This window comes from Amblyraja radiata, chromosome 19, assembly GCF_010909765.2.
Source record: "Amblyraja radiata isolate CabotCenter1 chromosome 19, sAmbRad1.1.pri, whole genome shotgun sequence".
NCBI classification, from domain to species: domain Eukaryota; kingdom Metazoa; phylum Chordata; class Chondrichthyes; order Rajiformes; family Rajidae; genus Amblyraja; species Amblyraja radiata.
The window spans coordinates 6,455,848-6,512,695 of NC_045974.1; the positions used below are offsets into that span (position 1 = coordinate 6,455,848).

The window sequence follows — 56,848 nt, forward strand, 5'->3', positions numbered from 1 at the left end:
TCTGATCCCCTTAGCCACAAGGGCCACATCTAACTCCCTCTTAAATATAGCCAATGAACTGGCCTCGACTACCCTCTGTGGCAGGGAGTTCCAGAGATTCACCACTCTCTGTGTGAAAAAAGTTCTTCTCATCTCGGTTTTAAAAGATTTCACCCTTATCCTTAAGCTGTGACCCCTTGTCCTGGACTTCCCCAACATCGGGAGCAATCTTCCTGCATCTAGCCTGTCCAACCCCTTAAGAATTTTGTAAGTTTCTATAAGATCCCCTCTCAATCTCCTAAATTCTAGAGAGTATAAACCAAGTCTATCCAGTCTTTCTTCATAAGACAGTCCTGACATCCCAGGAATCAGTCTGGTGAACCTTCTCTGCACTCCCTCTATGGCAATAATGTCCTTCCTCAGATTTGGAGACCAAAACTGTACGCAATACTCCAGGTGTGGTCTCACCAAGACCCTGTACAACTGCAGTAGAACCTCCCTGCTCCTATACTCAAATCCTTTTGCTATGAAAGCTAACATACCATTCGCTTTCTTGACTGCCTGCTGCACCTGCATGCCCACTTTCAATGACTGGTGTACCAGCATATTGTCTGGTTGCATCAGTGGCCTGGTTCGGCAACTCCAATGACCCGGGCACCAAGGAGATCATAAAGAGTGGTGGACACTGCCCGGTCTGTCGCGGGAACTGCCCTCCCAACCATCAAAGGCACGATGTTTGGAGCTACAGCCAGTATCATCACAGACCAGCACCACCCAGACCACGCTTTCAGTTCACCTACCATCGGGAAGGCAGGAGAGGTGTCTGAAAACTATGACCACCAGGTTCAAGAATAGCTTCTTCCCAACAACTATCATGCTCTTGAACACAAGACAACACTGACCCTCAACTATGAATCAGAGGATGACTTTGCTTGCACTAAGGACTTTGGATTTTGTTTTGCACTAATATTGAGGTTATCAATTTATTAAATGTTAGTTTATTACATATTTTCTATGTATATTGTGCTTAGTGGTCTGTTAAGCTGCTGCAAGTAAGAATTTCATTGGTCTGTGGTCAGTACATGTGACAATTAAACGCGCTTGACTTTTGACTACAAACTTAATCTTCTTCAGTTCTTAAAAGCAAGTTTTCACATCCACACAATACTTCTACACATTCGTATATAAACACCAATATAGCCCTCACTGTGTTAGTTTTATGATTACTTGCATATTTCATCTATTTTATCAAATGACTGCTTAGCAGTGGTTACACTCATTTTATTTATTTTAGAGATACAGCATAAAAACAGGCCCTTCGGCCCCCTGAGTCCATGCCAACCATCAATCATCCGTTCACACTCGTCCTATATAATGCCACTGCCTACACATGAGGGGCAATTTACCTACAAACCCACATGTCTGTGGGATGTGGTAGACAACCGGAGCACCCGGAGGAAACCCACGTGGTCACAGGGAGAACGTGCAAACTGCACACAGACAGCACCCAATGAAAGGGTTTTTCTTTCCACAGATGCTGCCTGACCTGGTGACTTCGATTCAGTCCCAAGAGAGGCTGCATTTGGGAAGCATAGAAACATAGAAAATAGGTGCAGGAGGAGGCCATTCGGCCCTTCGAGCCAGCACCGCCATTCAATGTGATCATGGCTGATCGTCCCCTATCAATAACCCGTGCCTGCCTTCTCCCCATATCCCTTGACTCCACTAGCCCCGAGAGCTCTATCTAACTCTCCAGTGACGTGGCCTCCACTGCCCTCTGTGGCAGGGAATTCCATAAATTCACAACTCTCTGGGTGAAAAATATTTTTCTCACCTCAGTCTTAAATGACCTCCACTTTATTCTAAGAACCCTCGGAAGAGTTAGCCTAGGAATGTAAAGTAATTACAAGCAACATTAACAGTTACTTTAGAGTTTCACGCAGGGTGCACAGTGTGTTTAACTTTTTAGAACACTCCTGAAAAATCATGGGAAAAGCACAGTGGTACAGGTGCGTGGAATGCAGTTGCCTCTCAAGACAACCACAGAAATGACAGATTTACTCATCACAAAGGCCTTCTCTTCATTAATCTTCAGTTGATCTCTAAGCGCATAAAGGTGCTTCTACAGGAGTACACAAGATTCTAGGGCCGTTGCCAAGGATTTGTTCACTTGTCTCTTGGCGTTCTGCCCTTATTCTCATATCTTTGCACACATAGGGACAGGATGGTGACCCCAGTGAGGAATGCACGTTATGACCTAAGACGACCTGTGCTCCATAAATACCACTCAGCAAGCCACGGTCAATCTGAACGTGTGCCAAGACTTACTGTGTGTGGAGGTACCCATATTTGGCACCTCTTTCGGAAGGTCATGTGCTCCTGCACACTCCACAGCAGTATGGTTTGGTGACACAAGGCAAGGTTGACAAAACCTCTTTGGGTAGAGAGCAGGTAGTGGAGGATAATGCAGGCAGCACTAGAGGCTGACGAAGGGTCCCGACCCGAAACGTCAACTCTCTATGTTCTCCAGGGATGCTGCCTGACCTGCTGGGCCATTGACTTTGTATCTTTCTTTGTAAACTAGCATGTGCAGTTCCTTGTTTCAGCACCAGAGGCTGCACATACAGTAATTCCCGCATTCCCATCAGTTCAAATCACAAGTGGGAATAGATAGGGTGAATGCACACGGAGTCTTTTCCCCAGGGTAGGAGAATCAAAAACAAGGGGATATATGTTTAAGGTGAGAGGGACAAGATTTAATATGAACCTGAGGGGCAACCTTTCTCTTTGAGGGTGGTGGGTATATGGAACGAGCTGCCTGAGGATGAAGTTGAGGCAGATACTGTAACAGAATTTAAAAGAAAATTGGACAGCTATATGGATAAGAAAGGTTTAGAGGGATATTGGCCTAATGTGGCAGGTGGGACTAACTTAGATGGGACATCTTGGTCAGCATGGAGAAATTGGGCTGAAGGGCCTGTTTCCATACTGTATGACTCCATGACTCCAGCCATCCTCCAGCAGTTCACACATATAATAGATAACCACCCCTTTTTGCTTCACCTGCGTCAGGTTTGTCTAACATTCCATTTTTTTAAACTGATGACTTTCAGGTGCTCGGCCTAGTTTTTGTTGCAACATTTAAGTTTCTTTACATAACTGACAAAAACTGTGCAGTTGGACATCAGTTTATTCTAGAGCAGAGTTCACCCCCTAACTCTGCATTGGCATTTTCATTGTGGTAGCACTGTATGTCCAGCCTCAAATCCCTTCATGTGATAGCAACAGTGATCCAATGCAAAAAATGTGTCCTCAGGGTTGTTTTCAACCTCACAGGTCTGAAAGACAGTTCTTACTTATTGGCAGGCCAACCAAATTTTACTAACTCAATTTTGCTTGAAACCAAGGTTCCAAGGGTCAACACTCAAACTGCATTATTTGTGGTCGCTGAGATCGGCATCTCCGGTCATATGGGTTTCTATCTCATACCTGCAATCAGATATCTTTGCCAGCAGGGGGCAGGACATGGTCAGCTTCCTGGCTGCAGGATCATGTCAGGCTATCACTGCTGCTGATCTCTTCCAGCCGTTTTAGTTTTCTGCCTACTGGAAATTACTGGAAAGTTCCACCGCAAAAGGAGAGACTTAACTTCATCCACTTTTCCTTCAGCCAGAAGAGCTGGAGAATAGACATGGGGATTTGCCTGCACTGTAGGCTTTCCTGAAGCACAGACATTCATCAACTGCTCTCATGTAGTATTACGCCTACACAGTGTTTCCTGGCTGCCTTGAGGCTGGAGTGTCTGATCATCGCCTATAGGGGCATCAATGTCCCTGGGCACAAAGAACATGTTTCCTGTAACCGCTGCTCACCATCAGTTTTGTGAGTCCTTGCCAGAGTGAGGCCACATGCAAACCTGAAGGACAACGCCTCATAGTCTGCTTGGGTAGCTTACAGCCAATGGCAAGAACATTGAATTCTCCAATTTTAAGTAACTACATCACCATCCCCTTTCCTCTTCTTTCCCTCCATCCCCCTATCCCCCTCTGTGTCCCACCTGGACGTGCACCTATTCCTCCCCTCCCCTTCCACTTACATTCCTTCCTCTAGCTTCACAATTTGCAACTCTTCAATTATTTTGGCTCACACCTTCTGCCTTTTTATCTCCTCCTTTGTCCAACCATCTGCTTATCAAATAACCTCTTCACCTGTGTTGGCCGTTTACCTGCCAGGCTTTGCCTTGCCCCTCCTCTCTTCCAACTTTCTCCTCCCCCCCTACAATCAGACTGAAGAAGGGTCCTGACTTGAAACCTCACTTATCCATGTTCTCCTGAGATGCTGCCTAATCCGCTGAGCTGCTCCAGCACTGTGTCAGCTACATTACCTGTGCCTTATTTCGAGATTGCTACTGATAACTCAAGACTCCTCGGCCAAGGGAATTATCCTCATATAACTACCCCACTGAGTCCACTAACCATTTGATTTGTTTCAAAAAGGTCACCTCTCATGCCTCCAAACTCAAAAGAATAGAGGCCTTGTCTACTCATTCTCTCCTCGTAAGATGGACCCACCTTGCCAGGAACAGTGCAGTAAACCGCTACACTCAATAGAAAGTGTGTCCTTTCACTAGTTTTCGAGTGACATGGTAGTTCGGCTAGTGGATCTGATATCTCGTGGTTCCATTGACCCGAGTTCAGTCTTAACCTCCAGTGCTACCTGTGTGGAGTTTGCATGTTCCCCGTGACCACGTGAGATTTCTCCGGTTTCCTTCCACAATAGTGAAGACACGTGGGTCGGTAAGTTAATTGGCCATTGAAATTTGCCTCTAATTATTAGTGTAGGTGAGTAGTGATACCTGGGGGTAAGGGGCAGAGAGGTTCACAGCAATGTGGAGAGAATAAATGTCAGGGAGGGGGTATAGGGGTCAGAGTGTCAGGGATTGGGTGCAACGGTCAGAGTGTCAGGGAGGAGGTGTAGGGGTCTCACAGTCAGGTTGCTTGATGGTTGTTATGGATTTGGTGGACCGAACAGACTGTACCATGCTGTGTTACTCGATTACATATTGAGATGTTACATTATATTAAAGCTGCTAAATAAATTCAAATTTCTGTTTTTGCAGTAAGTATATTATCTGTCACACTCAGTAATGCAATTTGTCTGTCATGCATTTTTACCAGATCCAGGTGCCATATCTGATGGTGATGTCTCGAACTTTTCATAAAGAAAGTGTACTTACATTTCAGTCCCAGTGCTTGAATCTGCAGATGCTGGTGTCAAAAAACGAAGTGCTGGTGCTCCTGAAGTGACCTCCTTTATATCGGTGACACCACTCGTGGACTTGGCGGCCATTTTGTCAGTCACTTGCTCTCATCCGCCAAGACGTGCATATCTCCCGATTGCAAACCATGTTAATTCCCCTTCCCTTTCCCACACCCGACCTTTCTGTCCTGGGCCTTCTCCATTGCCAGAGTGAGGCCACATGCAAACTGGAAGAACAGCACCTCATATTCTGCTTGGGTAACTTACAACCCAATGGCATGAACATTAAATTCTCAATTTTCAAGTAAAACCTCCCTTGATGTTCATCCATTTCTCCCTCCAACACGTCACCTTGCTCCTTTTCCTGCACTTCTCCCATCCCTGAGTCCCATATCTCCTTTTATCCCCTCTTCCCCCTCCCACCTGCCTCCTCTCACCCAGAACCCAGAGCTTTACATTTGACTCCACCTCGTCTTTCAATAACTGACACCCATTTGTCTCCTTTTTCACCTCACCTTTGTCACTTACACCACTCTTCTGCTAATCAACCCCTTCACATGTATCCACCTATCACTTCCCAGGCTTTACCCCACCCACATCTTTCTTTTCCAACTCTCTGTCTCCTAATTCAACAGTCTGAAGGGTTCTGACTCAAAACGTCATCTGTCCATTCCCTCCACAGATGCTGCCTGATACACTGAGACCCGGTGCCAGCACTTTGTGTTTAAGAAGGAACTGCAGATGCTGGAAAATCGAAGGTAGACAAAAGTGCTGGCGAAACTCAGCGGGTGCAGCAGCATCTATGGAGTGAAGGAAATAGGCAACGTTTCGGGCCGAAACCCTTCTTCAGACTGATGTAGGGTGGGGAGAAGAAAGGAGAAAGGAAGAGGAGGAGCCAGAGGGCTGAGGGAGAGCTGATAAGGGGAGGAGCCAGCAATGGGCTACCGGAAATTAGAGAAGTCAATGTTTATGCCGCTAGGGTGCAAACTGCCCAAGCGGAATATGAGGTGCTGCTCCTCCAATTTCCGGTGGTGCTCACTCTGGCCATGGAGGAGGCCCAGGACAGAAAGGTCGGATTCGGAATGGGAGAGGGAGTTGAAGTGCTGAGCCACAGGGGGATCAGGTTGGTTAATGCGGACCGAGCGGAGGTGTTTGGCGAAATAAACGATGTAGATCAACTGCCATCTAGAGCTCCTCCCCCCCCCACCCCCCACCCTACATCTGTCTGAAGAAGGGTTTTGGCCTGAAACGTTGCCTATTTCCTTCGCTCCATAGATGCTGCTGCACCCGCTGAGTTTCTCCGGCACTTTTGTCTGCCAGCACTCTTGTGTTTTGCTTGAAATGCTGTTACTCACTTGTTCTTTTTTATTTTACCTCCAGGTGGCAGTGTGGATACGTTTTATGTGTATCTTCATATTCCACCTTTAGGTTTTGTGAAGCCAAATTTAACAGGTTGTCCCCAGGAAAGGAATAGGTTCCGCTTTTATAGACATCTATAAATTGATTCTGTCCGCAAGTCAGAAATTACACAAAAAACGTACTAAATAGTATCCATATGTCCACAGTATTGGAATGAATGTCATCAAAAACACATAAGACTGATTAGAAAGAGCAATCATTAACGGTGAATGGATAAAGGAAACTAGATTTTCCATTGTTGGGAACAAACACAAGTATGTCAAACTTTGCAATGTAATAATATTATGGCGGTGTGTTCATGTAGAGGGGGTGTCCATAAGTTGGGTGTTAGTAACCCGTGGCAGCCTCTATTTAAAAATAGTTAATTGTTTGAACTGCTGTATTTTTCCCTCTTAATATATATGACAACCCACACTTGTCCCCCATACCTCTGGCCCTTCCCCTTAGGTTTATTTTAAAGCAGAGCTGCTGCAGGTCAGAGCACTAATTTCCTAGCAGGGAGTAGAAAGCGAATCACACTGTGTTGGGGATAACTGAAATTTGGGGGAAAGGAAAGAGGAGGAAGTTAGAGAAATACTGATAATCCACTTTTGCGAGATAGGGCAGTGACATGGCAGCAAGGTTTAATCAGGGGGCAAGGGGAGAAAAGAGAACAAAAGGGGCCATGACAGTTGAGGGGGAGGAATGGGATTGTTTCATGGACTGAACAGTACTGCACAGGAACGGGCCCTTTGGGCCACAATGTTTGTGCCAAACATGATGCCAACTTAAATGGATCTGATTTGCACGCACATGATCCATATCCCTCTATTCCCTACACTTCCATGTGTCTATCTAAAAGCCTCTTAAATGGCACTATTGTATCTGCCTCCACGACCACCCCTGGCAATGTGTTCCAGACCCCCACTGCTCTGGTGAACCCCCACAGGAGTCTGGTGAACGACATTCTTGCCTATGGTGAGGTGAACGACCTAAGCCTCAACACAGACAAGACAAAATAAATAATAATGGACTTCAGAAAAAATCCACCCCCCCTGCAGCCCCTCATCATCAAGGGGACTGTGGTGGAGAGGGCTGACAGTTACAGATACCTGGGACTACAAATAACATCAGATCTGAACTGGACTTTGAACACTGCAGCCACAGTGAAAAAAGCCCAGCAGAGACTGTACTTCATCAGGCTGCTCAGAAAAGCTGGTCTGCACTGTCGCCCTCTCACCCAGGTCTACAAAGGACTGGTAGAGAGCATCCTCACCACAGGCATCACGGTGTGGTATGGAAACACCACACAGATAGAGAGGAAGGCTCTGCAAAGAGTCATAAAGACTGCTGACAGGATCATCAGAACTGAACTCCCCTCCATGGACACAATCTACACACAGCGCTGTCAAAAAAGAGCAGGGAGAATCATTAGAGACACACTACATCCAGCTCACTCCCTGCTCAAACACAAAAACTGCACATACAACCTCAGGCACAGACGAGCGGACAGTATCGCCACAAAAAGAACACGCTTTTTTAAGAGCTTCTTCCCTGCAACAGTGAGACTCTTGGCCAAAACACAACAAAATGAACTGATGTCCTGATATAGTGTTTGTGCAAGCTACAATGCTCTATGTGTCTTCTGTGTGTCTTTTTAAATTTTAAACATTTTTTAAATTTTAAATTTTAATTTTTTAACGTAACTTGACTCTCTGAATAGCCGCACAAGAGTTCCTATGTGTGTAAGCACAAATGGTAAATAAAGTTTTTGACCTTTGACCTTTTCTCTATGTTAACAACTATGCCCTCTGGTGTTGGACATTCACACCTTGGGAAAAAGATTGTTTGTTTATCCTATCTGTGCCTCTCAAAATTCCATATATTTCTATCAAGTCTTCCCTTCGTCTCCGACATTCCAGATAAAAATGTTGCATTTCTTATCCTAAACCAAACCCGGGATCATTTTTCTACCTCAGATGCTCAATCCTATTTCTGCAACCTATTGTTTTGAGAGATTGTGCTTATGAAAGCTTAGGTTGATGTAGCTCCCTTCCCACCCAATAGGCAACTTCTACATTCTGCTGAATTATCCACCAATAACTCAAACTGATTTCCACTCATCACATCTGCTCCTAGCTAAGAAAATAAAAATAGAGACATCAGAAGTAGTGTCCATCTATTTTTCATTAAAACCAGACTTCCTGTTGTTTTCAACATTTGTGTGGTTAGATTGGAAAAACAGTAACTGACTAAAAAAGATGAGGAAAAACAATCAGTAACATAAAATTGTGGAAGGGCAAATGGCCAATGCATCTTTAAAAATATATTTGTTCAAAATAGATCACATTTTATCCTGAACTAGTGTAGATGGGGCAGCATACACATGCGATCTATTGGTCGGCATGGGCAAGTTGGGCCGAAGGGCATGTTTCCATGTCGTGTGACTTTCAAAGATCATGGATCTTTTGTTAGGAAAGGAGACAGTGTATAAAATTGAATGTTCACCTCTAAATTGTATGAACAGGATGAAATCAAATCCTGCCAAAGATTTTTGGAATTGGCTTGACTATTCTCAAAATCAGAAATAAGTCAAATAACCACGTACTGAACACTTAAATAAATTCATACTGTCCTTGATATTTCTACATTGATTAATTTTACCTTCTAACCTTCAGATGACCAGAACTTTGTCCTTGACTTGATATTGTTTGACTGTTGTTTATAGACAAATCCTTAAATCTGAGGGCATCTAATTTTTAAGAAGCAAAAAATAGAATCATATTATTGTTGTAGCCTGGAAGGTACCTATTCAGCTAAAAAAGTCCATTCCGACTCAGTCTAGTCGTTCTCATAACCCTACAAATTATATTCCCTCAAGTGTCTATCATTTCCCTGTTACAAGCCCTCATTGACTCCCTTATGAGGAAGGAATTCCAGATCGACACCACTCTTATGATAGTTATAAAATAGATTTGCATCACATCTTCATTGCTTTCATCTTCATGCCCTATGGTATCACCTTGACTCTGTAACCATTATTCATTAAATCATCTGGGGTCAGCTTCCAATAGTGAAAGGCCTGGATAGAGAGGATGTGGAGAGGATGTTTCTGCTAATGGGAGAATCTAAGGAACAGATTCTGAATAAAAGGATGTACCTTCACAAAGATGAGGAATTTCTTTGGCATTCATTGCCAAGAAGGCTGTGGGGGTCAAGCCATCGGATATTTTTAAGGAAGAGATAGTTAGATTCTTGATTAGTATGGGTGTCAGGGTTATGGGGAGATGGCAGGCGAATGGGGTTGAGAGGGAAAGATAGGTCAGCCATGATTGAATGCCAGAGTAGACTTGATGGGCCAAATGGCTTAATTCTGCTCCCATAATTTATAAACTTACGAACTTGTTTCTAAGCCCAGAAAGATTTTATACGGTTCTTTTGATCTGGCTCTCAAATTTTTTGCTTCCCCCAGTCTGACAAAAACTAGAAGCTGAATTGGTGCCAGGATAGACTCAATGGCGAGGGATAAAGATCTTTCAAGTGGATGGTAATTTATAATGTTTTTCGTTAAGAAATTGTATATACTTTTAAGAGCTTCTTTTTGCTTTTATTTATTTTTTAACATGTAAAGGATTTTCATATCATCTTTATTTTCTTAATAGTTTAACCGTTTGCAAAGCCCACGCTATTTGAGTGAGGGTTGGCCTGGGGACGCCGCTGAATGAGATGTCAAAGCATTAAGCGAGGTCACGTGCAATTTGACATTGATATATTGGGTTGTCTTCAAGGTTGCCCGGGTTGGGGTTCGTACAAACCTCCGACTGCTAAGGCTAAAATACTGTTTATTTTATTTTTAACCATTAGAAAAAATGTTAATACGTCTCCCAAATCTCCTCACTGTTATTCGAAAAATCGCCACACGTTTGAATCCATTTTATGATGTTGCTTTTTAGCTGAAATCTCACGAGTAACAGAAGAACTCAAAACTCGACAGCAGCGTCGGCTTGGTTTATAGTACGAGTCTTGCCTCTGAACAGAAATTAATGAGAACAAGCCCAACCTACAATCTGACCCGATAGTTCAATGCAATAAGGTAGCTCTGCATGTTGGAAAACTCGCCCTTCCTTAAAAATTTAAAGCCTGACAATTTTTAAGAAAATGAATCGGTTCTTTCTCAGACTTTGGTTGTACTAAGGACGTCGGTTTTTGTTTTGCATTAGTTTTATGGCTTTTAATTTATTGCATTTAAAATATATATTATCTGTGTGTGTGTTGCATTTACACGCCCGTTGATCTGCCACAAATAAGAATGTAATTGTTCGTGTGACAATTGAACACTCATGACTCTTGAACCGCCAGATAATTGAACAAAGAGTTCGCTTCAACTCGCTCGCAATGTCAGCGATATGTACCAGGAGGTACCAGCAGAGGACACTCGTTCTCTTTTCCAGAGACGGGGACATGAACTTGGGCAAAACCGCGACGCTGCAATCAAACGGGGATAAAATGAGGACTTTGCTTGTGGAATTTGCACGTGTTGGGAGCGCCCCTTGAATGACGAACGCGGGCCCACGTGACCCCCAAGTGTAGCCACCCGGTTGTTTCCTGCTACATCCCGGCACCACGTGACCCACGGTTGTTAGTTTCTGCTGATCAGGAAGTGGGAGCCAAAGGGTGGAAGCGGCGGCGGCGGCGGCTCTCTCTGCCCTTCCACGGCTGTTCGCCGCCTAATCACTCTCCTCCGTATACGCTGAGGACAATTCTTGCAAGAATTTCAGCAGCGTTCCCCTAAATATAAAATTATCACCTCCTCGTCCTTCCGCAATCGCAGTGTCTTGATTAACCACTAAATTATGTTGTCGGCAAAATCAAATCAAGTTTCAGAATAATCCAAAGTGGCCAGTTTTACATTCGAAATAATAGTATGATGGATTTTATTTATTGTATTTAAAATGTAGATAAATTAACACTTGACGGGGTTTTAACAGTCGCAATTATATTTTTCTCGGCTACGGCTTTCGTGTGTTTTTCTAATTTCATTTTCGCTTCCTCATCTTCACAATTCAAATATATACATGTTAACTCACTTTCTGACCCAACCTAAGCTCCCAACAATTTTAAAGTGATAACGCATTTGAACACTTATTTTTTATCTGCTTGCCATGCAAAAAAAATCACCATTTCAATTAGTACAGAGGAGGACATTGATCTTAACCGAAGTGTTAATCTAGGTTTTTCCAAAAATATTTACAATTAAGCAAAATAAATGACACGTTCAGATCCCGCATGTTATAAATGAAATATGTTTAATACATTTAATTTGAACAAAATATTAAAATAAAACTAAGCTGTATTTATTTCAATTTTACAGCAGGCAATTATACCAGTATGGACCAAATGTGAGACAAAAATGAATAATACTTTATTTTAATATATTGTACGTTAAATATAATAACCGAAACACAATTTTAAATCTTAAGAATACACATCAGAAACTAAGTGGTGGCGTTATTTTAGTGAATGGGTAATTCGCTCGATATAAAAGCGTTCTAAGGTTAATACAGATTTGTTTTTTAATGCATGGTTGACGAGTTCTCCCATTGCGCTGTACTGTCGGTATCAATGCTGTGCCTGATATCGTACAATTGATCAAGAGTGCTTTTGTATCTGGATAAGAAAAATAGCTTGAAACGTTATTTACGGCTGTAACATTTTGCAGAGCACATTTGAATACAGTAGTGATTTAGATTCGTCATTTGGAAAGGAGTATTTTCCACACACATTTAGCCACGCGTCACATAATAAGGTCTAGCATTTTCCTGCATGTTAATTTATGCAGCTTGGTGTTCAAGGGATCTGTTGATCAGATATTAGTGCACTTTTATTTTGTCAGCTAATTTGTATTAATCAAATATTAAATAACTATAGCAAAGAGGCGAGGTATTCAGACAAAGCATAGTGACGGAAGACTGATGTGATAAACTCTGTACTGTGCAACACACGATGTACACACTTCTCAACCCGACAGAAATTTGCTTTTAAGTCGTGTCGGCAGTTCTTCATTAATTTGCAGAGAATCTGTCTCTGGCACTCCTTCTCTTTGTCTTCGTTTTCTGTGAGAGAAGGCATTCGTTTCAAACAAACAACACGCTAGAAACGATTTGATATCTGAAAAGGATTATGAAATAAGTGTGTATTTCCTGTGTCATTCCAGGTCATTGTGGGCGAGTCAGCAACAGCTCATATCTCTTTCCAACGGATTTTTTTTTTTTAAAGCTTATTGCCACATCACACAGGTTCAGTTCCACGTCCGTTTATCCAAGGCCTATTTGTTCACGGGAAATTGCCCGTTCTCGTTTTCCGCTCCCCAGCAATCCCGTCCATAACCCCGCCGCCACAATGACACAAAAGTGTCATATATATCTAGACCGTTTCAACGCGTGTTTTCTTGGCGTTCAGTTATGTGGAAGCCCTTGTCCACTATTGCAAATTAAATGAGGGACCTGGCCGTTTCGAGGATTGGTGCAATGTTATTATTTTAAAAATTCATCTGACCTTTTAAGGTGTCTGCATTTGGTAGATTCCAAATATACAACTGCAGGAGAAAAAAAGGATAATGCAATCTCGAGGTTAATGAAACAAAATACAACGTACATTATCATTTAAACTGCTTTGACTCCTGGTATGCAGCAATCTGAAAAAATAGAATATCATTAGAATTTGATTTTTTAATGTAAAATATTTGTCCTGAATCACATTAACATGAATATTTGATGAAGTATGAAACATAATAAAGCTTCCTTATACCACCTCCTTCCACCCAGCCCCAACTCAACTAAACTCAAATTAATTTCAGGCAGAAAAAATCCAGCCCTGAACTCATGGCATGTGCAAGTTGAAGATTCAGAATGGAATCACACTAAGAGGATGCTGCAGGGGTTAACTGTTCCTACCACCAAGGAATGAGATTTAAACAACCAGTTGTTCACTGAGACGGCAGCTTTCGGTACAGCCGCCGGATAGCACCAGGATGTCCATTCCCGTTACACTTCCATTGCCCATCAGGAAGGCCTCAGTTCCCCACAACAAGTGCAGTCAAGTGCAGTAGCAAGGAACTGCTGAGGGGGAGATGCACATTACTGGTTTATACCGAAGATAGACACAAAATGCTGGAGTAACTCAGCAGGTCAGGTCTGAAGAAGGGTGCCGACCTGAAAAGCCATCTATTTCTTTTCTCCAGTAATGCTGCCTGACCTGTTGAGTTACTCCAGGAATTTTGTGTGTAACCCCCCTACCCTTTCTCTAACACATTAACGTCTGCATCAGTGCTGCCCCCTGCACCCTTGCAGAACTCATCAAGTACATCAACTTCAACCCTGCCTTCATATTCATTGTGACCATCTCTGACACCTTTCTCCCCTTTCTTAATCTCGGTCTCCACCTCAGGAAAGAGACCATCCAATGACATCTGCTACAAACCCACCCATTCCCATAGCTAACTTGATACACTTCCTCTCACTGCCTCATGAAAGGACACAAATTACTTGATCTGTGTATTTCCATGTCTACAGCCACATCTGCCCTCAAGATGATGCTTTCCACTCAAGGACATATGACACGTCCTCTTTCTTCAAGGAATGCTTCTCCCCCGCCCTAGTTGCGCATGGAGCCCTCACTCTTGTCTCCTCCATTTCCTGCAGTTCTGCACGCATCTCCTCCCTCCAGACTCCCAGACAGAACAGGGATGGAGTTCCCCTGGACCTTTCACCACGCCATGGTCCACATCCAACCCATCATTCTCCAATACCTCCACCAGCTCAACGCGATTCCACCACTTCCCCTCTCCACCCCTCTCTGCTCTCTAGAGACCATTCGCTCCATAAATCCTTCACTCATCACTCCCTGCCCACTCCTTCCCTTCTTCAAGTACTTTTCCCTGCAACCACAGGAGGTACAACACCTGTCGCCACACTTCCTCCCTCACCTCCGTTCAGGAACCCCAACGGGCCTTCTATGTGAGACAGGGTTTTATATGAACCTCCTCCAACCACATTCATTCCACTTGGTGCTCTCGATCCACATCAATGAGGCCAAGTGTAGGCGAGGTGACTGCTCCGTCAAGCACTTGCTCTATGTCTGCCAGGGCCAGATGGAGCTCCCTGTTGCTAGCTACTGCCCTTGCCCACAGTCTGTCCTCAGTCCCCTCCACTGCCAGTGAGGCCACACACAAATTGTGTTCCGCTTGGGTAGTCTGCAACCCACATCCTTCTCATCTCCGCAGCTCCTCCCTACACACCTTTCTTTCCTCTCCCCTGGCCTCACCACCAAGTTATTTTACACACCTCCATATCCTCCAGCTGTCCATTACTCCCCAGTTCACCCTGAGCCAAACTGCAAATTTATCAATTTCTACGGATGCATAATAGAAAGTGTTCCGTCCCAATGCAACTGCACCAGACCAGACTGCAAACGAGTTCCCACCCCCAATCTATTCCATCTATATGTCACTCTGCATCGGGGAAGCAACCAACATGCCCCGACCACGGGTGAACATCTGGGAAGATCGGAGGGGAGGCTGGCTGGACTATGGTGCCTTCCTCACCTTGGTGCCATTGTGTTATGTTGTGTCATGGACTTTCTGTGTTTGTGCTTTTTTTTAAATTCTATTTTATTTTTAATATGTTTTATTATTTATTATTTATTTATATGATACTGACTGTAAAGGGAAATTCATTTCGTTGTCTCTAATTGAGACAATGACAATAAATTTGAATACAATACAATACAATACAATACAATGTTCACGGACCCCTCACACCCTGGACATTCCCTCTTCTGTCCACTCCCACCAGACAGAATATACTAAACCTTGAAAAAAGAGGCCCCCATATTCCAGAAGTTTCCTCTCTATATGCTCCTTTGCCAGGAATGAACTCCCTATCTTCCAATCGGCCACGTTACTGCCCTTGCACTTTCTTGATCTGCAATAGCTGTATTCTGCACATTATTTAAATTTACTTTTGCATTACTTGATGACCTCACGTGTGTTATGCATGAATAGCATGCAAAACAACGTTTTCCCCGTATCTCGGTAAGCGTGACACTAATAAACCAGTTACAGATACCAGATACACCCGTGTATTCCTGTGGACTCGGCTGTTGCTGTCGGGTGTCGGCAGGTTAGGGCAAGAAAGCAGTAACACTCTTCCCTCCGGAAATACTTCGAACACTAACTTATCTCGTATGGAATGACTTTCCGGACTAACCCCAAATAAAACAGGGCCAATATTATTTACTGCGAGGCTCGAATATCGCGGATACAAACATGTTGATAAAACTTTGAGGGCCACTTTATAACATTAAACACGTTACAATTCCTTCAAAAGAAACTAGAGAGGCTAAGAGAGAGGTCTTGATTTTAAACAATCTGTACAGAACAAAACAAGGGACCAGAGGGCCCAGAGGAAGCATTTTAAAATGTTCTCTTTATTCTTCTCCACACGTCGATATCTCTCGCCAAATCGAAGCAATTATCGACCGCTCCGATTAATTTTTCATCCTAAATTTTACCATCAATGAAAAAAATTTAAATACTCAGCGTCTGAACAGGCGTTTTCACAAGTTATACGGAAAGGATTCTAAGTAGATAATGATTGAGATCTGCTGATTATATATTTTTTGTTACTTGTCGCGCCACGTTTAGGTTTATAGCAATGTTAGAAACTGACCAACAAGAGAAAAGTGGGGTTTTGTACATATCCAACTCGCCCGGTATTAGATTTGTGACGATTTAAAATATTGATCTTAAAACCGAATCGCCTAAGAACTCTTCAGTAAATACGGTGGTAACAATTAGTAAGAGAGACCATAAACGGGACAGTGGTGTGATACTGCCAAACTGCTTTTCCCAAGATATATTTCGTGATTAATATACCCAGGATCAAATAATGTAGACTTCGTAAAAAGCTTCACCCAATGGGTATTTCACAAAACAAATGGACAAACATCTTTCCTTTCTGTGGCGAACGGGTGATCTATTTGCTGCAATGCAGAAAGAACTGTGACGCATTCTTAAAGTATAATCTCGAATGGGAGAGGGGACCTGTGGAAAATCTCTTTGTTGTCTATTTTTGGTCTTTATTTTTGTCACCTAGTACGGCCGGGAAGACAACATTTATCTCCAGATATAAACAAAAGGCTAACATTATTTTGTTTTATTTGTCATGTATCCCCAAATAACCTTGGCCATATCAAATTCAGGGTTTTTTGAAGAGCTGGCATTTCCCTTTAATATTGCAGCTTGCTTAAAATGTTTTCATCAAAGTAACAATTTTTCATTGTTGATATATGGAACCGCATCTTTTTCGAGCTGATCTGAGATTATTTGTGTTTCAAGTTTAATTTACTAACATTTTCTTTGCTTACTTCCACATTGAAAGATAAAAAAATAAGACGTATATAAAATGTTTTGATAGTTGCGACTTAGCTTTATTTCAATTTTAAGAACAAAAGAAAGTAGTTTGGAAGTTTCAAGTTGAAATCTCACGGGAGTTAAAATAAACCATAAAAACCCTGGCCGTCTTGTTTTGTAAAAGGCGGCCTAAATAGTGACATTGGGCTGTCCGGAGACAAAATGTACAACCCCTACGCTCGTTTGATGGAAAAGTACTCATTCAAAAACTTATCAGTCAAAATGTTGCTTCAATCTATTTCAGAGTTAAATCTACGGTTATTGCTTTTAGATTACTGAACTGCAACTGTGTTGCATTGCCTGTTACCGTTTTGAAAGGCACATGAAACTAGATTCAGATGGCCACATAAAATCATGCATGGGCTGGTTTATAAACGTTCTTTACAGCCGATTTTGTTCATTTTTATTGATTTAAAAAATAAAATGTCTTGTGCAAATAGATTTTTGAAAATAAAATGTCATGTGCAAACACAGTTTAACGAGTTTAATCATTACACAGGCGAGCGAAACAAAGGGAAATAAAGGGAATTTGTGGTTCAAATATTATACTTCCTCCACATAATTGAAAGTTTACCGGTATATAAGCGTCAATGCGGTTAATCCACGGATGAAAATTATCCTGCAGTATTACAAGAACAAGAGTTTTCAGTTTTACCACTGCGGTGTTTCTTCGTTGAAATATTTTTTCAATTGATCAATGTAATGGAAATTTTGCAGCATGTTTAAAACGTAAATCTTGGTAAAATGATAGGAAATTAATGTTTTCTTTTGCAGTGAAAGGAGGAAATTAACGCAATACTTTCTGGAGCAGGATACAACGTTACATTTTCAAATAGGAAAAGCAGGAAATTAATCCTATTTTATTTCAGATGGAAATATGGGAATTAACTGTTACATTTATGGTGAGAGCAGGAGGTGCGGGAAGCTAAATAAATAATTTGCTGGTGAATGGGTAAATTAATCGAATAGTTTCTGATAAAGGAACGTTGGCATTTTTTTCCTGAATGTTTTGACTATATGTTGCTCTCCCGATTGAAAACAATGACATATTTTCGAATTAAATAGAACTTTGGATAAGAATCGGGGATTGTAACACTCATGGCTGCGAACGGAAGATCCAAGATGATATTTTCTACACCGGACTAGTATTCATTGTAAAATTAGGGAATTCATAATTAATTTGAGAATGGGGAATTAATGTCATACTTTGGATAATTACAGAATAATTACCATTTTTCATGTAGGAATGTGTTAAATTTTCTGGTTGAGAACGGGGAAGTTCACGTTATTTCACAACAAAATGAAAGTAAATTCTTGTCAAACTCTCTGTTAAAATTCGAAAGAATTAATGTTGCACAAACGTTAATGTTACATTTTTAGATGAGAATTGTGGAGTAATTGGAGTAATTATTAACCGTTATTTACGAGGTATAATGTTATATATTCCAATTTGGAATAGAGAAATTAATTACTTCTATTTTCGGGCATGTAAGGGAAAATGAAATGCTGTATTATATTTGCTGAGTGAGAACAATAAGCTATACATTTTTCCAAGTAAAATTCGGAGAAAATGCTGTTACATTTCTGGGTAAGAAAAAGTGAATTAATGCTACACTTTCAATAAAAATGTGCAAAATGTATCACATGTATTGGTGCTTATTGGAATAATTATATTTTCTTGTGACAATTTTCAACATACAAAAAATGAGAATCTAATTATATATAAAATATTATTGTTATATTACATACTGGGAATCTAATTAATATACAAATAATGAGAATCCAATATATTTATATACATCAAATTATATATATTGCAATTCTTGGTTCACATTGTATTTTTTATAAAATTGATCCTCATTATTTGTACATTGCAAATTGTCACAAGAAAATATATTAATTCTTCCTATAGTTATGTATTATATTGCTCTAGTTATTTTTCTGCAGAAGAAAGTGAGAATCAATGTTCTATTTTCTGAGTGAAAGTAATTTTACTTTTCTTAGCAAACTATTTTCTAGCAAAGATGATAAAGATGGTAAATATTATGTTCAGTTGACTCTTTGGTAGTTACTTTATTGATAGATTAAACATTTTTCATCGAGGAAATATGCAAAGTTATTGAAAACGATTCTAAACTGTCTTTCAAAAACTGTCTCTGAACAGTACAGTCCCTATCAGGTTTCTCCGTGTAATTCAAACACTGAAAGGGGAAGTCTGCTATACAAAAAAGATAGTAAAAACTGGAAGATGTGATAGAAAATGAAAAAAATAAGGTGAAACCAGAAATTTAAATTCAGAAGTGCAGCTTGTTTTGAAGTCTCGTAAAGAATTCCTGACCCAATGAGTGGTTTTTTTTTTACACAGTGCAGTGGAGAGAAAAGGAGAGTAAACAATTTAACCTCTATATGGAGAAGGGAAAATTCCTTAAGATTATAATCAGATATGATTCTCAAATCATATTGATCATGCGAAATTGCAAATTGAAAAGATTATCATTACTGGTTTTTAAAAATAGGTGTAAATACTAGGTAAAAATTACTTTAAAAATAAAATAAGAATGTTGATAATTGAATACTTGAGAAATTCATGATATCACATTTACTTCTCTCTTCTCTTACATAAGTGTTCGGAGGAAGCAATTGTTAAGGGACCAATTGTAGGGGACAAGTGTGGTTTGGCACCTCCCTTGAGGTTCTGCTCGGAATCGGGTTAGATCTGGTCATTCAGTCTCCACAAGTGAGACACTTTTTGAAAATAAAAGCCTTTTTGGTGTCAGTCTCTTGTGTCTGCTGGTTAAGACATGTAAAGTCGTGTTTATCCCGACATGCCCAGCAGTCTCGCCCAGCAGATCCAGTACGAGCCACATGTGGGGACAATCATCAGTGCGAGTTGGGGAGGAGTAAAATAGATTTAGAGCCCCTTTCAGAAAAAGGAGATTGATTCAGGAGCAGGGGCTGGATGCTGCTCTAGGGGGGGGGTCTTTACCAAAGTGACCAGTGGCACTTGACACAGAATACAGATGGACACATACTGTATCACAAAATGCTGGATTAACTCAGCAGGTCAGGCAGCATCTCTGGAGGAAAGGAATAAATAGGTTATGTTTGGTGATGGGAGAAGGGGACACCTTTTCCTCCAGAGATGCTGCCGGACCTGCTGTTACTCCAGCATTTTGATTCTATTTTCAGTATACAGCATCTGCAGTACCTTCCAACACATACATGGACATACGTTATGTGCATTTCTAAAACAGGAAAAATGTATTGAGTATTTTTTACAGAATTCTTTTCTCATATTTCATTGGCGAGGCTCTCCTGTGTTTTGGTGTGGTTTGGTGTGGTGTGGTTCTACATAGCACACAGGTATCATTGTCACCCAGTAGACTAATAGCTGTTGCCGGTTTACATAAGATTTTAAGACATAGGAGCAGAATTAGGCCATTTGACCATCAAGTCTGCTCTGCCGTTCGAACAAGGCTGATCTAGATTTCCCTCTCAACCCCATTATCATATCCTCCCCAGGAACCTTTGATGCCTCTGCTAATCAAGAACCTATCAATCTCTGCTTTAACAATACCCAAGAACTTAGCCGCCACAGTTGTCTTGGGCAATGTATTCCATAGATTCACCACCCTCTGTCCAAAGAAATCCCTCCTCATCTTCATCCTAAATATACGTTCTTTTATTCTGAGGCCGAGCCCTCTGGTCCTGGACACTCCCATTACTGGATACATCCACTCCATATCTTCTCTATTTAGGCTCTGCATTATTTGTTAGATTTCAATGAGATCTCCCCCATATCCTCCTAAACTCCAACAAGTACAGGCCCAGAACTATCAAATGCTCCTCATGTTCACACAATCATCCCTGGGATCATTCTTGTACTCCACGTTGGACCCTCTCCAACACCAGCACATCTTTCCTCAGATTTGGGGCCCAAAACTGCTCACAATATTCCAAATGTGGTCTAACAAGCACCCTGTAAACTTTAGCATTACATCCATGCTTGAGATCTTGACCTTCAAGCATTCTTCCTCTGACACCCAAAGGCAATGATGATCCACATGAAGTGATAGTGAATTTCATAATTAATGTATCCCTTCATTGAGAAATGGCTCCTAGGAAATGATCATCCATTTCCAGGGCTTATCGTGCGTCTTTATGCCACTGCCGCTGCTTAGAAACATAAAAAATAGGTGCAAGAGTAGGCCATTCGACCCAGCACCACCATTCACTATGATTATGGCGGATCATCCAAAATCAGTACCCCGATCCTCTTTTCTCCCCATATCCCTTGATTCCGTTAGCCCTAAGAGCTATGTCTAACTCTTCTTGAATACATCTGCTTGTGCAGAGGGTGTAGGTTTGTCAGTTCATAGTCCTTTGTTTTGTGTATGTTTAGTGTATGGCCCATTCTCACAAACTCTTCAGTGTGTATAACGTCATGCGGCAGGCATAGAATAACATGGGTTTCTGAGGACTGTTATTTGGTGGATAGGCTGATGAGATAACAGAATGTTTTAGGTGGCTGCCAGTCCAAGTCATTGGTATTTGTCTTGATGAGGGCAATGTGCCCATTCATGAGGTCAATAACTTGGATAAGTGGTGTTGCCATGAGGTCTTGGATTGATAAGCAGGATTGAACTATCTTCCCCATGGAAGAGCCACTACCTTCTTCTCTGCCTTGGGCATCTCCAACTAATTCTTTTTCACTCAGGATAGCAATGTGACAGAAGAACATCTTTGTTTGTCCAAACATCATATCGGAACAAGATCAGATATGCTGCTGTTAAGGATGAACACAAGGGCTCTAAAGTTTCAGGTCTCAAACTTTTATAGCAAAAAATGAACGTTGCTTGCACACGATCTCTTTCACCATGGGACAGCCATTGAACATTACGAACCACGTGGCTTAACAGTGTTTAGTTTAGTTTGGAGATATAGGGAAACAGGGTCTTCCGCCACATCGTGTCCATACCGATCACCAATCACCCATTCACACTAGTTTTATTTTATACTACTTTCTCATCCACTCCCTACACATTACGGGCAATTTACAGAGGGCAAGTCCACAAATCTGCACGTCTCGGGGGTGTGAGAGGAAACCGGACACCCAGAGGAAACCCATGCGGTTATAGGGAGAATGTGCCAACTCCACAGAGACAGCACCCTAGGTCAGGATCGACCCAGGTCTCTGGTGCTGTGTGGCAGCAGCTCCACCAGCTGCGCCACTTTGCTGCCCTGAGTGTGAGGCCTCGGCACAGGGATGGGGTTATTGGGTGACTGGAGACCAAGCACTGCAGCACAAAGGTTTGCACAAACATGGAGATTCACACGCTAGAGGCAGCTGACCACTTGCACGCACTCACTCAGACATGGAAATGGGCTAAGGCACAGATGCCCTTGACCACTGGTTCCTTCCCACAGCTTCCACACGCCTACATTTTCTCTGACCTTTGTCAGTCGCAATACTGAACCTCCCGTTTGCCAGTGACTCCCTTCCTTCCATCAGAGCTGCCCCCTTCTTTCCAGCATCTTGCCACCAAGGATTCTCTTTTCTTCCTTCCCTCCTCCACACATCTTCCCCTTCTTTCCTCTGACTTCACTCTCACATCTCTGCAACTTGTCTTCCCATCCACTATCCCCGAACTATGAACTTTCATCAGAAAAGTAATCAGCCTGATATGTTGACACTGTTTCTCTTTCCACAAATGGTGTCAGCGTTTTCTATTTTTATTTCAGATTTACAATGTCTGCTTTTTTCTGCTTTTCAAACACCTTCAGAATGTTGTGCTGGGCTGCTAATTTACTACCGCCTTTGCTTCACAGTATAACTTCTTTGTTAAATCTGTCACTTCACTCCCGAATACATTATTGCCACAACCTTTGCTGTTTGAAAACTGCAGTCTAACTTAAACATGCTTGAGTTCAGTTGCAAAGTCTAGTGCTTTTGCTGCAATCTAATTTTATCCACTCTATTTAGCAAGTTGATGCTGTGCCAGGACAATTACGTGAATTGGCTAATTAAATGTACAACTCCAAAAAGACAGCAATGGTTTTCTTGTGTAGTAAATATACCCGAGCAGAGGGCTGATATAAATATGTCCATTTCACAACGTTTTCTGCTCAGTTTAATTTAATTTAATTTTAACTCTGCTATTAAATGGAATGAATAGTGATTGTTATATAATGGGAAATGATGCAAAAAAGTTTAAACTATGTTTTTAACTTCAATTCTCTTCAAAATGCTTTCTTAATGATCCCTTCCTCAACATATTCATTTTGTACTGGATTCTAGTTTCGTGGCTGCTGCAACATCAACTAATAATCAACCTTGAATGACTTTTCATAGACTAATCAACATGAAGGGATTTGCAGCTGAACTAGATCCTGTCCTCATCTGACTCCACAAATACACAGCTGGGATTTCTATAAAGAGCAAATACCACAGTCAAAATTTTCCTTTAGTCCAAGGTCAGTGAGGCCTCCGCACAAGCTGGGATTAGTTAACTCAGTGCAAACCACACTGGAACTTTCTTGGCCCATATACCCTTCTGTTTCTGGACCGGGATGTTTAAAAAATGCTCAAGTTTAAATGAAAACTTTATCTTGAATAACGCCAGAGACTTGTTCTATTGTTTCACTGCCAAAATTCAAATTCAGTCATCTCTCAGGCTAGTGGAATCTTGAACTAACTCCATCAGAATACAATGGATGCTAGATCAATATTAATTATCAAAGCAAAGATTTTAGTTCATTAAGGATTTTAGTTCATTGAAGATGGTTAAACCTGTTAGCAAGTTAGATCATTCATAATTTAAATGAATGACAGGATTTACACGAGAGTCTGAATGACTTACTCCTGTTCCTATGTTTCCGTGATTCTAACTAGGTATCAGTGGATGGCATGAGTCCAAGCATCCATACATTAAGTTATTTTCCCTTCAGCGGGGAATGTCAGCATTTCAAGCAACTCGGACTGTCATTCTGCATTGCATTCTGGACGTTCCAGTAATGACATGGAGAATAACAAGCTACTTGGAATTATAACTCCTTCCCCCTGTGTTCTGTAACAAGTGCAAACAATATAAATCTTATTTAAACCTTTTTTGTCCTCTCTGATGAGAAAAAGGAGGCAATATTGAACTCAAAGAGCAAACTCAATAGACAATTTGACAATAGGTGCAGGAGTAGGCCATTCGGCCCTTCGAGCCAGCACTGCCAACACAATGACTACTTTTGTTGGATACTAATATTTGTGCTGTGCTTTAACTTTGTCTTATGACACCTAATCAACTGCAATGATTAGTCCTGTTACTGTATCTCCAGGATGTTGGAACAGAATAAAAATATTGTAATGTTTCCTTTCCTTTCTCTATATCAGTTTTGCAAGTCTTAAGTATACACTGTTTCTCAAGTTAAAAGATACATGCTGTGAGAAAGGTGTATAGAATTAAGTATATTGAACAATAATTGATAAAACTATTCCCAATACAAACTGAAGCAGGAAAGCAATCTCCCAGTTGCTGCTGTTTAAAGTTAGATCGCTCGTGAAACAATCCTTTAAGTTGTGCTGAACTTACTTGGTACAAGGTTATCAGAAATTATATTGATTTAGCTCAAATATATGTTTCAATGTCATTTTCCTTGAGAATAACCACTGACCCGCTTTATTTCTGGCCAAGATATATTTCAGTTGCAGTCTTTCAGTTATTAAAATATTTGACTATAACTGCAGCATAAAATACCCTTTAGACTATTAATCTGATTTGCCAACAACCAACCCTACTAGCACCTATATCTGTAACACTTTTCACCACGTGTTTCAGGTTATGAACCTGAGCTGGTTCTGTGATATTCTAACCCTATAGGAAGTGATACTGAATGCCACACAGTAGTGTTAATTAGATGTTCACATTACATTATCGTCAGATGAGCAGTGTAACTACTGCTTAATACTATCACAATTGTGTCAATCAAGGACTCTCCAGAAGTGAAGGACAGGTTGGGGAGCTAGTAATAGCATTATGGGTCAAATATCCCTCTTCTATCCTGTACAACTCTTCGTCATTTCATTTTCCTTCAGCTTTGCACCTGTTGCAGTTTTGCAATACAGGAGCCGAGTTTTAAAAATTTTAATGCTAAGGATAATTCAGGATACACCGTCTAAAGTTAAGACTCTGAAAATACATGGCAGTACATTTGTGTATAAAGGTTAAATTCACAAATTTGAAGCACTTTTCATTAAATTAAAAGAACTTGTTCAAGAATTCTGCCGACACCAACGGTAAGAATTTGAAACAAATTACATAAGCATAGACCTCAGAGTCCAAATTTTATATGGTGAAGTATGGACATATATTACCAAGACGATTTAATCAGCAATTGGAAACCACCGAACGAAGCTTGGTCATGGATACTTGAATATACGCACCAAATTTTGTTCCCACACCCTAAACACTATTCAGCATCATGGCAGCAATATAAATGAACATTTTATACAACTTATAACCTCCTCGTTAATATGATTTGTTCTGCTTTGTTTGATACAAACACCAAATTAATGTTGCTATCTCACTCCATTCATGATAGAAACATAGAAAATAGGTGCAGGATTAGGCCATTTGGCCCCTTCTAGCCAGCACCGCCATTCAATATGATCATGGCTGATCATCTAAAATCTGTACCCCGTTCCTGCGTTTTCCCCATATCTCTTGATTCCTTTAGTCCAAAGAGCTATCTCTAACTCTTTCTTGAAAACATCAAATGCATTGGCTTCCACCACCCTCTGTGGCAGAGAATTCCACTGATTCACAACTCTCTGGGTGAAAAAGTTTTCCCTCATCTCAGTCCTAAATGGCCTACCCCTTATTCTTAAACTGTGTCCCCTGGTTCAGGACTCCCTCAAAATCAGGACCATTTTTCCTGCATCTAGCCTGTCCAATCCTTTAAGAATGTTATGTTTCTATAAGATCCCCTCATCCTTCTAAATTCCAGTGAATGCAAGCCCAGTCGACCCATTCTTTCACATATCAGTCCCACCATCCAGGGAATTATCCTGGTGAACCTACGATGCACTCCCTCAATAGCAATAATGTCCTTCCTTAATTTAGGAGACCAAAACTGCTCACAATACTCCAGGTGCAGTCTCACCGGGCCCCTGTACAACTGCAGTAGGGCCTCCTTGCTCCAAAACTCAAATCCTCTCTCAATGAAGGTCAACATGCCATTCTTCACTGCCTGCTGCATCCGCATGCTTACTTTCAGTGACTGATATACAAGGACACCTAGGTCTCATTGCACCTCCCCTTTTCCTAATCTGACATCATTCAGATAATAATCTGCCTTCGTGTTCTTGCCACCAAAGTGGATAATCTCTCATTTATCCACATTATACTGCATCTGCCATGCATCTGCTCACTCACCCAACCTATCCAAGTCACCCTGCAGCCACATTGCATCCTCCTCACAGCTCACACTGCCACCCAGCTTTGTGTAATCCGCAAACTTGGAGATTCCATCATCTAAATCGTTAATATATATTATTATATATATATATTGTAAATTACTGGGGTCCCGGCACTGAGCCTTGCGGCATCCCACTAGTCACTGTGAGAGTACATCATCTTGGAAGAGTTCCAGTAGATAAAATCAGGACCACTCCAAAGACATGACCAACAACTTAGGTTGCGCTAGAGGAGAGAGAACAACTAAACCAACATTACAGGTAGATGATTAGCAACATAAATGTTTAGTTTTGATACAGATATCCACCCCCCTGCCTTTCTGCATTGGTCCTTTTGCAACTCCCAGTTCGCTCTTCTGCTCCATCCAACCACTCCCCAACTTTTCACACCTTCCCATGCTACAAAAAGAGATGCAATTCTTCCCCTTTCATCATCCAGAGACCCAAATATTCCTCCAAGTGAAGCAGTGATTCAATTGAACTTCTTCCAATATAATGTACTGCATTCAGTGATTAGAAATGTGGGCAGCTCTGTGTTGATTGGGTGCCTGCATTGTGGAGCCATTGGTGGAACACATAACTACTCCCTGTTGACTGCTACTTCAATTCTCCAAACCAATCCCACCTTGACATTCCACAAATTGTATTTCACAACTTCTTTGTTCCTTTATTTGTGATCTCACTAACTTCCCTTATTTCAAAGACTTTGTGTACTTTCTCCCCCTTTCTTTTTCTCTTAATCCAATGTCTGGGTGATCTCTCCAACATCTCTGCAGTCTGGTGGTCTCTTTCTTTGTCATAAAATAATTTGAAAAATAAATATGAAAATTGGTTAAAGTTCATTGATAGTTTGGGCACAAAGTGTGAATTCTCAGAATTCCAGCGAAAATTGGCCATGAGTTTACACTTGTGCAACCTCTTCTATAATGTTCTTAAAGAGAGGTTCTGCTCATTTCTGGTGACATGCGGAGACTATCGGTACCATCTCTAACATTAGGGGTGGCACTATGGCGCAGCGGTAGAACTGCTGCTTCATAGCACCAGAGACCCGGGTTCGATCCTGACTATGGGTGCTGCCTGTGCGGAGTTTGTACATTTTCTGTGTGACCGCGTGGATTTTCTCTGGGTGCTCCAGCTTCCTCTCACATTCCAAAGATGTCCTGTCGCTTAGTCAATTCTTTAACAACACTGTTGTTGGCTCTTTTATTCTATGGGCTTCAACCTTGCAGACAAGCCTATCAATTGGCACTACTAAATGCTTCGATGAAGTCTGTAAATACCACATTATTTACATTATTTACAGTTCCCTTAATCATTTTCTCCGTTATCTCAAAAACATCCAAGCAGATTAGTTAAAGACAAGTTTCTTATTATAAATCCATGCTAGCTTCCATTGATTAATTAAGGCTTGTTCAATTAACTACTGGAAGTGTCTGGGGTTATAGTTTCCAAACGCTTCCCTTTTGCCAAGCTTAAACGGACATCCATAGCTGCTAGATTTATCCAATTCCCCTTTTGAAGCAGGGCATAATTTTTGCTTTTATCCTGTGAGACCAAATCTGTATCTAAGGATTAAAAGATTATCCATAATTTCCATTCTTAATTTCCTTTAAGAAAATGTGAAATGATTTCAATATTATTTTATTGAATAACTGTGGCTGATTCTTTTACTAATTTTGGGGGAGTTGATGAGAATTTGGTGTGAACAACCCTAATGGCCACAACAAAGGATTAGTTTACGTGCGTGGTTGCTGATCAGCATGGACTCGCTCAGTGCGAAGGTCTGTTTCTGTACTGTATTTCTCTGTAAAGTTACATTAATCTGGATCGGAAGCAGGGAAAAATGGAAAACATGAGTTCCAGTGCATGTGGGAAAATGGCTTTCAAATTATTCTTTGGAGGCCTCTTAATCTGAGTTTTGCAGGAAACAGTTTAACCTCTTCAGTGCCACCCCCGAGTATACTCGGGTCATGGCCAATAGTGAAAAAAAAACTTGGCAGTGAACAGGTTAAGAACACTGTATCCAAATTAGGAAGTTCAAAAATATAGGACAGGTTTTGTTCTTGTTACACGCTGAGCTCAGCATAATACAGCTTGTACAACTTTCACATCTGTTCATTTTATAATGATCCCCACTCTTTACTTAGATAGGTTTGACTAAAATGATTCTGGGTGTAGCTTGTCAGTATTGCTCATCATTATCATGCAATTGAATAGCAGGTAAGCAACATGACGACTCAGTTTCTGAACGATCAAGTTGGTTGTCAGTAGTGATTCATCTCTTCACTTTCTGTAATAATTCGCTTTCTCTCGTGATCACTTGCAAATGATTTACATTTTATGCCAAAATCACTGGATAGTGGGTTTTGATCAACAATTGCTGTGTAGATTTCTTTATGCAACTAAGTACCCATGATTTTGCTGTGAATATAGATTGTTATGTCAAATATGTATAATTTTCATGTCGCTGTGTAGTTGTGGAAGTATGAACCAGTAAATTTATGTGCATGTGAATAATTTTGCCTGCACTTTAATGTGTTTAACTAATTAACAGTACAATATATGTATGATATCAATGTAGTGTTGTATGTTCATACTTTTTGCTTGTGAAATCAGGAGTGTGAATATTATTTCTATTCAGCATGAAAGCCTTTAGACAACTTATCGATTACTCAATGCATTGTGAAGTTACAAGAAGCATGCTTGCATTAACTCAAGATTAGTGTGATCTCACAGTATCTAACGGTCAACCTACTTTCAAAATACAGTCAGTGCTTTATCAACAGCAAACAATTTGAAGGGCAACGTCACACATGTACTAAACTATCTATAAACTTTTAGACAAAGCATCGAGCAATCAATTAATTATCTCAGTACTTTCATGTAGTATTAAAAATATATAAATGAATAATTGATAACTTAATTAAAAAGTATAAAATATTTTTTCCTTTTCCCCCACACATTGACAGTATCTTCTTTCCCTAAATTGTCCTTCGTGGAGTGGAATTTATTTTCCAGTGATATATATTACATTGTTGTATGGAAACCCCTGCATAATAAGTGCTGATTTTAGTTAACTCTGTGCAGAGTACATAAACTACCTTTACTCAAAAATGCATTTTATGCATAAAATTGTATTTCAGAACTTCACAGTTCCAGATCAGAAGAGCTCAGCTTTCTTTATTATTAATCGTATTACAGCTATGAGGGAATAGTTGGGAGAATGATGGATATATACTGAAAACAGGACTGTATAATATATTTAAGTTTCATAACTGAAAAGGAAATGATTGCTGTTGCTGGAAATCTGAAATAAAAGCAGAAACAGTAGGGATACTCAGCATCTATGGAGAGAGAAGCAGAGACAATATGAAGTGGTGATTTGCCTATTGAAAGGTCATGTCATTCGCTGCATGACTTGGAGGTACCACTCTATCTGAAGTTTTAATATTACTTTTTATTACATAGATCCCTGTTACATTAGTCTACTGTATTAACACATGTGCTATAATAGCATTTAAAATATACTTGGACAGGTACAGCTTAGACAAATGCAAACAAATGGAACAAGCTTAGATGGGGCGTCTTGGTCGACTTGGACAAGTTGGGCTGTGTCCATGCTATATGACTCTATAACATATTTTACAGCAACACAGTTGAAAGCATAAGTTAAATTATCTTTAATATTTTAGTTTGGAACAGTACCTAACTTCATAAAATTCATCCGCATTTGTTTAGTGAGGGGATTTGCTAGAATATCCTTCTTTGCCCAATAGCAAACTATGTTTAGATAGGTAATTAATTTTTTCAAAGATTTATTCAGGGAAAGTTTAATTTGAAATGTTTATAATTTAGCATATAAATTATGTGAAATGTAGAAAGTTGTTGATTTGTGTATGTGACATGGACACTGCTGGCAGTCCTGACACTTATTGACTAACCCAGAATTTAAGTGGTAGTTAAGAGTCAACCATAGCGATGGATCTGGATTCACATAAAGGCCAAGATGGCCGATTTCCCTCACGAAAAGATATTAGTACACCAAATGATTCAGTTTATGACAGTCTGGTAGATTTATGGTTTCCATTCCTGGTTACCTGTTTATTGAAAAAGTCTAGATTTATTTACTTTTTGAATTTACATTATCCAATCTACCTATCTGGAATAATGGCTCTGTACTTCGATGCAAGAAGAGCAATTGTGCAATGACTCAAGGATGAATATTCAACCAACAGCACAGGGAGAGAACTTATTGATTGTCAGAAGTGTGGTTAAAGGCCTGCAACATGACATGACTGACTAATAGAGGGCTGTATTGAAGCTGTCACAACGACACAGAATGTAACACAGACAGAAGATGTGGGACTTAAGGGATGTGTCATAGAAGCAATATTAGAACAGTTTCATATGGAGTGCAATATGAAGTACGAAAATTTGATGAACCAACTGTAATTTACTGAATTTTGTTTAGCATCTTAAAAGAAAATGTGAAAAATATGATATGGTTACCAAGGGTATTGAAATATAAGCTTAGAGCAATGTTGGTACTGTATAGCAAAGGAATAATGTTACTAGAACTGTTCCATATGTAGCATGAAAATTTGAAGATCCAACTGTAATTTAATAAATTCAGTATAGCATCTTATAAGGAAATTGTGAAAATATGATAGGGCTACCCAGGGTATTGAAGCATAAGTTTAGAGAAATGTTGGTGCACTATACCAAAGGGATATTACCATAAGTGTTCCATATGAAGTATGAAAATATGATTCAGCAACTGTAATTAAATACATTATGTGCAGCATCTTAAAAGCAAATGAAAATATGAAGGAGCTACCAAGGGCATTATAAATGTTCACTTAAAGTAATGTTGGTACCGTATAGCAAAGAGATAACATTACTAAAACTGTTCCAAGTGAAGTATGATCATTTGATGAACTAATTTAATAAATTCTGTACAGTTTGCATCTGAAAAGAAAATGTGACAGGGCTACCATGAGAATGAGAATGTAGAAAAAGTGCCACTTTTTTTGTAAATGTATGACAGCGATCTTTTATGCAGGAGTCAAAAAATGGCTACAGTAATTTAGTGAAAAAAATCTGTTATATTTTACTTCATTCCTGCAAGTAAATTAGTTTAAAAACACTATAGAACACATCTGCATTCCTGCAAGTAAATTAGTATAAAATATATGTGCACAACACATCTGCATTCCTGCAAGTTAATTAGTATTTACAAATGCTCTACCACACATTTGCATTCCTGCAAGTAAATTAGTAAAAAATATATATGCACTACAAAGCACATCTGCATTCCAGCAAGTGTTCCATAGAAATATAGAAAACATAGAATAATGGGTGCAGGAGTAGGCCATTTGGCCCTTCGAGCCAGATCATGGCTGTTCATCTAAAGTCAGTACCCTGTTCCTGCTTTTTCCCCATATTCCTTGATTCCTTTAGCCTTAAGAGCTAAATCTAACTCTCTCTTGAAAACATTCAGTGAATTGGTTTCCACCGCCCTCGGTGGCAGAAAATTAGATTCACAACTCTCTGGGTGAAAAAGTTTTTTCTCATCTCAGTCCTAAATAGCCTACCCCATATTCTTAAACTGTGACCCCTGGTTCTGGACTCCCCCAACATCGGGAACATTTTCCCAGCATCTAGCCTGTCCAATCCTTTAAGAATTTTACATGTTTCTATAAGATTCCCTCTCATCCTTCTAAATTCCAGTGAATACAAGCCCAGTCAATCCATTATTTCTTCATATGTCAGCCCCGCTATCCCAGGAATTAATCTGGTGAACCTACGCTGTACTCCCTCAATAACAGTAATGTCCTTCCTCAAATTAGGCCACCAAAATGGCACACAATACTCCAGGTGCGATCTCACCAGGGCCCTGTACAACTACAGTAGGACCTCCCTTGTTCCTAAACTCAAATCCTCTTGCAATGACGGCCAACATGCCATTAGCTTTCTTCACTCACTGCCTGCTGCAGCTTCATGCTTACTTTCAGTCCGAAACCCTTCTTCGTCTAAGGGTTCCGGCCCGAAACGTTACCTATCTCCTTCGCTCCATAGATGCTGCTGCACCCGCTGAGTTTCTCCAGCATTTTTGTGTACCTTCGATTTTCCAGCATCTGCAGTTCCTTCTTGAATGCTTACTTTCAGTGACTGATGTACAAGCACACCCAGGTATGTTGCACCTCCTTTTCCAAATCTGACACCATTCAGATAATCTCCTGTTCTTGCCACCAGTGGGTGACCTCACATTTATCCACAACTAACCTCACATTTATCCACATATAACCTCACATTTATCCACATATTAAATATGAAAATTTGATGAAGCAACTGTAATTAAATATGTGCAGCATCTTAAAAGCAAATGAAAATATCAAGGAGCTACCAGTGGAATTATAATATGTTCATTATAATATTGTTTACTTGCAGGAATGCAGATGTGCACTGCAAAGCACATCTGCATTCATGCAAACAGTAGGCTTGAGCCCAGCGTGTGTTGTGCCCAGCTTGCATGGCCACTCGGTCCGCTGGTAAAAAGCGCGCGTTCTGTCACGCCGCCCTTTCCAACCTTTGCTTTCCATTCCAACGGCCGTACGCGCGCGACACGGCGCAGGACGTTCCACCCACTTCCGCTTCCTCCACCCAGGTGAGCGGAGAAGGGCATAAAGAAGCAGCGCCCGGAGACAAAATGGCGTCATGTCCACCCACCCTCTCCCGAAGAGAACAAAACAAAACACCCCCCCCCCCCACAGCTGCAGTTTTTTTTAAACAGGCAGAAAGCATCTGTTTCGGGGTTTTAGGAACGGCCCGAGTTGCCCCATAACTTTACTGTCCTTCACCGTTCCTGCCCTTCAAGCACACAAGTCCACAGTAAAAGTCAAGTTCAAGTTCGGCGTTAGATTTAAATAAATTAACATAAACATCCCCGACCTTTCTTTTAAATATATCCCTGGTACGAAGGGGGAGAAATTAACTTTTAATATTGTAAATGACACGGCCGTTCTTGAAGATGAGGTGGAGAATTTATTTCTGCGTCGACCGAGAATTTAAAAGGAGTATCGAGCCATTCAAATATTCGGAAGTTTTATATTTTATGCACTTATTCCTTGCGCGCCATTTTGATGGAGGATAAATGAGAAAAGTCAAGTTGAAGTCCGTCAGTTCCTGCAGCTGGGAAGGAAAACCATTAACACTGAATTAAATCCAACAAACGAATTGAGTGTAACTTACGTTTACGTGATATGAACTTCTGAAGAAAAATTGCCGTTTAATGTGGTAACTCTGAGGCGACTATTTTTCTCACTTACCCATTCAGAACTAAATAGACTTCTTTGCAGTCAAACGTGCAAGATTTTTTTTAAACTATTTTTTTCATTGTTCCTCATTCTCCTTCCCGCCGCCATTTTCAACAGTTAAAGGTTTTTTTTTTTAAGTTCAAGACAGTGCGTCGCCGGTAATTCTTCCAAAATACCGAGTCAAACTTCCAGCTTTTCGTTCTGAATACGAGAGACTTCAACACTCGCAAACAATGATTCCTTACACCGAAGAAACCTACCAACGATTTCTATTTTCCGCTATAACCCGACTGCAATTTATTAATAAATGAATTTCCTGTTGATGCCGATAATAATTGAAGCAAAATAACGAAATATGTATCGATTAAAAAACAACTCTGCGGAGTGTTAGTCTTTCCCTCATTCTGTCACAAGCACAGGTATATGAGTGAGAAATATCTGAACTCTAAAGAAGGACAGAGAAAAGTTATTGGAAAGGGGATGGCGTAGATCGTGATTTAATGTTGTTACTTAATAATTAAACTTAAAATCTCATTGTCGGTGACGGAAGAGGAGATGAACCGTAGTTTGAAGTGCCGAGAAGCTGTCAGCGCTCCGGCTGCTTTTTGCTTTTATTTGCGATCCCAAGCAAAACATAAACACTGGCATCCAAAGGTACAACACCGAGGGAGTGCGTGGACTTGCTTTAGAAGCAAATCTCGAGTTTGTGTTGTTGATTTCTACAAACGGTAAGGCGATATCATCCAAGTGTGATTTTGTATCTTAAGTTTCCCCCCCCAAAAAAAAACCATTCCCACTTTTTTTGTCAGTAAACAAGCCCATACCTTGATCTTTGTTATTACATTTTACAGAGAGATACGGAATTTATCGGTAATAGTTCCTGTTTATACCACATTCATCTGCATAAATTGGAGAAGTCATTTTTTTTTTAAACGGTACTGAGATGAACATAGTCGTAATTATTTAAAAATTGATTCGTATATGAATCTAACTACAGTGACATAAAAGATTAATTGCAGAATACGTTGTAGAATGCAATTGGGGGATTATGCTAACGATCGTTTTGAAATATCTAAAATTTACTGTCATGCTATATCCTTGAAAATCTAAACACTGTTATGTAGCTACAATGTGTAATCTGTGTTTTGTAAAGCGAGGAAGCGCAAAGACCATTTTTGCTTTGGTGATCTTTCAAATAAAGTTTATATATTTGTAGAGAAACTACAGTAACTTTAGAATATAGTCGTAAATTAATAAAAATTGTGAACCAATTTCCTTATGTCCACAAATATAAATCTCCGCGAGTTTACAATAATAGCTAATTGTTGTTCCTAATGAAAAGCTTTCTCTCTGTCTCTTCCGAACCTTCTTCCTACCCCCTTCCCCCCCCCCCCCCCCAAGTCCCCTGCCCCCAAGTCCCCTGCCCCCAACTTTTGAAATTCTGCTCGCTTTCTTCCTTTTCTCCCACATTTGTTTTTGAAAGAGTGTAACTATTTAGGACTTTGAATTTCACTGTAACCAGTGCTTCCATTGAAGGGCATCCCTTTTAATCGGTAGTGTAGGTTAGTACTTTATTTTTTCAGGTTTTGGGTCCTTTAGATCGACTGTTCATCCACTAGGAGTTCCAACGGAAACCCAAATTTGCTGAACCATGTTTATTAAAATTGAAACTATACTCAAATGCCAGTTGAGCTCAGATGAGAATAAACATAACATAACTTAACAGGAGGCCAATGTTTGTAAAACTAAATCCAGGCAATGCTGTTCTGCTCACACAAAGTCTCACCATGCAAGTTGACATATTCTTATTTGTTGTGTGTTGTACTGGAAGTGGTAATGATAGGTTTTGCACATCAAATAATGGCTCCATACACACTTTAGTAGAACTTAGTTTAAAAATCTGTGCCAGACAGTAATTCAAATTAAATTTGGTTGAACAGATTGAAAGAATCCACCATAAACAAAACGTATATTGTCAGAATTTTGACCTGGAGATTCTTGAGGTTTATACTTCCTTGCAAATCTCATCACTCTATTGGATGATTCAAATTACGTAATTTTCTTTTTCAAAATACCAGAATCGTTATATATTTACTGAGCTTTTAATTATTTTGCCATTCTGAAATATTTTAGAAATCAATTAAATTCATTTTTATGAGTCCTGAAAAAAATGTGAGCAGTTTTAGAGGCTACCACAAACATTTTCACATATTCAAGTAATTAACCTTTTTCTAGTCAACAATAAGAAAACAATAAGAAAAATGTTTTTCAATGGCCAAACAACAACTCCTCAAAAAGTTGTTGAATTTTTTGTCACAATGTAACATATCAGTACTTTTACTCAATGTCCATACTCTTTGGGTTGTAAGCTACCCAAGCAGAATATGAGGCGCTGTTCCTCCAGTTTGGTAGTGATTGAACATTGAATTTTCCAAGTTTAGGCAACTAACAAACAAACAAATCCTTTCCCTCCTTCTCACCCTTTCTCTTTATGCCCCACCTGTTGCACACCCATTTCTCCCACAAACCCGTCCCCTTTTATCCTCATCCCCATCCACCTGTATACCTTCCTTTGTTTTCACACTTCACGCGTCTTCACTCTCATTCTCACTATCTTTTGTCTTTTCATCTCTGGCCTTTGTCCAACAATCTGCCAATCTAATGCACCCATCACTTGCTGTTTTTTCTCCCCCCCCCCCCCCCCCCCCACCCCACCCCCACCCCACCAATCAGTCTGAAGAAGGGTCCGAAACATCATCCACTCTAAAGATGCTGCCCGTCCTGCTGAGTTACTCCAGCATTTTTTTTTGTAAACCACCATCTGCAGTTCTTAGTGTCATTAAGTGCTCCAAGCTGGCTGTAATGCTTAATGGAAATACAAGGAACTGCAGATACTGGTTTACAAAAAAAAGACACAAAGTGCTGGAATAGCCCTTTCAAGCAGCATATCTGGAGAATGTGGATAGGGGACATTCTGCATCAGAAACTTCTTCATACTGATTGTAATAGGGAGGAAGAAAGCTGGAAGGGAGGTGGGGGTGGAACAAAGTCTGGCAAGTGATATGTGGATGCAGGTCGGATGGGGGGGATTGGCAGATGGTTGGGCAATGGTCAGAGATGAAAAGACAAAAGCCATGAGATCAGGCTAGAAGATGTGCAACATGTGCAGCCAGATAAATGAATGTAGGAGGAAGGAGAAGGGGCAAAAAATAAGGGGGGGGGAGTTGTTTGTAGATGAGTAAATTGGAGAATTTGTTGTTCATACCTTTAGGCTGTAAGCTATCCAAAGGGACTATGAGGTATGATTACTCCAGGTTGCCTGTTGCATCACTCTGGCAATGGAGGAGGGCCAGGTCAATATGGTCAGGATGGGAAGAGGCGTTAAATGGTTAGCCCGTAAGATCCATTTAAAATCTTTTTCCTCTCAACTTAAACCTATGTCCCCAGTTTTTGACTCTCCTCCTCTGGGGAAAAGACTATGGTTGTTCACCTTATTTACGCTGCTCGTGATTTTATATACTTGTATAAGGTAACCTTTCAGCCTCCGCAAATCCACGGAAAAAAGACCTGACCTGTCCAGCCTCTCCTTAAACGCAAACACACCAGACCTGGTAACATTCTTGTCAATCTATTTTGTTAAACATGTGTAACTTTGTAAAAATATCCACATTGTATAAGTATTTTTAATTTAGGCCTGTCCAAGAACCTTTTCAGTGCCATTGGTTACTGCTGCTTATGATCTGAGAGTTCTACTTTTATTAGAGTTGGCATAAAAGTCTATATCAATTTACATAATGATTTGGGGGAAGTATCAATGGGATTTTCTTATCAGAATTTGATTTCTATGTGCCTCACACTAATGCTTCTTCAATATCGCTGATGACAAACCAAGCAAATACTAAGTGAGTCATGGCCAAGCATAAATTGATAAACTGCTTCATTCAATGATTATACGTAATGGTAATTATGATTGACCCAATTCAAATAACTCTTTTGACTTAACATTATAATAAAGAATCTGAGACATGCTCGTGTATTTCATGTAAACAACAATTATTTTTTTTTAATGATTCCTGTTCTCTTGTCCTTTTGCTGATGATTCTCTCAATATTTCATTACTAAAGCTTTTCCTTTATTGACTGTCTCAGTGTGTTTCATCTCTACTTGAAAATGGAAGGAATGCTGGACCACCCGACAAGTGCCTAACCAAGTAACTCATAAGAATGGTGACTTATTTATTGATAAATTAATATGTTATTTCAAATATATAAATTTAAAGTTAACATATATTTTGTGGGGGGAAAAAGTCATCAAAAGTCTCCAAAATGTAAAAATAACATTTACTGACGGTATATATTATCTTGCTATTTACCACTGATAATACAAGGGTTTATATTTACAACCTTCTTTGTCGCATCGTTAGAACATTATGGAAATTAACAAAAAGATTTAAGGAATGTAAAACTTTTAATACATTTTTTAAAATGTTTTAAATTTAATTGCATGGCAATTCATTCCAAACGATTTCAAAATAAAGTCTTGTTATAACAACTGTAGTTTACCCTTCCAGTTAAACAATCAATTATTAAATTTCCACACACATTCATGTTGACACTACAATTTAAAATTGTACTAAATAACCTTGATAAGAAGGTTCTTCCCAGTGCAATAAGAATGCAGTATTCGGGCTGCTTAAGTAATCCTGAATAATGTTTGCCAGGATTAGACAGTTGAGAGTTTGCATTTGTTTGATTTTATATTATGACAGTACCAATACTGCTCTTGTGCTTTTCCGTTCATTACAGTTAATGCAGAGAACTTCATTGGATAAAGTTCTGTATTGGATTTGTTTCAAATTCACCTCATATGAATGGAATAAAAATTTCACCAATCTGTTTGTCGCGAGGTCTCTAAGATATTTGTTTGAACATTCTTAGTGTACTTGTCATGGACATGAAGCATACATTAGACATGTCTCAGATGCCCTGTCTCAGTCAGAGTAGGGACAGGTGGCTAGCAAGGGAAATAGGAGGAAATGTCACAGTGATTAATTAGTGTGTACTTTATTGAGATTAGAGTATAACAAGTGTCATTCCATCCTTACAATATTTGATCTGAGTGTACTGATGCTGAGAATTGGAAGAACCTGATCTTCAATGCTATTATCAATTTGTTTTAAGAGAGTTTTAAAAATCTTAGGAGATTCTTGAAATATCGGTTTGCATTGCAACCTGGATGCAAAGGCCTTATAGGGATATACACTGGCCCAAATAAAGTTAGCTATGTCACTAACGTGTGTAACAGATCTCTCAAAGTTTTTGAAGCTGCAATCTTTCAGATGTCTGATAGATTATCGGTAGTCACCATGCCAAGTGAAATCAAATTGGCTTTGGAAGCACTCTAGGCTAAAGTAACACAACCTCCAACTGACCCCAGAAAGGCTGCTTTTATCACCTTCAAAGAATGCCAGTGGTTATGCTGTATGTGTTGCCATTGATTCTAAGAAGTGGTCACTACAGGTTTTTGGTTCTGTTTAGCGAAAACTTTCTCATATCTCTATGGTGCTCAATGCTACCCCTAAATTGGTAATGAATCTCTAATAGAGGTGGTCCTGACAATCTTGCCGGTAATTTAGTTTGATGGGAGAAGTTGAATCAGTTATGGATTTTATTGTCTCCTGAGGTACGGATCCAAATCCTGAGCAAGTAAATTTGACAGATAATTCAGTGTTGCATGTCCGATAGTCCATTAGTTTAGAGACCAATTCTTTGAATAACACGTCAAACTAAAGCATTCTCTGTCTGTTCAGAGGCTGTTAAAAATGTTATACAATCATAAGAAAAAATATTATTCTGCTATTGTTCTCAATATTTAACTCTACAGAGAGCACTACAAAGTTAAATTGTCTAGTAATTTATCTTATTGTCTTTTCTGAGGTTATGTAAATTATGCAAATTTGATGCCTGCAGAAATGTTTGTACAGTCTGAGAGTGATTAATTGATGGTGAAGTGTTTTGATTCATTTTGAGGGCATCAAAGATCTGATATGCATTAAATTTCTTGAGTTTGGGGGAGTGTGATGAAGCAGAGTGTTCTGAGAACTTAGTCTCTTCTTCAGATTATCCCCCGAAACGGCACATCAGAAATTCCGAACAACAGAAATGCATTGGGAATGATGTCAGAATTAATCTACAACCTGCTGGGATATCCTGTGGGACCTCGCTATGTCAACATGTTACTCCAAATATTTGCAAGTGACAAATGCTGTAATTGAATTTGGAGTAGTTATGAGTTTGTACCTATCAATTTAATACTGAAAATAACTTTAAATTTAGCAAGTTATACATAAAAGAAAAGGAATGAACAAAATCAATAATATCAGAAGAAGGGAAGGGTATCCTGAATATTTAATGCAATGTAGCACATGTGAATGCTTCATGTGAGTGATTCCTAGTGCTTCCAGTCAGGCACTGACATTCGAGGAACTCAAACAAGGATCAACATTCTCTGCAAGGTCAAAGAGTTGTACCAGAATCTTTTCCAGTTTTCCAACAGTTGATTAATAAAACCATTGGGAGTGGTAGAGCTGAGTCATCTTATTCTCTGAAGAAAATTATGTGGAAGAACCAAAACAAACTCAAGACTGAAGAGAAGTATAATTTTGTTTTAGAAATTAAACTAATATTGCCACAGACAGTTCTTTAATTGCCACATTCTAGACATGAAATAATTGGTTTAATGTAATTTATTATATTATTCTGGCTACAATGACCTTGGATTAATATCTGCCTGCGGCATTGTGTCCTTAACACTAACCCTCATTTAGTTTAACATGTAATATAAATTATAGCTTTTCCAGTCTATTTGTACAATGATTATACACTTACATAATGTATCGTTTCTTCCTTTTCCTCATTATGTTTGTAATAGATGTTGCACACTTGTGTAGTTGGTACATCGTGCATAGTGGAGAGGTTAATAAAATCAATAGCAACATAACATTTATGATTACATATGAATGGTTAGCATAGCTATTTTTTCTTGTTCCAAATTGCTGAAATGTATATCTAATTACAAATATGCATCGGAGCATTTTCACAAATCTTAACTTCTACAGTTGAGATAATTTGTTAGATTTCTGTCAACATTTTCCTACCGTAAATTACTATGTCAATCTTTTTCATCCAGCTTTGTAATCATTTATTGCATTAAACTTTTATTGAATTTAACTCCAATACGCTTCAGGAATGAAATGGAAGAACTTACCTCTCTATTGTTGATGAACTTCTTTGAGGAAGTAAATAGCAGGAAAGACAAAGGAGCGTCAGTGGATGTTGTTTACCTGGATTTTCAGGATGCTTTCAGGATTTTCAAGATATTCCTATCTTGAGGTGGAAGGCCATAGTTCTCTGAAATTAGCAACATGTCGATTGAGTAGTAAAGACGGCGCATGGTATGCCTGTCTTCTCCTGGCAGAACATTCAGTATAAAAGTCAGGAAGTCATGTTGCAGCTGTATAAAACTTTATTAGACCATATTGTAGTATGCAGTTCTGTTTGCACATTATAGGAATGATGTGGAGGCTTTGAAGAAGGAGCATAAGTGGTGTACCAGGTTGTTGCTTGCATTAACATCCATTAGGTGTAAGGACTGGTTGGATAAACTTGGATTGTTTTTGATAGAATCTTCTTCTTGCATATGGCATGCACAGCCTAAAGTTGTAGGACAACTTGTTCCATTTGATCTTATTTGATTGGGCACACACTTAAAGAAGTGTGTGACACAACATCTTTAAAGCAGAGACTGGAAGGTGTCTGAAGTGCACTGCCAGGAGAGGTGGTAGAAGCAGATATGATAGTGACATTTAAGAGGCATTCAGACAGACACATGAATAGGAAGGGAATAATAGACAGATACGGACCACGTGCAGGCCGATGGGATTAATTTAGATTGGCATCATGGTCGGTGCAGGCATGGTGTGCTGAAGACATAAATATAGTAGTTTGAAGAATTAAGTAAATGTACTGCAGATTGTATTCATGAGCTCTTTGAAGTATCATCTCTAATTGGCTGCTATTGTCGACAAAATTAAAAAATGCCCTGAAACACCAGATACATTAAAAGAGAAAGAAAAGTAATATCCTCCTACTGCCTGTTGTCACGTAGACATTGTAGCAGACTAGAGCAGTTCAGGAGCATTCTTACTCATGCCACTTTTCCTCCTAAAGTTAATGAAAATTTCAGTTCTGAAATCATCCATGTTTCTCTTTTTTTTAGTTTTAGAATTTCTCATTTTGTTTTGATTTTTTGCATAGGTGTTTACCATAATCAGTGGTATAATACTCCACAGATTTGATATCAGCTTTTGAGCATAGTATTCTTCCAACTGAATCATATGTGATGTACAATAGTCAGAATGGAATAGTGAAATAGCGGCAGTTAAGACGAGATGGTACCTTTGGTTAAGTTACCTAAGCATGGATAGAAATCATAAATTTTGCAGAGTTGTAACTTCTTGCAAAGTTGCCAGTATTTATATGTTGAAAGTGTAGGGGGTTGTCCATGACAATTTATGATAGAGGGACAGAATTTGGACTATTGGGTATCGGGGACTATTAGAGAGAGGCAGAAAAGTAGAATTAAGGCCAAGATCATGTCAGCGTATTGAATAAAATGACTTGCTTGATGCTGAGTTTGCCTATGCCAATTTCTTTGAGCCATACAGTACAGAAAGAGACAATTGTGTCAATGCTGACTACCAAGCATCTATCTACACCTATAGGCCACTCATTCCATTTCTCTTCTTACATCCACATCACATCACATTAGTGCAACAGCAAAGGAAGGCACACCAACACCTCTACTTCCCGAGGAGTTTGAGGATATTCAGCTTGTCTCCAGTGACTCTTACATACTCTACCGATGCACCATAGAAAGCATACTGTCGAGTTAAATGACAGCTTGTTTTGGGAACAGCTGTTCCCAAGAACACAACAAATTGAAGAGAGTTGTAGATCTAGCCCAATCCATCACACAGACCAGATTTCCCACCATTGACTCCATCTACACTTCACACTGCCTCAGAAAAGCAGCAGACATAATCAAAGACCTGTCTCATTGCTTCTTTTCCGTGCTCCCATCTGGTAGAAAGTACAGAAGCTAGAGCGCATGCATTATCAGATGTGGGAACAGCTTCTTCCCCTCTGTTAACAGGCTTCTTTGATAAGCTAGCGTACAGTTTGATTCACCTCTAGCCCATTGATGACATTGGACTTTGTCCAAGAAACTGATGTGCTATAATGTACTATAATGCTGAGAACGGCACTGTATCTTCCCCTTTGCTCTATCTATTGTACTTGAGTTTGAACTGATTGTATCTATGTATGGTATATCTGGTCTGTTTGAATAGCATGCAAAACAAAGCTTTTCACTGTAGCTCGATACATGTGACAATGATAAACCTAAATCTAATTTCCCCTCCACCCAATTCCCCTGCTGCACACTAACACGAAAGGCAATTTACCACTTACATTCATCAATTCATCAACTAACCAACATGTCATTGGCATGTGGAAGGAAACTGGACAAAGCCTATATGATCACAGAATGATGGTGCTGTCCTCACATCACTCAAGATTAAAATTGAACCCAAATCTCTGGGCCTGAAGCAGCAGGGCTAGTCAGCCCATATTACTGTTTGTATGCCTTATTATCACATTATCTTCAAGCCAACAACAAACCATTCTATATTACCTTGACCAACGTCTAATTTGATCTGTCCTTTTCACATCTTACCCTTCCACAATCTCTGGTTTTCCTCTTCTCTGACTCTCAGTCTGAAGAAGGGTCTTGACCCAAAATGTCACCCATTCCTTCTCTCCAGAGATGCTGCCTGACTCTCTGACTTACTGCCTTTTGTGTCTAGCTTCAGTCTATTAGGCAATTGGATAACTCTTAATCCTAGCTAATAAAGCTATTGACTATGCATATTAGGGACTTCTTAATTAGTGAGAAAATATTATATTAATACCTAATATTACAAAAGATTATCTGGTGATATAACGTTGTTGATGGAAGCATCCAATATGCAAATTGACTTCTGGGTTTCTTCAATTTCAGCAAGTAAATGCACTTCAAAAATATTTAAATTGTTATCAAGTATTTAAATATTTCTAGAGGTGCTGAAAGGTATAATATGAAGTCCTCCTTTTGTGGCAATAAACTAAATTACCTGAAGAATGGTTTTATAAAACTCAATCTAAGCAATTACAATGCACAAATTACCCCCTGTAATTTCCTTGCAATTTGTCTTGAACAATAAGATTCTCTCTGTGTTATGCTCTTCCCCTTACGTTCTGCCTATTATAGAACAACTACACTATTCATTTACTTTCAAAGACAGTTGTTTGTCGCGCTGCATCTATTTTGTCAGCTCTTTCTAATAGTTTTGATGGTTTGTGAACATTCATAATGTCACAGTGGGAGAAATGCCTTTATACCAGTTTGAAATACTACAGCATTGACCTCTCACTGGAAAATATATGATGTACAGTCAGATTTGTTTGCTTCTTGCATAACTTGTTTCCTAGTATACAATTTTCCTTCCTGTTAGACTCATTTTAAATACCTTTTCAGAGGATAAACTTCACAAAAGCAATTTTTTTTCTGATCACTGATTGCAGTCAGGTTTTTAGGCACAAGCCTTTCTATGTCTCCACCACTTATCATCGTTGAGTGAATTTGTTGAATTTGTTTATTATTTCTGCTTTACCATATCTTGTGAATTATGTTCAGCATTTTCATGAATATAAAATAACGATAGTTTTCGCCACTCACAAGTTTTGTATTCCCAATTCAGTTTGATTAGTATGTGTGTGACATAATGAAATTAATTTACTTTTTTTTTTGGCAAATTGGCAATTGGTGAATTGTGCATTTGTAACCTATGCAAAAATAATTTCACTGTGCAGTGCATAAGTAACAATAAAGAACCATATGGACCAATTTTTTCAAGCAAGGTCACAGCCACTTTGGTGTTGGGATGAGAAGTTGGGGGTTACCGGTGAATGTAGTGGTTATGTTCTCTCCAATCCTTTATGTGGACCAATTTTTTTCATTTTGCTCTTTGTGCAGCTTTGACAAATTATGGTGGGCTGGCCGAGAAGGTTAGAGCATGTGGGATCCATGGTGTGTTGGTAAATTATACTCCAAAATAGCGAGGTGGTAAGAGTTGTCAAAGGGTGTATTTCTGGTTGGCATAAAGGGGGCTTTTTTTGGTTGGCTGCCAGTGACTAGCGGAGTTCCGCAGAGTTCGGTGCTGGGGCCGCTAGTCCTCATGTTGTATATTAATGATTTGGACGAGGGTATTAAAAGCTTTATGGCCAAGTTTGCAGATGATATGGAAATAGATGGAGGGGCAGGTAGTGTAGAGAAAGTAGGGACTCTGCAGAAGGACTTGGACAGGTTGGGAGAGTAGACAGAGAAGTGGTGGATGGAATATTGTGTAGCAAAGTATGGAGTCATGCATTTTGTTAGTAAGAATAAAGGCTTAGACTATTTTCTAAATAGGGAGAGAATCTAGAAATCAGAGGTGCAAAGGGACTTGGGTGTGCTGGTGCAGGATTCCCAAAAAGTTAATTTGCGAGTCGAACCGGTGGTAAGCAAGGCAAATGCAATGGTAGCATTTATTTCAAGAGGGCTAGAATACAAAAAGAGGGATGTAATGCTGAGGCTCAATAAGGTGCTGGTCAGGCTGCATTTAGAGTATTCTGAGCAATTTTGGGCACCATGTCTGAGGAAGGGTGTGCTGGCACTGGAGAGGGTCTAGATGAGGTTTACAAGAATGATCCCAGGAATGAGTGGGTTAACATGATGAGCGTTTGACGGCACCAGACTTGTACTCGCTGGTGATTAGAAGGCTGAGGGGGGTCCTCAAAGTTGCCCCTGAGGGCCCTCTTAAATCTCTCCCTTCTCACCTTGTGTCTAAGCCTTCCAGTTTCAGAATTCTCTACCCTGGGGAAAAAAGACTGCTGGTGTTCACTTTATCCATGCGCCTCATAATTTTGTATACTTCAATAAAGTCATGCCCTAGACTCCTATAGTGCAAAGGGAAGGGTCCCAGCTTTTCCAGGCACTCCTTCTAACACGAGGAATCGAACTGAGATACTTGTACCTATTTGTTTGCCATCTTTTCACCACTTGAAGGAGATATCTGTATCCCAACTGTCTGGGTGGATTTCAATTGAGGTTACATACTTTTCCACAACTGTTCCCACCATACTCAATGATTCTGCGTTTTGCAGATCGAACTGTTTTAGAAACCTAAACTGGGTGCAGTTTGACTGGACATAACTAATGCCGTTGCATATTTCATGGTTTTATACTCGAATAAAGCAAGAGGGTATGAGACTGCTATAAAGCTGAAACTACATATATTAAAGCACTTTGTATGCAAAAGCAAACAAAACTGGAGAAATTCAGGGTAACTAATGGTGTAACACAGGAAAGAAGAAATGGGAAACTGCAAAACAAGGCTTTCCTGCTAGAAACTAAGTTACGATTGTGATATGAATTTTTGAATTACTTGTAAATTAAAAATACAATGACGTCCACCCGAGAAAGTCTCAAAATCTTGAAATTTGAACCGACTCTTCACAATATAATGTAAACATAGTTTTGAAATGGTTGTGAAAGTATCTAAACAGTTACATTACTTTGCACGTATGCACAAATGCACGTTTTCAACCCAGCAAGCACTGCCTGCTCTTTCCTCCTTTTTGCTTTCGTGACCAAGTACAACTGTGACTAATTTTGCATCATATCATACAATAATGCACCTTTAATTCAAATTATTTATTTCAATCCATACCCGTGGCTGTCTTTTACTGGTTAAATGGTTGTCCATTAGTGGAAACAAATTGTTCTAAGATGTTGGTTTTGTCTTGCCTCCCAATGAAAATTATATTCCGAGGAGCCATGCCTTTGTTGTGAAAGGATTGGTAGTGAATTATTGATTGTCAGAGTATGATGTCTTTGGATGCACTGCATTTTTAAAAGTGTAAATGAAAATCCAGACTTTACGGTTTCCCAAAAGGAAATGATGACTTTATATCTTGTATGTAATTTTAAAGCTTAAATTATAAAATCTTACAAAATAAAAATTAGTGCAAACTTTGGAGTGTGGGAGGAAACCAGAGAAAACCCATGCAGGCCACGAGGAGAACATACAGACTCCGACAGCAACCACAGTCAGGATTTTAGTTGTCTAACTTAAGTGGAATTTTTATACCTATATATTGTCATATTAAGAATGAAAATTGACTAAACAAACCTGTTATGATTTAATAGCACTCTCCTCCTGTTGAATTTTGACTAGATTTACTTTCTAAGTTTCAAAAAGGAAACGTAATGTTAGAACTAATAAAGAGCATAAAATTTGCTGTTAAATGTGACCTATTTTTTTAATAACTATTATATTGTAGAAATCACTAATTCTTTGATACAGACTACCTTAGTTCACTGTCAACATCTATAAAAGCAGCTCACAGGACTAATTTTTTTGCTTCTTGATTGTGGATGATCAGCCATGATGACATTGAATGGCTCGAAGGGCCGAATGGCCAACTCCTGTACCTATTGTCTATTGCCTCCGTTCTTTATTATCTATATAAATGGTGAGCATTGCCCGATGTGTCATTGACAATTGTGGCCATACCTGCCATTACGTAATGGTGTTATGGGTCACAGACTGGCTGGCTCAACAGGGGCAACCATCGAGCACCAAAATGCCATTTCCGTGCCACGGTTCTGAACTCCAGTGGAGTTCAGAATCTCGTGGTGTTTGTAATAGTGGATAATCTCTCCTACTGATCATCCAGGCAACAAGAATATTGCTTCAGCACACCTGGATTTTTGAATGGTGGGATGACTGACTGAGTGAGATTCTAGGAAGAAATGGGGCTTCTGGCTCGGTCTGTGAATCAATGTGGGTTGTGTACAGTTGAAGGAGTGAGGGTTTAGTGAGTGGGCAGAGGAGGTAAGTGCAGCCTCTCTTATATGAGAGATTATTGCCTTTTAAATTGTAAAAATAATTATATTGTGCTCTAGACAAGAAAGAGAATAAGCGAGTTCGGTATTCCGAAAAACGTAAGGAATAATGGGATTTATCAAAGGTCAATCGCGATAAACATTCTCGGCAACAGTGCTGCTGTGTGTATACAGACCTGCATTTCATCCGCAGTCAGGATCGAACCCGGGTCTCCGGCGCTGCAAGCGCAGTTGAATTGCTACTGGACCGTTCCCTCCCGAGTGTCCCATTCCTGTCCGGGGGCGGCCGGAGATGTGACCTTGGACTGACGGGACACCGGCCCGGAGCAGTGGCGGCCCAGGCTTACAGCCACCGTGGAGAAGAAGCGCTAACTCCAGCTCAACTCTGCCTGTCCTGCCGGGTTAACCGACAGCCCTGGACTTACGGGATACCGGCCCGGAGCAGTGGCGGCCCGGGCTTACAGCCAGCACGGAGAAGTGCTAACTCCAGCTCAACTCTGCCTGTCCTGCCTAGTTAACCAGCAGTCCTGGACTGACTGGACACCGGCCCGGAGCAGTGGAGTTAGCGCTTCTTCTCTGTGCTGGCTGTAAGCCTAGGCCGCCACTGCTCCGGGCTGGTGTCCCGTCAGTGACCTATGACCTGGGCATGCGCAGTCGGAATACCGAACTCGCTTATTGCCTTAACATCTAACTGAATATGTCAGGGTTAATCTACGAATTGTGAACTTGCATGGTTAACCGCCTGCATGTTTGTTTGCAGATGTGCCATCACCATCCAATCAATGGTTGATACGCAACAGCAGAAAGGGAAAGAAAGAGTGGGTCCCTGATTGTTGTGGTAATCATGTTGCACTCTCTAGATGTGATGCTAGAACTAACAGCATCTGCAAAAGATTCATGCCACAAGAATCCAGGGTGGTTGGCCTTTATTATTCTGTTCCTTTATTAATTTTGCCATGACAGTTTACTGGTGTAGATTTTTAATTTTGTAATGTTTCATTTTGTCAGTTTTTTATAATGTCTGTAATCATTCATTTCAGAAATCTTATTTGATCTGTATTTCAGGCACACTTTACATGCCTGTCAGAATCCTACTCCCCAAATTCTTTCAAATAAGATAGCATTGGCTTTCCTTTTTGAAAAAAATTAACTTTAACATTAAGAAGCACAATTTTATATCAATATAAATATACAAATCTCTTTTGGGAGGTCAGGATCGCTATCTAGTCGGTGAGAGGATGGTTCAGTTGCCTGATAAAAGCTGAGAAGAAACTGTCCCTGAATCTGGTGGTATACATTTTCAAATCTCTGTACCTCTTGCCTAATGGGAGAGAGGAGACAAGGGAGTGACCAGGGTGACTGTTTCTGAAAACAAATGTAGGTCCCTTGCAGTCAGAAACAGGTGAATTGATCATAGGGAACAAGGACATGGCAGACCAATTGAATAACTACTTTGGTTCTGTCTTCACTAAGGAAGACATAAATAATCTGCCGGGAATAGCAAGGGACCGGGGGTTAAATGAGATGGAGGAACTGAGTGAAATCCAGGTTAGCTGGGAAGTGGTGTAAGGTAAATTGAATGGATTAAAGGCCGATAAATCCCCAGGGCCAGATAAGTTGCATCCCAGAGTACTTAAGGAAGTAGCCGCAGAAATAGTGGATGCATTAGTGATAATTTTTCAAAACTCTTTAGATTCCGGAGTAGTTCCTGAGGACTGGAGGGTAGCTAATGTAACCCCACTTTTTAAAAAGGGAGGGAGAGAGAAAACGGGAAATTACAGACCAGTTAGTCTAACATCGGTGGTGGGGAAAATTCTGGAGTCAGTTATCAAAGATGGGATAGCAGCACATTTGGAAAGTGGTGATTTCATTGGACAAAGTCAGAATGGATTTATGAAAGGTAAATCATGTCTGACGAATCTTATAGAATTTTTCGAGGATGTAAGTAGTAGAGTGGATAAGGGAGAACCAGTGGATGTGTTATATCTGGACTTTCAGAAGGCTTTCGACAAGGTCCCACATAAGAGATTAGTATGCAAACTTAAAACACACGGTATTGGGGGTTCAGTATTGATGTGGATAGAGAACTGACCGGCAGACAGGAAGCAAAGAGTAGGAGTAAACGGGTCCTTTTCAGAATGGCAGGCAGTGACTAGTGGGGTACCGCAAGGCTCAGTGCTGGGACCCCAGCTATTTCCAATATATATTAATGATCTGGATGAGGGAATTGAATGCAACATCTCCAAGTTTGCGGATTACACGAAGCTGGGGGCAGTGTTAGCTGTGAGGAGGATGCTAGGAGGCTGCAAGGTGACTTGGATAGGTTGGGTGAGTGGGCAAATGCATGGCAGATGCAGTATAATGTGGATAAATGTGAGGTTATCCACTTTGGTGGCAAAAACAGGAAAGTAGACTTTTATCTGAATGGTGGCCGATTAGGAAAAGGGGAGATGCAACGAGACCTGGGTATCATGGTACACCAGTCATTGAAAGTAGGAATGCAGGTGCAGCAGGCTGTGAAGAAAGCAAATGGTATGTTAGCATTCATAGCAAAAGGATTTGAGTATAAGAGCAGGGAGGTTCTACTGCAGTTGTACAGGGTCTTGGTGAGACCACACCTGGAGTATTGTGTACAGTTTTGGTCTCCTAATCTGAGGAAAGACATTCTTGCCATAGAGGGAGTACAGAGAAGGTTCACCAGACTGATTCCTGGGATGGCAGGACTTTCATATGAAGAATGACCGGATAGACTCGGCTTGCACACGCTAGAATTTAGAAGATTGAGGGGGGATCTTATAGAAACTTACAAAATTCTTAAGGGGTTGGACAGGCTAGATGCAGGAAGATTGTTCCCGATGTTGGGGAAATCCAGAACTAGGGGTCACAGTTTAAGGATAAGAGGGAAGTATTTTAGGACCGAGATGAGAAAATCATTTTTTACACAGAGAGTGGTGAATCTGTGGAATTCTCTGCCACAGAAGGTAGTTGAGGCCAGTTCGTTGGCTATATTTAAGAGGGTTAGATGTGGCCCTTGTGGCTAAAGGGATCAGGGGGTATGGACAAAAGGCAGGGATGGGATACTGAGTTGGATGATCAGCCATGATCATATTGAATGGCGGTGCAGGCTCGAAGGGCCGAATGGCCTACTCCTGCACCTATTTTCTATGTTTCTATGTGAGAAAGGTCCTTGGTGAGGCAGCTTGAAGTGATGATGGAATGGAAGGGAGATAGTCACAAAAAGCTGGAGTAACTCAGCGGGTCAGACAGCATCTCTGGAGAAAAGGAATAGGTGCAATCACTGCAATTTCTGGTCATGGATGGAGTTATTCCCTAACCATGCTGTGATGCATACTGACAGGATGCTTTTTACGCTGCATCTGTTCAAGTTGGTGACGGATGCTGGAGACATGCCGAACTTCCTAAGCCTTCTGAGGAAGTAGAGGTGTTGGTGTGTTTTCTTAGCCACGGCTTTGATGTCTTGTGTCTTGCTGGCATTGAGGGAGAGGTTGTTGTCTTGGCACCAGGTTGCAAGGTTCTCAATCTCCTTCCTCTACTCCATCTCGTCTTTATTTGATATACAGTAGTGTCATCTGTAAACTTGTAAATTGAGTTGGATGGTATTTATCTGCACAGTCATGAAGGTACAAGGCGAATTGTAGGGGGCTGAGAAATCAAGGATCCAGTAGCAGAAGGGAGTCCAAGTTCCACAAGTTTGGGGAGGAGCTTGGTTGGTATAATTTTCATTCTCTGGAATGAAATAATTTTGTCTGCAATTTCTCTAATTTATTTCATTTTGTTTAACATAATTAATTTTCTATGGTGGGAAGCTGATAACACCACGAGTTCCCAGGTTGTTAGTGGTCAAGAAACAAGTAACTTACAATTCCTATTTTTTTAATATAGAAATAAATACCATGGTGAACTGAATAGTTCACTCTCTTAAAACAATCATACAATCTGACATTTATTCCATTGTGACATCTTCTGTTCATATTTATAAGAAAAACAACAAACATTACTGTGAATGTGTAATACCATTGCTGATTACACTGTACTGACTCCATGGGGAGAAGGGGTGGGTGTAATTAAAGTGTGACAAGTTTACAGAGGTAATTTCTTTTATAAATCTGAATATAGTAATTTGTAATTGAAACCATTGACTGAAAGCATGTCAAAATGCATGCTTTTAATATAGATAGAGAGAAGTATTGATTACAACAAAGGTTGAGTGTAATGTACTGTCACCTTGCTGTCTTTGAAAAGCATTCTCCACATACCATACAGCAGCTTGATAATGTGTCACTGGAGTAATAAAAGCAGAATATAATTACTACCAGATTGGAGTTGAACCTGTATTAGATTATACAGAAATAACTGAGAATTTAATCATTACTGTGCATTATGTATGTCATGGAAATAATTCAATCTTGTTCATTTAAAAAAATACTGTTTCTTGAAATAATGACTACATTGATATACATTTCTCAGATGTTGTTATCTTTGATGACTGTTATTCCAATGGAATAACTTGTAAATGAATTCCCCCAAATATTTTAGAGGAAATACGGTATGAACTTATTTGTGCTTTTGCTTCATTTTTTCAATCCTTGTGTTGTCCAGTCTGCAGACTGTGAAATAGTTGTATATACACGTTAAACTGTTCATCCTAGCAACCTTTTCCATTGCTGCTATTCCTATAAAATGCTTAAAATCTTGATCATTTTTTTTTAAAATTACCTTTTTCTGAAATAACAAGCACATTTGCAAATTATGCTCGAAAATATTCCCACCTTTGACCACAGTTATTTCTGTGGAAATACTTGCGAACTAATTTCCCAAATTATTTCATTGTTTTGCAGAATAAATACGGTATAAACTTCTTTGTGCTCTTTCTACCATATTTCATTCCTGGTGTTGTCCTGCCAACACACAGTTAATTGGTTGTATATACATTAAGCTGTTCATCCTAGCAACCTTTTACATCGCTCTTGCTATTCTAATAAATGTTTAAAACTGGTGAAGTTTCAAGGACTGTTCCAAATGGAATGAGTCGATACAATTAACCTCAGTGGGGGTTGGTGACAGTGGATGGGAAATGTTTGAAATAAACTAATTTGCGTACAAGTGTACTTACCCATAAACCCTAGTTGTTAATGCTTCATGTTATTCTTTAAAAATACTTAAAGTAACTGACAGTCACGTCTAAAGAAATTTGGCATATATTGAGATTTTACTGAATGGAAAAGATTCAATAAAATTCAACTCATTTGAAATCCTTACAATAAGGCTCATTTGCATGTGGTCGAGACTGCTGTTTGTGCATTTTTAAATTGAAGTTTTTTGTTTTCACCCACAAATGGCAGATATTTACATAAAACAAGGAATCCTTTGTATTCTGTTGTGTTTTAGAAACATTTAACAAGTCAGACTGGGTTTTTATTGATCTTCGGGAGACCAAAATGGCTACATACAGTTTAATTTCTGAAAGCATAAGCATCATTTAAGACTTGATGAGAGCGGGGAATGCTTTGTGCAAAGGATGGTAAATTAAAGCCCAGGCCAGACAGAGTTTGAAATAACTATACAAGCTTTCCTTCAGTTTTCTGCTTTGCGAATTTGGGTTAGGAGGTGGAATTGTCCAAATATCCAGCCGACTCTGTCTGGAATAAAGCCATTCCAGAACAATGAAGCTGTTTGTAATTGCTTGGCTCTGTGGCTATAAATTATTGGGTTCTTTAATTTTATATTTAAATGTCGTTATACCCATAAGGCCACCACTTTCTAAAACAAAAGAAGTGTTCAGCTAGAACTACACTTGTGTTAATGTAAGTTTAAATATGTTAAATAACTACAGGTAAGTCCTTAAACTCTTCTTGTATTTCCAAATGCTGCATTCATTGGAAAAAGATTCTGGTTAACAGCTGAGCTGTGTTCAAACTGACTTAAAATTGGCTACCACCAGAACAAATATTTTTTGAACTAATATAGATATGTCCTGCATTTAGTCTAGGGTTTGGGGAACATGGGGAAATGAAAAAGTTTTATATATAAAATTACTAAACATCTGTGTGCTATTTATCATTAATGAACTAACAACACAAAATTCAGTCTCATTGTGTCTGTTTTCAGCCAGCTTGAATAATATGCTTCAGTTGATTCTGAAGACTAATTTCAAGCTGCAAGCTGTTCATCTGAGTGTAATATGACAGTACTTCCAGGGCTATCTGCACTTATTTGAAAGCTTTTTTGTGACAGCCGTTTTTGTATATAAATATCCATGAAGAAATACTTCTGAAAAATTGGCAAAACTAATACATTGCTGAGAAAACCGTTGAAAAATATAATTAGTGCGCATGCCAGAAATGTAAGAATTTATACGTGTTAGTACATTAAAAATTCAAGTAATAATGTTTCAAAGGAAAATATATTCTAAGGGTACAAGGGAGTGTGACATAAAATACATTTTATATTGGGGAACAGAGAGCTTTGTGAATTTTTTTTCAATATCGCATTAAAACAGCACTAATATTGCAAATCGGTAGGCAGAGAAAAACAGCGATTGTTGTATCATTCACAATTTTGAACATACTTGATTGAGTTTTTGTCTTCTACTTTGTAAGGAAAATGAATCTTGGAATTTTAATGTTTATACTGATTTATATTCTAGGAAAGGTTACAGTAGAATGATGGAAGGAGATTAGGAGTCAAGAGATTATTAGGAAGTAACAGAAGGAATGTTTGCCTGCAGTGATGTTTGTTTCCATCATTTGTATGCAAAGCGAGCATAGCAGTGATGCAAGTTATTTTGTCCAGTCTTCAAATTGTTGCATTATCTTATTTTTGCCATTGTTTGTTCAGCAAGCCAGAACACAGCACTAAATGGATCCTCTTTGTTAAGGAGCTTCTACAACTTATCTCTCTACAACTTATAGGTTTAACATATATTCACTAAAATCATAAGTATCAAAGATAAATCATCTTTGTGGAAAAGTGTTTGGCCTTTGGCCATATTAAATTAAGATATTGTGTTTAAGAAGGAACTGCAGGTGCTGGAAAATCGAAGGTAGACAAAAATACTGGAGAAACTCAGCGGGTGAGGCAGCATCTATGGAGCAAAGGAAATAGGCAACGTTTCGGGTCGAAACCCTTCTTCAGACTGATGTGAGGGTGGGGGGGTGGGAAGAAGAAATGAAGAGGTGGAGCTAGTGGGCTGAGGGAGAGCTGAGAAGGGGAGGGGAAAGTAGGGACTACCTGAAATTAGAGAAGTCAATGTTCATACCGCTGGGGTGCAAACTGCCCAAGCGAAATATGAGGTGCTGCTCCTCCAATTTATGGTGTTCCTCACTCTGGCCATGGAGGAGGCCCAGGACAGAAAGATCGGATTCGGAATGGGAGGGGAAGTTGAAGTGCTGAGCCACCGAGAGATCAGGTTGGTTATTGCGAATCGAACTGAGGTGTTCGGCGAAGCGATCGCCAAGCCTACTCTTGGTCTCACCGATGTAGAGCAGCTGACATCTAGAGCAACGGATGCAATAGATGAGGTTGGTGGAGGTGCAGGTGAACCTCTGCCGCACCTGGAATGTCTGCTTGGGTCCTTGAATGTAGTCAAGGGGGAGGTAAAGCGACAAGTGTAGCATTTCCTGTGGTTGCAAGGGAAAGTGCCCGGAGAGGGGGTGGTACCGGTGGGAAGGGACGAATTGACCAGGGAGTTACGGAAGGAGCAGTCTCTGCAGAAAGCAGACATGGGAGGAGATGGGAAGATGTGGCAAGTGGTGGCGAAAATGTCGGAGGATTATTTGTTGTATGTGACCGCTGGTAGGGTGGAAGGTGAGGACAAGGGGGACGCTGCCCTTGTTACGAGTGGGGGGATGGGGAGTGAGAGCAGAGTCACGGGGTATAGTAGAGACCCCGGTGAGGGCACCAATGCTCAAGAAATGGTAGGGAAATGTCAGAAATGATCAAGAAATGCTACCTCCTGCACCCACACACAACTCACTGACTTCATCCATTTCACCACTAGCTTCCATCCGGTACTCAAATATACCTGGACCATTTCCCTACCATTTCTTGACCTCACTATCTCCATCGCAGGTGATCGACTACTGACCGACAACCACTATAAACTCACTGACTCCCATGGCTATCTGGACTACACTACAAGATTCCCACCCTGCTTCCTGTAAGGACTCCATCCCCTACTCCCAATTCCTCCATCTACGCCGCATCTGCACCCAGGATGAGTTGTTCCACACCAGGACATCGGAGATGTCCTCATTCTCCAGGGAACGGGGGTTTCCCTCTTCTACTATAGATGAGGCTCTCACCAGGGTCTCTTCTATACCCCGTGACTCTGCTCTCACTCCCCATCCCCCCACTCGTAACAAGGGCAGAGTCCACCTGGTCCTCACCTTCCACCCTACCAGCCGTCACATAAACAAATAATCCTCTGACATTTTCGCCACCTCCAACGTGACCCCACCACTTGCCACATCTTCCCATCTCCTCCCCTGTCTGCTTTCCGCAGAGACCGCTCCCTCTGTAACTCCCTGGTCAATTTGTCCCTTCCCATCGGTACCACCCCCTCTACAATGAGATATTATAGGTAGTATCACAAATAATCAGCTGTTTGTTTGAGTTAAAGGAAATTTTCAGATACTACATAACTAATTTCAGTCTTCAATGGCAGGTAATGAATGAGCAATGGTGAAGTTCACAGCACACTCAATTGCGCTTTTCTTTTTACAGAAAGAGGCAAGGTAACCAATGGAGTACAAGGGCAGAAAAATGCTACAGTAATTTTTAACATTTTATTTTCTAACTAATTTGCTCAATCATTAATCCATTATTGTAGATATCATTGCATACGAATGAGTCAATAACATAACTTATTACCACATACAGATGAACACAAGC

General features: G+C 40.0%; 2 long non-coding RNA genes across 2 annotated transcripts; one reads left to right on the forward strand and one right to left on the reverse strand.

Moving 5' to 3' along the window:
- Positions 1–11,921: 11,921 nt before the first annotated feature.
- On the reverse strand, positions 11,922–34,596 carry LOC116983754. Its single transcript, XR_004414801.1, has 2 exons — positions 33,825–34,596; positions 11,922–13,231 (listed from the first exon to the last, which is right to left on the reverse strand). It is a non-coding gene; the product is annotated as an uncharacterized LOC116983754 (long non-coding RNA).
- LOC116983755 lies at positions 34,514–38,440 on the forward strand. Its single transcript, XR_004414802.1, has 2 exons — positions 34,514–34,617; positions 38,038–38,440. It is a non-coding gene; the product is annotated as an uncharacterized LOC116983755 (long non-coding RNA).
- The last annotated feature ends 18,408 nt before the right edge of the window (positions 38,441–56,848 follow it).